At 38.3% G+C, this 72089-nt stretch overlaps 1 pseudogene; it reads right to left on the bottom strand.

Moving 5' to 3' along the window:
- Positions 1-30225: 30225 nt before the first annotated feature.
- On the bottom strand, positions 30226-32581 carry LOC143271828 (heat shock protein HSP 90-alpha pseudogene; annotated as a pseudogene).
- Positions 32582-72089: the final 39508 nt, after the last annotated feature.

The raw sequence follows: 72089 nt of genomic DNA, 5'->3' as shown, positions 1-72089 counted from the left end.
GTTTTAATCCTCCAAACCACTGAAAACAAGATTTCTTCCTTTTGCTAAAGAGAAAATTCTTTTGGTATGCTTACCATAGATGCCTGAGTTATCAAAATAGGTGGCACCAGTAGCTGCTGCCTTGTGTTCTCTGTTGCTGGAGATATTGATCTGGCACCTTCTGTACAAGCATGCCAAGTCTTTTGGCCCTCTCTCTCAGGGGCTTTCACTTCAGAGAATCTTCTACCAATGATTTCCCAGGGCGTTAAATTAAGCCAAGCAGTTAAGGTCAAGGATGTGTTTTCTTCTTTCTGTGTTTTCTTCTTCAGTAAATGATACTGCTATACACAAAATCATAAACACATGGAATATTAAAGTCTGTAGGCTGAAAAACCATTTTTTCATCTTTCTGAGCAGCATATTCTAGTCTTTAGGAAACCGTTAGAAGGGGTAGGCTATATGTACATATAGACACAAATTTAAAGACCTTATTTTAAAAAAATACTATATTGGATAAGCTCTGAGTCACATCAGTCAAGAAAAATCTTTGCAAACAGAAACTTTCAGATTTCCTAAAAAGTAAAATAACGGGATTTTAGCAGCTCTAAAGATACTCTACCACATTCTGTGACTGCTAAGATGTCTGCTCCCACTGTCACTATGGGGCCATTAGTTTGCAAGGATACTTGTGAGCCAAGGAGATTTGGAAGGGACTTGGGCAGTTAAAACAATATAGTTCATGTATTTTAATTATAATTAGTCTTCTAATTATAATACAACTATTATCTTAAATGATCACCTTCCAGTGTTTCAGCTTCTGGCTTCTCTCTCTCTCTCTCTCTCTCTCTCTCTCTCTCTCTCTCTCTCTCTCTCTCTCTCTCTCTCTCTCTCTCTCTCTCTCCTTCCTACCCACCTCTCCAGTATAGGGATTGCAGCAAGAGAACTTTGCACATGATAGGCATGCACTCTACTGCTGAGCTGAATCATGATCCCTCTTGCTTCATGATCTCATTGCTCTTACAGAGGAGAAAGCTTTGGGGAAAGTCAGTCAGCTGTCCTTAGTGACCTCATTCTGCTTTGCATGCCTTCTTATTTTTCTGTGTGGTATTTTTTATAATCTTCTTAAAAATACATCCTTTCCCCTTCACAGATGATATAATTCTTTGTTCATGAAATGAATGCCACCCAGAGGAGCTGTCTCATATTTCTGCTGTAAATAAACAAATTGCTTATGTCTCTGATTACATTAGCATTTATCTATTTTTCTAATGGGAGATAAAATCCCCCTTTTATTGAATTGTCATCTATTTATCTGGGCTGTAAATTTCATCTCTCTTTTCAGACTCAAGGGTTTCATGCTTCCAATTTTCTTCTTTCTTTTGAATAATTGTTTTTCTCTTACTTATTGTACCATGAGAGACATATACACTACTTATAATATGATGTGTTATGTTTAAAACTCTCTGTCCTTAACCAACTATTTCACTGCTGTTAAAAGAGCGATTTTCTTTCCTCTTGAATTTTTATCTCCATTCACAATATTTTGTCCTAAACACTCAGCATTTTCTTACCTCTAGTGTTCAAGAAGACTTCCATAGCTAAGCAGTGATCATAAAGGCTCTGATAACAGATACTGGATCTGGACTCCACTTATGGTGAAGAGGAGGCAGCTGAACTGTCATTCAGAGCAGGGATAAGACAGCCGTGGAACATGCATGGAACCGGACTAGGCCCTCTGCATAAGCAAGACAGTTGTGTAGCTTTAGTCTCTTTGAGGGGCCCCTAGCAGTAGGATCAGGATCTATCCCTGGAGCTATGATCTGGCTTTCTGGAGCCCACTACCTATGGGGGGGGACACCTTACTCAGCCTTGATGCAGTGGGGAAGGACTTGGTCCTACTTCAACTGAATGTACCAGTTTCAGAGGAGGGGATGGATGGTGGGTTGGGGGGCAGGTAGAGGAAGGCTGCGGGGAGTGGGGGGAGGGATGAGATGTACATAAAATAAATAAAAAAATTCTTAAATATGTAAAAAGAAATGTAAAAAATAAAGATTCACGTCTAGCAGATGAAAGGCAACAATGGCTTGTCTGACATGGTTGTTTTCCTTGGCTTATATGATCTTGAAGTATTTGAAATTAGATGATATGGAGATGGTGTCATCTCAGTCCTCTTTCTGGATTAGATTTCTAACTTGATTAAATGAGTTACTGCAGAAGTAGATTGCTTAGTATTTTATTGAGTAATTTCTGTGTTTCCCCATATCATATCTAGGAGCTGTTGAATATTTTCTTCTTGTTGTTATAAATTGTGTTCTTGGTTTGTTTACACATGGTCATCCTATGTAACAGAGGCTCACCTGGAATATACAGCTCTCCTGCCTCAGGCTTCTGGGTGTTGGATTAAGAGGCCTGTGCAGCCCTATTCTGGGCTGGCCATGCTGTGTTGTAAGAGTAACAATTTGGTTCATTTATGTAAACAATTTACTTTTATTTGGTTATGTTTGAGGAAACTGGTTCATAACAGTATTATAATTGAATACAGCTTTCCCTCTCTGAACACCATAGAAAGGGATATCAGCTACTTTTTTCCCTCTTGTGGGACATTTAACTTTTGCAAAGTTGGCTAATATTAAGCAAGACATGCCTGGGATGGTTGTACTTTCATGTGTCCTGATTTGAGCTTAAAAAATTGTACTTATGAGGTATCTGTGAGAGGAGTATACATAGAAAAAAGTGTCAGTGAAATCTGTGTCGCAGACTAAATATATATGTGTGTATAGATGTATGTATTATATGCACATGCTGGAATTTCAAAGCTGTGGTTGGTCTTGAACTTGACTCTGTATACCTATGAATTTCCCTTCTCCCTTTCATAGCTAAGACATGTCATTTTTTTGCCATTTAGTCATTTGCAATATGAGATTAGAAACAAGAAAGAAAAGAAAGGAGGTGAGGAGGGAGAAAAGGAGGAAGGAAGGAAAGGAAGAAAGGAAGGAAGGAAGGAAGGAAGGAAGGAAGGAAGGAAGGAAGGAAGGAAGGAAGGAAGAAAAGGAAGAAGGAAGGAAGGAAGGAAATTGATATGCTTTTTCCCTCAATGGGAGTTTGTTCTCGATGAATGGTTGCTCTGGTAACCAACAGGAAAGAAGAATAATATAATAGCCCTGATTTTCTAATTGGATTCACCATATCATTATGCACAATGACAAGTGAGGCCTGGGTCCCCAAACCCTGACTAGGGTCGGAGAGGGAATGAAAAAAAGAGAGACACATAAACACACGTACAGAAAAGCTGAGGTCAGGTGTTGGGGTGCACCTTGTTGGAGCCATACCTACTACCTCTAACAACCTGGAACCTCCATGTATTTAGTATGTACAGCACAGAGGAGAGGCAAGTTTATCTAGGTAGGATAAGTCTGTAAGCAAGCAGTCTCAGGTTGTAAACCTCTAGGAGGAGGAAGCTGGAGTTGCTAATTTCATAATATACCGGTTACTGCCTTGGACCCTAAGGAAAACTTTACCTTTTCCCATATGGGGAATAGCTTTGCTAATTACCTGTATGTCCGAGGATGTCATGGTCTTTGTCATGGCTGAATCTATGTTAACAATACACATTTGCTCAGGACTTCACTCACTCAGGGCTTCATCTGCTCCCTTACAAATTTTCTTCACTTAAAAATTTATTTATTCATTTATTTATCTATTTGCTGAGCGCGTGCGCGCGCTCGTGTGTGTGTGTGTGTGTGTGTGTGTGTGTGTGTGTGTGTGTGTGTGTGTCTGTATGTGTATTGACTGTGTGTGTTATAAGGCAAGTGTGGAGGTCATAGGACAGCTTTTAAGAGCTGCTTTTCCCCTTTTACCTTGCTGAGGCAGAGTCTTTACAGTCATTTCTGCTCCTGTGATGTTTACTCCAGGCTAGCTGCTGAATGAGCTTCTGGGTGAGTTCTAAAGAGCCTTACAAATAAAGTTTTAAGGGATTAGGGATTGTAGTCTTAAATTCATTAGCTTATTCACTATTGACATTCAGATGATACTGTTTTATGGCTGATGTCTAACCAAAGTTCATCATGTCTTGCTTTGTCAAACAACCAAATGCATCTCCTCAAGAATGTGTTATAGTGTGTGTATGTGTGCTGTAGAGAAAAGTAGAGGAAAGCTATTGTAATAAATGATGAACTATTTCTTAAATTATTATATCATTTTGGTGAATTTAATTTGTGTTCTATATTAAGCTCCAACACCACTGCCATTATTTAAGGTGAATAAATAATTTGATTTATTGGTGACATCAGTACCTCCACCTGTTCTCAAAGTACAGTACAAATAATTTCCTAATGTGTTGAAGGTATAATATAAATAACAGTCATCAACCTTATTTCACTAGGAGGGATAGAACAATCACAGCCCTGAGCATACATTTGATGCATTGTAAAAATGGAGGACATATCTTAGTCCCCTGGGTGCATGTGTGTAAACAAACAGATGTTACCAACCCACTGATTATCATTTGTCTGTCTATTCCTAGAAAACAGCACATGTGCAGTATGTTTGTTTTTAAGTCAAATATTTTCAGAGAGGAGATCAAATGGAAAAGAGAGAAACACATTTTGAAACTCTTATCTGATCCTGATCCATTTAATCTTGAGATGAGCTACCCACCAGCAGTTTTTCCTCAAACCTGATTATCAGTAGAAAAACACTTCTTGCTAGACTTCATAGACAGTCTTTCTAAATCCAAACTCCTGTGAGGTCCTCGGTTTTCAGTAAGTCACAGAAATGGTGTGATGCATTTGTTTGATTTCGAGTCGAGCTGTGGATTCGGTTGCTGTTCCTGTTCAGATTGTATATATTTTCTGAAAAACACAAGTCTTCTCATCAGAACAGGTTTAGATAAGCTTCATGGAGGCTTTTATTTTGAAGGGCTTAACTTTGGTTAAATAATCATATTCTTTTTTTTTATTTATTTTTCCATCACAGGCAATTTATTTTGTTCTATTCATTCACAGTTAATACAGAAAATATTTGGAAACATTTCCATATAATATTTGACACAGAAATCATCAAATAGAAGTATACAATGTTGACAGGAGGCAGTACATTTATAATTTATAACCCCAAATGTATTTATAAATTAGAAATGGAAAGATCTACAAATGAAATTATGAAGGTTCACCAAAGTCATTTAATCTGTCAGTTTCTCATTCATTTTTATGTCTTAATAATATTCTATTGTATGAATAAGCCACATTTTATTTCTCTCCAGTATTTGATAGCTATTTGAGTTGTTTTAACTTTTTTACTATTAGCAACACACTGCTGTAAACCTTCATGTACATGTTTCATAGGTGCACATTTTCAGTAGTTTGAGGTTATATTCCTAAGGGTAGAATTGTTGAGTAACAGAGTAACAATGTTTTGCATTTTGACCAACCACCAGACTGTTTTGCCAAAGTGGCACACCATTTTACAATCTCACCAAATCCTTGTTTTTAAGGCTCTAATTTTTGTACAAAAGCATTCAATCGTTCTGTCAGACCAAACCAGGAAAAGTAAGCTATAGTTCAGAGCTATTCTATTCCATTTACTATGCAAAGCCAATCTTGGCGTTTGCAACTCTCAGCCCTTTTGAGTATTCTTGCAGTGTTCACCTTTTCCTCCACCACTTTTTTTTCTTCCTTTTTTCTGGTTTATTTCTATCTATTACAAATGTATAAAAAAATCCTCCATCAACACTGCTGATAGCAGCAGAACCTTGAGAAATATACCTTTGGTTTGCCTCAGAAAAGGAACACATATTGTACTGTAAAGTTTATAAAATTGGCGCAAAACATTGTAATAATGTTACAATACCAGTTTTAAGAGTTCAGTGACTAATGGGGAGCCGATGGGATACACGCAGAACTGTGAAAGCGATCTCACTTAGCCAGCTGTACACGTAGACTGTAAATCTACATTCAGATCATTTCTGAACTAAGACTATCATCTCAGTTTATCTGTTGAGGTCAACCAGGAAACCCTAGAATCTACCTTGATTTTTGCAAAAAAACAAAATAGGGGGAGGGGTTTCTTCAGCATTTCAGTCCACGAGTAACAGTATCCTAACAGGCAAAGTGTTCTCTCACTGTCAACATAGAATGAACTGCTGCTGGAGGTCAACTTGGGCTTTAATTTGCATTAGCACTTACATGCATAGTAGTCCAAGTTGTTGACTTCATGACTTTAAAAAGTAACTCTAAAAAAGTAAAATGGCCCTTCTTGAAAGACTAAAGAAAGACATCCAGCCACAGTTGTAAAAAGTCTCATCAAAACAATATACCCTTTTATGAATTATGCCTCAATTAAAAAAAAAAAGTAGCCCCAAATAAGAAGCAGCTCTGAAAAAAAAATATAACTTAAGATATTTGAAAAAAAAAACAAGGTGAATACAGGTTCAAAAGTAATTAAGATATATTTTCTTAAGGCTATCTAGAATTAGGCTTTAAAGAATTCTACCATTTCAAGTTTACCACTAGTTACTAGATACCTATTTACAAACAAGATGTTCATCTTTTTTGTTCCTTTATCAAGAGAAAAATCTGCCTTCAGACTATGAGGGTGGTGATGGGGAGGGACTAGAAAACAAGATTCAAACAATCCCATGCAAATATCACATTTTTCAAATGGAAGAACTCCAAACTGCACTAGAAGTTCCAATCACTAAGACACTTTCCATTGAAATGATTTAAGTACAACTACATGACACCAAGGTTTAGGCCTAATATAGGCCCGACAACCAAGTCCTTGTTTTCTGGAAGAAAGGCCTCAAAAGTCCCACTCAATTCCATATAACAATACTTCAAAGGTCAATTAGGTTTTCCTTTCCTTAATATTTTTGTTTTTGACTTCTAATCCTAAAGACTAGATTAAAACTTAGCTCATTTCCCAGAAGGCATTGCTTCCCTTTGCTCTATGAAAGAGTCCACCAAGACCTCTTCCTCAAAACCATCTAGCCCCCAGCCTCCAGCCTTTGCTTGTGATGCATCTTTCTCAACATCCTGAAAAGGTAATGTAGGTAAAATATGCTCATAAACATTAAAACTAGTTGTTAGAAAGACGTAACTAGCTTTATAATTTAAGTTTTAAAGCATAAATACTTGCAGCTTAATCTGCACTGACAATGATTGTCGAAGCCTAGAATTCAACATTTACAAATTCTCATTCACACACACAAAACACACTATTGTCACACAAATTGTGTCTTGAGAGAATCTTCTGCTTTTTAAATCTTTGGCCTCCCAGTCAATCCCAAATTCAACCAACTTTTCTGGTAGTTACCTGGACCACTGAGGCATTGCCACAAGACTTCTTCTCTTTTGAAACATCCTTTTTCTCTAGATATTAGGATAGCTACACCAGCTTGTTTCTTCTGTGGTGTATGTTGGTGTGGGATTATCTATTGCTTGATTTTTCATGGATGTGTTTAGCTTCTTTGGGTTGAATTTTCCCTTCTAGTGCTTTCTGTAGGGCTGGGTTTGTAGACAGGTATTGATTAAATCTGGTTTTATCCTGGAATATTTTGTTTACTCCACCTATGGTGATTAAGAGTTTTGCTGGGTATAATAGTCTGGGTTGGCATCCATGGTCTCTTAGTGTCTGCATGAGATTTGTCCATGATCTTCTAGCTTTCATAGTCTCTATTGAGTAGTCTGGTGTTATTCTGATGGGTTTACCTTTATATGTTACTTGGTCTTTTTCCTTTGCGGCTCTTAATATTTTTTCTTTGTTCTGTGTGTTTAGTGTTTTGATTATTATGTGGCGAGGGGACTTTTTTTTTGGATCCAGCCTATTCGGTGTTCTGTAAGCTTCTTGTATCTTCATATGTATTTCTTTCTTTGGGTTAGGAAAGTTTTCTTCTATGATTTTGTTGAATATATTTTCTGTGCCTTTGAGTTGGTATTCTTCTCCTTCGTCTATCCCTATTATTCTTAGGTTTGGTCTTTTCATGGTGTCCCAAATTTCCTGGACGTTTTGTGTTAGGACTTTTTTGTCTTTAGTGTTTTCTTTGACTGACGAATCTATTTTCTCTATCATGTCTTCAGTGTCAGAGATTCTCTGTTCCATCTCTTGCAATCGGTTGGTTATGCTCGTTTCTGTAGTTCCTGTTCGTTTTGTCAGGATTTCTATTTCCAGCATTCCCTCAGCATGTGTTTTCTTTTTTGTCTCAAATTCATTTTTCAGATCTTGAAATGTTTCTTTCATCTGTTTAATTGCTTTTTCTTGGCTTGATTTGATTTCTTCCCATTTTTTGTTCGTTTTTTCTTCCATTTCTTTAAGGGAGTTTTTAATTTCCTCTCTAATGGAGTTTTTCATTTCCTCTTTAAGGGAAGTTTTTATTTCCTCTTTAAGGTAGTTTTTCATTTCCTCTTTAAGGAAAGTTTTTATTTCCTCATTGAGGGAATGTTTTATTTCTTCTTTAAGGGCCTCTATCATCTTCTTAAAGTCATTTTTAGGGTTGATCTCTTCTGTTTCTTCTGTCATGGTATGTTTAGGTCTTGCAGGTGTAGAATCACTAGGTTCTGATGTTGCCATATAGGTCTTTATGTTGTTGCCTGTATTTTTGCACTGGCGTCTACTCATCTTTTCCTCTGTGCGTTGCAGGTGGTGTCTGTGTCTGAGAGTGCCTCTCTTGTTCTAATTTTTAGTCTTGGTTTAGTAGGGGTTCTTGGTTAAATTGGTGCTATTGGGCTATTTCTTCAGGGACAGCTGATTTCAGTCGGTGAATTATATACTTATGATTCTGGTGATCTGGTTTGGTGTCTGGGTAGCGCCTTCTTCTGTGTTCCCAGGTCACGTTTTGTTCATTTGTTAACTCTTCAGCTGATCTTGTTTCTTCAGACTTCAAACTGTAGGCATCTGAATCCTTTCCCAGATGGGTTTCAGCTGAGCAGGGTAGTCTCACCAACACCTCCAAGTTGTTGGGTTTCACAGGATCAGCAGTTGGGCCCTGGGTTGTCCCCAGACGGAGTGTCCAGACTCGCCCTGTTTCCGACCCTCGGAGATAGCCTCTTCCCCAGGTGTTGGGGCTAAGGGCGTCCCCGTTCGAAGCTGTGTCCGCCCCTCTCCGTCACCGGGCCTGTCCACCCCTGTGGCCCACTGCCACAGGCCCACCTGCGTCCACTTGTCTCCACCACTGGGCCTGTATGTCCCTGTAAGCTACCGCTGGGTCTGTCTACCTCTGAGGGCGGCCAATGGGCCTGTATGTCTCTGCCGGCTGCCGCCGCGGGCCTACCTACCTCTGCTTGTCACTGCTGCTGGGCCCATCCACCTCTGCGAACTGCCACGGGGCCTGTATGTCCCTGTCGGCCACTGCCACCGGGCCCTTCCACCTCCGCAAGTCGCCGACCTGCGTCCGCCTGTCTCCGCCGCGTGGCCTGTCCACTTCTGTGGGCTGCCGCCAGGCCTGAATGTCTCTATTGGCCGTCGCCGCCGCCGGTCCTGTCCACCTCCGTCTGCTTATCTCTGCCACAGGGCCTGTCCACCTCTGTGGGCCACCGCTGGGCCTGAATGTCTCCGCCAGCTGCCGCTGGGCCTAAATGTCCCTGTCAGCCACTTTCGCCGGACCTGTCAACCTCTGTGGGCTGCTGCCACAGGCCTACCTGCGTCTGCTTGTCTCCGCCATCTTGAATCCAAATAATCATATTCTTTACATAGAATAATTTTGTGGTCATGTTCTGATGACACTGATGAATTTGTGCGAGTTGATGTTCTATCTGTGGGCCATGATATCTTAAAATATGGTGCCTATTTTCAGAACAGCTGGTGTTTCAGGCCACAGTTATCTGACTTGAAAAGAGACGCAGCAGCCAGAAGACAGTGCATTGCCTTGTTTATTCAGTCAAGAAGGCCAGTCTTTCCCTTTTGCTCTTTCAGAAGTGCAAAAGCTCTTCTGACCTAAGTGTGGATGGAGTCCAAAACTGGTTACCTATTTCTGTTAAATGATCCACTCACAAAACATTTGATTCTGGTCACATATATACACACATGTATGTTGCACACACACACACACACACACACACACACACACACACACACATATATATATATATGCATGCTATATATACATATATGCAGTGTAAATATACATTTAATGAAAAAGAGACCATAATTTGAGAGAGAATAAAGGGGATGCATGGGTCAAGTTAGAGGGAGGAAAGAGAAGGGGAAATCATGTAACAGCATTATAATTTCAAAAAATAAAAAAGCATTATGAACATACTTGATTGAAATAAAATACTAAAAATTGATATTTTAGCTGCTATTGTTTAAATGTGAACTATCCGCGAAAAGCCTTTGTGTCAAAGGCTGAATTCTCTGACCATAGCACTAACGAGAGGAAGTGAAACCTTTAGGTAGTGGGACATAGTACAAGGAAGTCAGCTAAGTGTGGGAATGCCTTCATGAAGGATGAGAAGACATTGGAAGTCCGGCCACTCTTTTTGTATGTCCTTGTTTCTTTTCCTTGAGGAGGTAAGAAACGGATTCAGCCACAAGCTTCCATCATCAGGGGCTGCTTTGCTGTGCACCAAATCTCTGAAACCATTTCTTAAGTCTCTTTTCTTTTTGTAAGTTGATCATCCTAGGTGTTTGTTATAGTAACATGAATCTTGACTCTAACTAATGATATTTATTGATTTTAATTGAAACAAGTCCGGTGTCCTGTTTATGACATAGAACACTGAATCTAAACTATCCCATTTAGGTTTACTCTTTGACAAAATTTAAATTCTACTTCTTACACTCCTCGCCTCCCACCCCCTTATGGTTGTGAATATGGGTTCGTTGCCTAGCCAGGGTTACAAGGAGCTGTAATGGAAAATAGTGTTGAAACAGCCTATGTGATTTGTGTAGGAGCTCGGGATTGAGAGGGCGTAGTCCCTTTTACCAAAGGGAGACCCGCCTGGTTTAAGCTCATCAGTTCTGCAGCTTCTACAAACGTGCTATCTCCACTTCAGACGGAAAAAGTATCTGTCCTGCACTGGGTATTTTTTTTCTGTTCCTCCTGTGGCTCTTTTGCAGCATTCCTGGAAATATCGTCCCACTTGACAGGTTTGCATTAAATATGGGAGTGCATTTGTCAGCTTGCTCACAGGGATCTATATTTACCAGTGTTGCTTTGACATTCCACATGTTCGCTACAGCCTTGGAAAACATCAGCTTCTGCTGCTTCCTGCCCACTAAGTTTAAAGGGCTCAGAGAGGACCTTGGCTCCATCTGAAGTATTTTATTAGAAAAAAGCAGACACTTTTGAGGAAAGTCACTCTATTTGTCATTTCTTTGATGACTTTACTCATTAGAAAAGTTAACATTATTGTTTCTCACTTATTTCCTACAATTCTCTCAGCCACACTCAGTGCTTATGGCTTTGAGGCTTAAGAGGATGTTTTACCATGTTAAGGCTTCCACCAGTGTTTGCTACTGTGTGGACAACCCTTGGTAACACCATACCAATCAGCCATGGGCAAGCTGTAGCCAAGGTCAAGTTTCCAGAAGTGACAGGGACTATCACATGTTTCTATTTGCTATCTTTTTTTCTTGTGTTTTATGTATTTTTGGCAGAGATTTTATTTTATGTGTGTAAATGTTTTGCCTGAGTGTGTACCACATGAGTGCCTGCTACCTACAGAGGCTAGGAGAGGACATCATATCCCCTGGAACCAGAGTTGCAGATGTTTGTAGGTCACCATATTCAGGTCATCTTCAAGAGCAGTAAGTGCTCTTAACCACTGAGCAACCTCTCCCACTTTGGATAGATAATCATATGTAACATTCCCAATAATACATTGATGGAAAGGCAGTGTGTACCTGTCTCACAAAGTGTCTGATGGGATGTTGACAAGTATTCTTCAGACTACAGGTTGTTTGCCTCAAGGTGTAAGTTACTCTTCACCTCAGCTTTTCTTTTATATTCATTAGTTCAACAGTCTACACTTAGAGTGGATTTGCTAACTATTAATTCATCTGATTAGCAATTCAGAAGCAGCAAAGTGAACATGAGTTAAGAGATGTATGCCATTCTCAAGGAGAATGTTTTGTTATATTGTCTGAGATTACTACGAATGTAATGTTGAACTCACAAATAGCTCGAAGATAGATCAAGAGAGAAAAATCCTTAGAGAAGCTTCTGAGGGTAATAACCTGGGAGCTTCTGGCACCTCCGAGTACAGCATTCCTCATCTACACAGCTTATTAAAAGAGTGAGAAGCTCACAGTGTTCAGTGAGGATTCAAAACAACACTCAACATACACTTTAATAAAATTAGCAAAACCCACAACAGAATGATGTCACTACCACATACTTGTAGAGAGACATGTGCCATACCAAGACCTTGCCTCTTTGTCAAGTCAGCCTTTTTGTCCCTTCTGTACTGTTCTAGTGACTGCAGAGCTAACTGGCTTGAGAAGCTTGATTTATGGCTTCCTTCTCATTGTTGTTAATATGCAGATAGACTGAAATACAGCAATAGAAAAATAGAATCACAAAAAAGAAAAATGGACCCTGTGTGCACTGGGACTCTGTATCATTTATTTCTCAGTATTATATGGCATGCACATAGTTAGTTCAAAAGGAAATTGTGCTGATCTAAAAATGAAAAAAAAATGATGAGCACTTCTACCTAGTAGCTCTGGCACTCACTCCTTCATCCCAAAGGGAACACCTTTTCATTTGAAGGAAGAGAAAAACTATAGGAATCATAATAGATATTTAAATCTCTAATGGACCGGTTAATGTTTATTTGTTCTTCAACTTTTAAGTAGTGTGGTAAGTTAAATAAGACTCATGGAAGAGTTGTGTAAATGTAACAAACTCATGCTGGCATCTTTCCATGATACTAACTGCAGTGACAACAATCCTTGAGCCAGGTTGGTAGATAAAAACCCCAAAGAGTACAATGTCATCTTTGCAAATATGTAAAACAGAATAATGATGATAGGAAATAGGGACTAAAACTTTAGAAATCAATTCCTAGCTATGCTATAGGCATTATAGGTGTGTAAGATTTATGGATTATTGTTTATTTTGCTAAGTAGACATAGAGAACCTAAGTAGTAAATTCGTGTGAAATTACAGATAACCTTGCTCAGCCATCAGTCAGCACAGAAAGGAATATCTGTTGATATAGCCTGTTTCCTTTGGAGAAAGAATTTTAGGAATGAGAGGCTACAATATTGTACAAGAATTGCACAACAAGTCCCTCATTGCCAAGCCTTTCGCTCTGCTCCTGTAAAGGGTTACAGCCAGCTTACTCTCTCCCTGGCAGACTTCTTAATTTCCTACAGGAGAGAGGCTGCCCTCACTGTGTGTGCTAATAATCACAGTCTCATCTGTTGAAGGTCAAACACTTGACTCTTTCTGCTTCCTATCTCTTCACTGCCTCAGAAATCTAACCAGTAGTATAATAAACTAGGTATTGCTATTATTTTCATCCCCACCACACTGCACATCAATACTTCATCCAAAGTCATGTAGTTATAATATAGCACTAGAATTTAAACTCTACAGCCTAACATGATAATAGTTGTATGGAAGAAAGTGAAAGAAGTGGGATGTTCTTATGCTTATATCTTAAATCTATATCTAATTCTAACCCAGACAATATACATTGTCCTTATTGGCAGTAGCTACAAAGTAATTAAGATTGCTGAAGTCAAGGTAAATTTCACAGGTTTAGTTTCTTTGCATTTGTTATCACCTATACTCTGTGTGCATTTTGAGCCTCCAAAGGCTCACAAGTCATAAATTTATGCCGGTAGAAGTGTTTGACACTGAAGAAGACACTGAAATAATGGGTAGGTTCTACCACCTGATACACAGTAAATACATCTATAAACCTAAAGGTATATATACCATTTAAAGAATAAATATAAGTTAAAGAGGCTTGAGCAGAATTCAGAAGGTCTCAAAAGTTGAATAAGAGAGAATATATAAGATAAAATCAGGCCTCCGCCTGGACAGATCTGCCATTGGAGCTATTGGAATCAGGGTTTGAGAACAAAGCTGCCTACCTCAGCTTTGAGGAGAAGGTCCAGACTGGGTTAGAAGCAGGAACTGACAGGTTCAGGTGAAGTAGGGCATAGCAAGAGGAGGAGACCGAGCTGAGCTGAAGTACCAGGGACAGTCTCCTGCTTGCTGGTCCTTGATGCACACACCAGGTCTGTCTTACTGTGGTGATGGGAATCTGTCACTTAGTGGAATCCAAGATGGAGAGAGTAACATCTTTTCCTCCAGCTGATGTGCCTGATAAATTTGTGGCTCTGGTTTTCCTGATATGGTTTTTACATGCCCAGGTGCCGCCATTGTTTCAATTCGCCCCAATAAACTATCCCCAGTAATAAGTCTTTTACCTGTCTGTGTTGGATGGGTGGTTCCTGAAACATGGTGACATTGTTAGCACCTCCCACACACTGCAGTCATCCTTATCCCTTCAAATGGAGAAAAAAAAAAAAAAAAAACACCTTCCTATGAAATGGAATTTCCTAGGGCTGTTTGTCTTTGAGAATAGTCTCTTTATAAAACACAAGCCTTCTGTGCCATCCTCAATGCTTTGCACTTCGGCACAAAGTCGAATCTCTAAAGTATATGTGGAATGGAGGAAAGAGTAACTAGTCTAACATTTTTGGACCATTTTTATGACAACAGATAAGACAACAGGAAAGCGTCTTCTGAATCATAAAACTCATTACAAATCATTATCATTAGATGAATCATTACCTTTTCATGCTATTCACCTAAGGCAGTACAGACAACAGGAAGCAGGATGAGATTTTGAAACCAGAAAGTCTGACTCAAGGTCCTATAACTATAATGATCATATACCTTTTTATAAATTATTAAGATAACTATAGCCACTCTTTTCCAATAAAATAATTATTTTATTGGTTTAAATTGATAAGTCAGAAAAGATGTTTTTCCCATCGAAACTTCCAAAGAGCCTCAAATAATCTTGGAATCTTTGTAATTTAGTTTAAGACATTGTTAATGAAACTTACAATTTTCTTAATATCCAATCTACCTTTAAGAGCAAAAGCCCTTTAGGAACATTTGAGAGAACATTCTTCTCCTTTTCACCTTGCTATGTAAGAGTGGAATCCTGTCAGATGTAGAATAAGGCTGACTGACATGAATTCTCTAACTTGAAAACCAACTTTTCCATGATCCCACAGAGAAAGGAAGCTATATTGAGCCTGATTTGTATATTAAAGCACATTTGCCTGGAGTGAACTCTCTTAGGATTCATTCACAGCTGCTAGAAAGAAAATGACTTAAATGAAGCCATATGTGCTTGCGTAATTGTTTCAGACACTACTTGACAAAATTCAGTTTCCTTTTACTTAAATATTGTTTATCTAATGTGTTTATATGGGCTCCAGTCCTCAGCGTCCTTTTATTATATAACCAGGACGAAGAGTGAGGATGATTATTTTTCTCTTGTCCTCTAACAATATCGGTTTGTGTGCAGTTTGTTGGGGACAAACTCTTAGCTCTTAGATGAGTGAATTTTTCTTCCAGACCTAGAGGAAACTAATATGCTTGCTACTTTTCAGTATCTCATATATATTTTTAGGGATATGAAACATTGTCTAACTAATATACTATGCAGAAAATAATGATAATCGATTGGAAGAATAAAACTGTAGGTAATTTAACAGACTTATGGCTGGTCAAATATGTTATCCAGTGAAATAACAAAAATTCATAATAAGAAATACCAATAACTATATGGGGAAATAAACTAGGAAGAGGGTACAACAGCAAGAACCAAGGGCCAACATACCTAATCATCAAAGGTTCACCTCATGAAACCAATTTCTACTATCTAGGCTCTGCATCCTGCAAATTTGACAAATTTCCCAAATAGCGCCAATATTTGAGGAACAAGTATGAAAAAGATAAGACGAGTGGAAACACTTCAAACCATGGCAACACACCCCTGTCCCTCAATGGCCAATGGATATCTCCTAACATGCAATGTATTTAATCCATTTTCAAGAACCCCCTAGTTTTGACACTTCTGACATTGTTCAAACATCCCAAGTGTAAGGTCTCTTCTGAAAAAAAAAAAGTCAGCTATTTACTGTGAGCTCCTGAGAATAAAAGAGAAGCCACATTACTCTGATGGCTAACAGTCCACAGTCAACATTACGATTTTAATAGGAAGAAGAGAGGGCATATGCAGGAAGTGTGAGGACAAAGAAAGACTGGGTCCGGAAGGGTATGAAAGAAGTCTTTCACATTCATTCTAGGATACAGGGCATGTGGTCTCATAACATGAGCTCCATCAGGTGTGCGTAGTCCTCTCCTATGGCTCTGCTGCCTTTAGAATTAATGTTATCTATCTCTTTGCTTGTTGCCACTTGATACTTAACGGTTTTCTTTGACAAATTCCCATGTTCTCAGCATTTTTAACACCCTGAAGTCTCCATCGCAACTTAAGAAACATCCTCATGGGTTACCACAGACTCTTCTCAAGGGCTCCTTGCACAGAAACCAACTAGTATATAATACTTGATCTCACAGGCTTTACTCTAAACTCTTGGCAGTAACATTCACGACTGCATAAATCTTCATTTTGGCTGTCTCTGCTCAGTCAGAACCACATAGATAACACTAAGTTTTGCTGTCAGCTTAAACGGTTAGCTATGCTACTTTTGATCACAATTGTACCAGCTTCTGAGTTCTTGGGTAGATGAACCAAGAAAAGCTCTTATCTCCAGGGTTCTCACTGTACAGGGGACCGTTTAGGCACTCACCTTTTGAAGGAATGTCTTTCACTTGAGAATTCACTTTTTTTTGTTTGTTTGTTTGTTTTTCGAGACAGGGTTTCTCTGCGTAGCTTTGCACCTTTCCTGGAGCTCACTTGGTAGCCCAGGCTGGCCTCGAACTCACAGAGATCCGCCTGGCTCTGCCTCCCGAGTGCTGGGATTAAAGGCGTGCGCCACCACCGCCTGGCCCGAGAATTCACTTTTATTCCCAACATTCATCAATTGGTGAGGTCTGGAGAATTTCTAAAATGTTCTCAGGATACTTCTTCTATTGCTCCAGTGAAAGGTGTTCAACTTCTTAGTAATTTCAGTAGCTTCTGCTTGATTGTCTGTTTCTTTAAATCCCTTCCTTTTGGGAGAAAACTGATTCTCACATCTTTCTGTCCTGTTGTTTGCTTAATATTCTCACCCTATGCACAAATAAAACAGCCAGAAATAATTATGTCCCTAACTGAGAACTATGCTGTCTTGAGGTTTTCTCCACCAAATTAGTCAATTACTTTTAAGTTAATCTTTATTCATTTTTTTCAGGACTTGGGCAAAATGTAGCCATATCTTTATGAGAATATAAAGCAAATGTCCTCTATTCCAATTTCCCATATAAGCCATGCTCCTATCTGAAACATTTAAACATTTTTTCATATTTATTTTTTTTAGTGCAAATGTCTTGCCTGTGTGCATGCATGTGCATGTCGTGTGTGCCTCGAGTCCACAGAGCTCAGAAGATGATATCAGATCTCTGGAACATAGAGTTAAAGCTGGTTGTGAGCTGTCATGTGAATGTAAGGAACCAGAGTCTGGTCTTTTGCAAGTACAGGAAGTGCTCTGAACCACTGAGACATTCTCTAGCCCAACCCTCCATACCTTCATACTCCCATTTTATTCAGCATTCTGAGCTGAGCTCTCATCCCAATTTCTCATTAAGCTGTTTTTAACATTACAGGATTTCTCTCATCCATGTTTCCAAACTCTTCTAAGTTCTTTCACCAAAACATCCTAAAGTCCTATAAATATCAGGTTAGTGTGAGTCCCTGTTATTAGCCTAGTTCTTCGACATCAATTTCCATGTTTAATTTTCAGTTCCTACAATACTAACATAAACAACTTAACAGAAGAATCATTTGCATTTTCTCATGATTTCAGTGAGCAGGCATGGTGGAATAGCTTAGCTCATAGTGGCTGGATTGTGTATTCGATGTTCACACCATGATACACCAGGACATAGCCACAGTGACAGCAATTGGGGGCCACATATATCCTTCAATGGCTCCCCCATACTGATTTATTTCATTTAGATGTTTTCCATCCCTAAAAAGTGTACAATGACCTAAAATAGTGTCATCATCAGGGAAACAAGCATTCAAAACCTGATCCTGTGTTGGACATGTCATATTCAAATTATACTAGGGTGGAGAGCAGAGCTATCTTTGGTCAACTTTGAAAAAATTTAAATTAAATTTAATTTAAATAAAGCAGTAGAAAAGCCCAAGGGACTTCAGTAGAATATGTATATCACTGGGTAATGTTATTTCACATTGTATCATATAGAATTTTGATTGTTAAATTGACAAACCATTAGAATATGAAAATTAAGAAGTTTGATGTATAAATAAAATAGTACATGATAGTCTAGGTCAAAAAGCTGGCTCAGATGTGAATGTTGTCAAGAATGTATGTAACTGATACCATGAATGTGTCTATTTATTAATGTTACACTCACATCAGCACAAAAATTATGAAGAAATATATATATATATGAAAAATCAAAGAGACATAGCTGGAGTCTCTGATCCCCCCAGAAACACAGAATCTATCACAATAGGAAGCCTAGGACCTTGGGGTAGCTGTTTATTTTAATACAAATGAGCATCAGAGCCAAGAGGGTATGTCTGCCATAGGCCTTCCTCATGGCCATTATCATACATGGTTATATGGTTAATCATCTGGCTTCTTGCTTCACAAGTCAACCCATGTAGGAGTTCACAATGGGGCTTGAACTGGCTTTGAGATGGCAACTATTTCAATTGCATATGTTTTTATTTAAACATATGTCCAATATAGTAGTTTATTATACTGGGGAATCCCAAATTAAAATTTCCAGCTTTTTAGCCTTTCCTCAGAACATGAAACAAGTGACTCCCATGTTCATTCAGAGGCTAGTGGGCTTGATTATTATTTAGAGGTCTCTGATATGCAGATGTTTTTCCCTTTGAAGTAGGAAGTGTAATATTTCTCAGGTGTGGAAGGGGAAAAAGAGCTGTCACTTAGGAGAGTCGGGCAGGAGATGAGGACTTGGGAGAGCTCTGGAGAAGGGAAATTGAAATAGTGGCTCTGATGACTCAACACTGATATGTCTAATTCCATATGAAAATAAGAGAAGTCAGAGATTGAGAAAGCTTTACCCTGCTCAATTCTTTTGTATCTTGGTGCCAGGGAATTTAAACCTTAGTGCCTATTGGCTGGCTGTGTCATATTGCATAGATCTGCCATGCATGGTTACACAGGTGATTCATTACCAAAACTCTATAACTCACTATCAGTAAGGATTCAGCTACTGGTCTTCTCCTAAAGGGATTCACCTTGTTTCTGCCTGAAATTATGAAAGTCTTTTTTAAAAAAAAATTTTTTTTTGAAAGCCTTTTCTTTTCTAAGCTTTGGTTTGATTTGATTTTGTGCATGCGTGGTATGAGTGTTTTGTCTCCATATATGTCTGTGCACCATGTGCTGCATGCCTGGTGCCAATGGAGGCCAGAAGGGGGTGTCAGATCACCTGGAACTGGAGTTTCAGTTCTAGTGTAGATGGTTTTGAGCCTCTGTGGGTATTGGTAATTGAACTCCAGTCTTCTGGGAAAGCAGCCATTGCTGTTAATGGGTGTGCCATCTCTTCAGCTCCAAGAAAACCCTCTCCTGATCCCCATAAAGGCACTGTATCCCATATGCCCTGAAGGTATAAATTAAACTCTGAATTTGATCTCTTTAAAGAGATGGGCCTTGTGAGGTTGTCATTAGGGTTATAGACTTGTTAGAAGGCCTTTCAGCACTACAAACACCTCATAGGCATCTTTTAGTCACAACATAATTCTTTCTTGGCATTCAGTGCAGGGTGTACTAGTGTCTGGGATTGTGATATCTTCTGGGAAAACATGAAATTTACATATTTACCATGACTGTAAAGACACCACACACACACACACACACACACACACACACACACACACACACACACACAAGAAAACAAACAAACAACAAACAAACAACAGCATGGTCAATAGATTAAAGTAAAAATACTTAGCACAGTCATTGGTATTTCACTGCCAGTAAAATATACCTCCTTGAAGACAAATTTGGAAGAATCATAATTTGATAAATACCTATTCATTAGGATTAATATCAAAAATGGCTCTGGGAAAAAAAGTCTAGATTAAATGTTAACACGTATTAGCAGAAGGCAATCACCAATCACCACACAGAGGACTTTGTAGCAATCTTTATTGTAAAGAACTTGCAAATAAAAATCTTCACAAAATTAGATTAACATAGCCACTCAAACTGTGGGAGCATGCATAGGCCTTCCCAGGTTCAAGTCACACAGGGCCCCATCACTGAAAGGGGGAAATGATCAAGGGCTCCTACTCCTAACCAACAAACTAGCTGCAACTGATACACTCTGGCAAAGAAAACAATCAGTTTTATTTAAAGGAGTCTTGTTTTGTATGTTAACCATACTTCATGGCCAGCCTACTCATGCCTAGGGCTAGTAGGTCAGCACAAAAATTAATTCATTGGTATTTTTGTACACCTTTTGTTTCATTTTGCTTTGTTTGGGCTCTTTTTTTTTCTTATTGGTCTTTTACTTGTTTATTTAGTTTTTCAATTTGTGGGGGCATTTTTAGTTTATTTCTTGTTTTAAGATTATTTTTGTTTGTTTTAAAGAGAGAAAGAAAAAGAATATAAAGTTAGATGTGTAGGAAGGATCTGGGAGGAATTAAAAGAAAAATTAAAATATATTTTATGGAAAACATTATAATTTCAAAAAGAAAAGGCATGTACTACTTACATACCACTGTATTCACAGTGACCATGATTTGACCACTGTGATTAAGTCCATGCTATAACCAGGTGTCTTGTAATGGGTTAGTATTGTGGCTAATTCTTAGTGACTCTTCATAGTGGGTTTTGTTCTATATTCATTTCTCATTCTTAAATCTCTTCATGTCTTTCATGCTGATTCAAGAAACACAGGGTCTTTAAAATTAACACTAGGAGCATATATTCTATTATTTTTGTATAATTTAAACAAAATTCATTATTAAAATTCATGTAACAAAAAAGAAAAGAAAAGAAACATAGCCATTCTAAGAAGCACTTTCCAGATCCAAAGTCTATATGTTGCAATGAACTTCTACACAGTTAGAATAGCCATTCTGAAACTGTAAAGGTTGACTTTGGATTCTGCTGTTTCAGTATCAGTTACATAGATGTGATTTTATCCATCACAGTCTCTCCCCCAGTAAAAGGATCTTTATGACTGACTTAAAACCAGAAAAAAACTATTAGCTTTATACCTTTTTTTTCATGACACAGGTGTCCACAATCTATATTTCCTTCTTCCTCATCACCTATCACTGCCTTTTCTTGTTCTTCCAACACATCATATTTTACCTGTACTTATAGATGTCTACGTAGATACATGTATTCCAGGTGAGGAGCTATGTTGCTGGAGGGCTTCTCTCCAGGTTCCCCAAGCCCTGCAGTCCCACAATCCACGTATAAAATAATCACTCAGACACTTATATCACTTATAAACTATATGGCCGTGGCAGGCTTCTTGCTAACTGTTCTTTTATCTTAAATTAACCCATTTCTATAAGTCTATACCTTGCCATGTGGCTGGTGGCTTACCGGCGTCTTCACATGCTGCTTCTCCTCGCAGTGGCTGCAGTGTCTCTCCTCAGCCTTCCGCTTCCCAGAATTCTCCTCTCTCCTTGTCCCACCTACTTCCTGCCTGGCCACCTACTTCCTGCCTGGTCACTGGCCATCAGTGTTTTATTTATATAGAGCAATATCCACAGCACTTCCCCTTTTTTTCTTTTTTTAAAAAGGAAGGTTTTAACTTTAACATGGTAAAATTACATATAACAAAACAATTATCGAGCAAGAATTACAGTTACAAATATTAAGGAAGATGTCCTATCTATCTTATATTTGTGAGTTTAAGGTTTTATATCTAACTTATCTTTTATCATAACTGAGGAAATTACAACTATCTAGTTTTCAACCACATCAAAGACCTGAGAAGGAACATAATGGTACCTGAGAAATGGTAGATGGATGCAAGCAACTTTCAGGAATCTTGCAAAAGTAGACCAAGACAGCTGGCAGCCTGGACAGTCACCTCATGTTTCTCAGCATTGTTGGTGCATTCAAATTGGCTACAGGCCTAGAGTATCTGACAGACCATTTTCAGAAGCAGGAATTCTGAGAGACCATCTTACCCTGTCTTGGCAGAGTACAGTGGTTGCTTTCCTTGTGTCCCGCTTGTCCAGAAAGGACAGCATTGCATTTGTACTGTCAGCCATCAAGGCAAGGGCAGTTCTTTGCCCAGTAGGCCATTTTGTGCCAAAAAGACAAACTTCCAAATGGAAATGTCTTAGAAGCCCAACATTCTCTCGGAATCAGTTTGGTGCAGCCAGGAGCAATTGTGTCTCACGTCAACAGAATTCTAAGTTATTTAAATGCCATATTCTCTAGGTCTATGAAGCGTTTGAAGATTACCTATCTATCTGAAATATATCTATGTATACCTAGAAGACTTAACTAACATGGCTACAAATATGATTATCATAGATAACTAATTATTAATCTATTTTTTAATTATCCATTACAATTTTAAATGAGTTACATAAACATAATACCGCAAAAAAGAATAGAAATGTATATAACAAAATTAACTTTAAGTTTGTATCAATAAACTAAAATTTATACCAATGTAAAACGTTTTTGTTGTTGTTTTTTTAGAGACAGGGTTTCTCTGTGTAGCTTTGTGCCTTTCCTGGAACTCACTTGGTAGCCCAGGCTGGCCTCGAACTCACAGAAACCCACCTGGCTCTGCCTCCTGAGTGCTGGGATTAAAGGCGTGCGCCACCACCGCCCAGCACCAATGTAAAACATTTTAAACATGAACTAAAATCTATACCAATGTAAAACATTTTAAACAAGTTGTTCTTTAAAAGTAGGTTCATTAATCTACCCTTTTATCTTATCATCTCTATATCCTATATATCTATATCATATCCCCTTTTCTTTTTTAGAAAGAGATCACATTTATAATCAACCTGTTTTAAATAAAAATATTGGTTTTTCTCTGTCCCACACCAGAGGGCTCTTCTGATTTGGGACAGAAGAATCTCAACCATTTTTTTTTTAAATATGTCTGGGTTTAGAGGGGGAGTGAGCCAATTCCACCTCTAAAGCCAGCTTGGTATATTTGGGAATTTGGGCATAGCATCTCTTACTACTTCCTGCTGGAGGGGGGCGCTGTATCTTATGGGGATGCAAAGAAAATTTTAGGCCTATGGGGTAGTCCGTGAGGCTGTATTGTGTGAACCAGTTGCCTTGAAACCGCTCTGGATGTTTGATCATCTGGGCCATGGTGTCATCGGAGACCTTTCAGGGGGCCTTGACTGGTGAAACCTGATGTATCTTAATCTGGAACAAATCCACAGCCTCTGGCTTTCTGTGGAAACAAAAGCAGAACCTCTTCTCCAAAGCAACATATCCTTAAATCCAAATTTTGAAGTCAAGGTACCTTTAAAATATACATTTTGGCATAACTCAACAGCTTTTGTAATCAAATGTTTTTCTTCAGTTATGAATATCAATGACAACATAATCCAGATACTCTGTGTGGCAGCCATCTTTACGTGGCTTATTTTTTATATTACCTTGAGCCGATTGCTTTAAACTGCACCATTCTAAGACTGAAAAGGCACTGTGGCTGCTGGCTCTGCCCACTTCAGCTTCCCAACATGGCAGTGGTACGTTTTTTGCCAGCTCTTGGAGTCATCAAGTCTCAGAAATAGAGGGTCTACGTTTTTATCAAAGCAGCGTGTAGCCCAGAAACCTCTTTTTTTTTTTTTAAATACTAGTAAAGACTAAATCTACCACACAGCGTAATGTGCCGCTGGCAGATGCCTCATTTCCGCCATACTGCAGGTCAAACGCACACGCCAGGAACCTGCCAGTGTTCAAACCCGTGTTTTGCGGCGTCTAGCTGCCCGTATGAGACAAGAAGCAGGAACCTGGTTTTGGCTCTGTTTAGAATTGGTTATTAAATATTCTCAGGTTTAAGGTGGAAACTCTAGCCGTTGGGCGCCATTTGTTGCTGGAGGGCTTCTCTCCAGGTTCCCCAAGCCCTGCAGTCCCACAATCCACGTATAAAATAATCACTCAGACGCTTATATCACTTATAAACTGTATGGCCATGGCAGGCTTCTTGCTAACTGTTCTTTTATCTTAAATTAACCCATTTCTATAAGTCTATACCTTGCCACGTGGCTGGTGGCTTACCGGTGTCTTCACATGCTGCTTCTCCTCGCAGTGGCTGCAGTGTCTCTCCTCAGCCTTCCGCTTCCCAGAATTCTCCTCTCTCCTTGTCCCACCTACTTCCTGCCTGGCCACCTACTTCCTGCCTGGTCACTGGCCATCAGTGTTTTATTTATATAGAGCAATATCCACAGCAGAGCTACATATGTTCTGTGTTTTATATGCTTTATGCTATTTTAATAACTTTATTCATGGTAAGTTGGTCTTTCATTCAGTTATTTTTCATTGAATATATTCACTGTACATGGTACCATATTCTATAAGAACATTTTCAAACAAGTGCATAATGATACTGAGCATCTTTCCCCAAGCTCTTCTGTTCTCCTTTTAATCTCCTCCCCTCCCACTGATCCTTTGCCCTGAGAAAATTTTTACTTCTACCTTCCTGTCCTATATGCCTATAATTATATAATATAAACCAGATTATATGATATGAACAATCTTATTCTTTAAGCATTTTATAATACAGTACCATAAATAATGGTAACCACAAACACCTATATGTTTATTTTGTATTGCTTTATAGTATACCATATAATATGTTTTTGTTAATATACTAAGGCAAGGTTAGCATTTGTACAGCTCCTGATTTGAACAGCAGAAGAATTACTAGGGTTAGAAATTGCTCATAGGAAGCACTGATATCATTAAGATTCTAATTAATTGGTTGGATAATGCTGTATGAAAAGAAGGAAATGTGTTCCTATTCTCTTTTCCGTGTTCAATGTTTTCTATCTCAGTAAGGGAAAATGTGGATTGAGAGCTGTAGCATGAATCTTAAAAGGTCTCATTAATAAAATCAAACCTGGGAGCCAGGTATTGGGGTGAATACTGGAAGATCAGAAAGACAGAACACAAACCACAGCTGACCTCACCTCGCCAATTCCTCAGCTGATCCCGTTTCCCCAAACTGGAAGCCTCTGCGTCCTCATCCAAATTGATCTCAGCTGAACTGCTGCTCAAAATCCTAAAAGCTTAACCAGCCTCTAGTTCCTGATTTTCACGCCTTATATACCTTTCTGCTTTCTGCCATTACTTCCTGGGATTAAAGGCTCTTATTACCATGCCTACTGTTTCTATTGAGGCCTTGAACTCACAGAGATCCACAGATCTCTGCCTCTGGAATGCTAGGATTAAAGGCATGAGTGCCACCATTTTCTGGCCTCTATATCTAGTGGCTGTTCTGTTCTCTGACCCTAGATAAGTTTATTGGGGTGCACAATATATCAACCACAGACAGCCATACTGCTTTGTTTGGCTTTCATAACTTCTCGAACATCCCTTCAAATATCTTGTGAGGAAAGGTTTTTGTGAAAATTTTTACAAATGATTATTTAGGATATGAACATCTAATATTTCAGGTTTCTAATCACCACTTTAGAAAAACCATCCAGCTACTTATATGTGACTAGGAAAGTGATTTAGCATATACTTGCATATGAGAGATTTTTTTGCCTCTTACTGTGTAAAATACTATTTTAAGACAGTTAATAACAAATTAGATGACAGTTTTTATAAATGCTTATTTTTTCTTTTTAAAACTCAAATGTCACACCATTTCACTTTGCAGTTTCACTTTGAGCCATCTGCCAAGTTAGGTAGTTTTACCCCATTTTGTTTCACATATGTGTCCTACTTTGAACACATCACCATTTTCTTCTGGTGCTGTTTGCTAGTGACACTAAATTCAAAGAGATAAATGTGTGAATGCCCCGCATTTCCATGTAAATGTATGAAAAAATATCCATCTCCTTGGTATTTGACAACCAGTGTTCAGGAAGCTTGTTTAGTTTTATGTTTTTATTTCTTAGCACAACCTTAATGTTTCTGTTTTGTTTAATGGCAATGAGCTGATACCTACAAAAGGCTTTCCTAAGATTTTCTTTAACATTAGCTTATACCCTGGCAATAGATGCATTTTCCCTCTGTTGATAGGTCATGCCCACAAAGAGATCATCAGACAATAAACAAAATGAAGGTATTTTTCCACAGGTACATAAAAGCAGAGACTAGTGGAGCAATGTATATGCAGAGCCCCCTAGATTTATGGAGCACAGTGCTATGGCAGGAAGTTTCCACCTCATAGACAATGTGTTCATAAATACATTGTTTGGAAAACAGAGGGAAAACAGAGCGAACAAAACATCAGCATCCACTAGAGGCTAGAAGAGGGAAGAGATAGAATGCTGAGTCTCAAGAGGCATCATGGAGATTGACAGTGACCCTTTTACCCTCAAACTTATAAAAAATTGCTTCTGGTTTTTAATCTGTTTATGGTTTATGAATTCTTATGTTATCACTGGTATTCTTTTGTTGTTGTTTGAGACAGGGTTTCTTTGCGCCTTTCCTGGAACTCACTATGTAGCCCAGGCTGGCCTTGAACACACAGAGATCTGCCTGCCTCTGCCTCCCAAGTGCTGGGATTAAAGGCGTGTGCCACCACTGCCTGGCTACCCCTGGTATTCTTAACAAGTATTTATGCCTTGAGGAATGTTACCATTTCCTTAATTTCTTCAAAAAATAGGAGGAAAGGCACTGTATAAGAGCTTGTCTGCCTGGTCCCTGCTCATGCGTTGCTTAGCACATTATCCCATCAAACACTGGCTAAAGCAGTGATGAATTCCCAAAGTCATCAAATTATTTAAAACATTGAGATTTGTAGGCTTTTAAAAAACATTCTTTTCTTGTTTGTAATTTGATTGATCTCCCTCATGGTCACTTTGTAGGTGATATCACTCCCAGAGGTTAAAGGGATGGATACACCTGTATTTTTCCCACATTTTCTTTAAAATAGATTATTTTCTTATACAATGTATCCTGATTACATTTCCTCCTCTCTCTATGTCTCCCAGTTTTTCCCTACCTCTCCTCCCATCCTGATACTTGCCCTTTCTGTCTTCATTAGAAAATAACATATTTTTAAGAGATAACAACAAACATAACAAAGTAAAATATAATTAGATTAAAAAGAAAAAAATCCCATCGTATTTGAATAAGGCAAATCAACATAAGGAAAAGAGCCCAAGAGAAGGCACTAGAATCAGAGACCCACTTGTTCATTGTCTCAGGACTGTGTCCTTTTATGGGTAAAATACTAAGCTGAAAAGTATAATGTGTTGGCAGATACCTGGTGCAGACCTATTCAGACCCTGTGCTTGCTGCTTCAATCTCTGAGTTCATATGAGTTTTGCTCAGCTGATTTAGAGAGCCCTGCTTTCCTTCCCATACCAAAGATACTGGAATGCAAGGGTGAAGGGTCTATGTAGGCACCAGCTTGGTGTTTCTATGTTCAGTGATTTGTGTAGGTGTTGTCTTCAGCTATGGGACCTAGCTATCACTTTGTGAAGAGCAACCTATTGTCCTGGTAACAGCCTGGTTTGGTTGAGGATTTTCATTGGACCTCTTTGAGTAACAATTCAATTATATATAACCCAGTCCTTGTACTGGAAGCTTCATTTGGTGACAAGAGATGGCCATTTGGGACTCTCTCTCTGCATTATTTGGAGGCTTCATTAGGATCACCTTCATATATTTTAGGATGTTTCCACTGAATTAGATTTCCATACCATCTCTCAAATGCCTTTCCATTCTAGGTCTCTCCTCTGTCGGTCTGTCTATCTGTCTGTTTGTCTGCCACCCCTCTCTGCATTCCCTCCTTCAAACCATTTCCTCCCCTTACCCACCTGATTCTCTGGTTCCTGTCCCTCCTGTCCCCAGTCCCTCGGTAAAATCTATTCTATTCCCCACTCCTAGGAACATCCATGCATCTTCCCAGTCCCTTACTCTATACTTGACCTCTTTGGGACTATGGATTATAGACTGGTAATCATTTATTTAATGGCTAATAAACATATATAAGCAAAGCATACCATATTTATCTTTCTGGGTCTAGGTTACCTCACTTTGGATGATTTTTCTAATTCTATCCATTTGCCTGAAAATTTCACTATGTCATTTTTTTTAAAATAGCTTAGTACTCCATTGTGCAAATGTACACAATTCTTTCTGAGGAACACACCACACTGATTTGAATAGTGGATGTACAAGTTTGCATTCCCAACAGCAATGGATGAGTGTTCCCCTTGCTCCACATTCTCACTTGTGTTATTGATCTTAGCCATTCTGACAGACATAAGGTGGAATCTCTAAGTAGTTTTGATTTACATTTCCCTGATGGCTAAGGATGTTGGACATTACTTAAGTGCTTCTGGGCATTTGAGTTTCCTCTATTGAGAGTTCTCTGTTTAGATCTGTGTCCCATTTTAATTGGATAATTTGTCTTTTTGATATCTAGTTTCTTCAACTTTTTTATATATTCTGAATATTAGTCTCCTATTGGATATGCAGTTGGTAAAATGAGTTTCTCACCTACAGGCCGTAACTTTGTCTAAATGATGGTGTTCTTTGCCTTACAGAAGCTTTTCAATTTCATGAGGTCTCATTAATTAATTGTCAATCTTAGTGCCTGGACCAAAGGTGTTCTGTTCAGAAAGTCTCCTGTGTCAATGAGTTCAAGGATATTCCCCACTTTCTCTTCTATCAGGGTCAGTGTGTCTGTTTTTTTGTTCAGGTCTTTGATCCATTTGGAGTTATGTTTTGTGTAGGGTGAAAAGTATAGATTTATTTGCATAAGAATGCAGACATCCAAAGCCGGGCGGTGGTGGCGCACGCCTTTAATCCCAGAACTCGGGAGGCAGAGCCAGGTGGATCTCTGTGAGTTCGAGGCCAGCCTGGGCTACCAAGTGAGTTCCAGGAAAGGCACAAAGCTACACAGAGAAACCCTGTCTCGAAAAACCAAAAAAAAAAAAAAAAAAAAAAAAGAATGCAGACATCCAGTTTAACTCCCACCATCTACTGAAGATGCTGTCTTTTTTCCCAATGTGTACTTTTTACTTCTTAGTCAAAAATTAGATGGACATTGGTGTGTGTATTTGGTTTTGGTCTTTAATCAATTCTGCAGATCAACATATTTTTTTATTGCCAATACCATGCTCTTTTTATTATTATAGCTTTGTAGTACAATTAGAAGTTGGGAATGGTGATACCTCCAGCAGTCCTTTTATTGTTCAGGATTGTTTTAGATATCCTGGGTCTTTTGAGTTCTCATATGAAGCTGAGAATTGTCCTTTCAAGATATGTGAAGAATTGTGTTAAAATTTTGATGGGGATGTAATTGAATCTGTTGATTGCTTTTGTTAGAATGGCCATTTTTACTAGGTTGAGACTACCAGTCCATGAGCATGAAAGATCTTTACACCTTCTGATATTTTCTTTGATTTTTTTTTCAAAGACTTGAAGTTCTTATCATACTAGTCCTTCACTTGTTTGGTTATAGTTACCTGAACATATTTTATATTATTTGAGGTTATTTTGAAAGATATTTTTCCCCAAATTTCTTTCTCAATCCCTTTGTCATTTTTTTAATATTTCTTTAAATTTACATCTGTATTTACCTTTTAAAGTAGAATATGACCAAGCACTATATTTCCATTCAGACTTGAAGGGTTACAAGACCTAGGGAAGCGAAGGGTTTTGTTTTCGGTACTTTGGAAAACAAGCCACATGGGGAATTCTGTTTTAGCTTGTGTTCTTCTAAGACTACAACATACAGAATGACTACAGGGGATGAAAAATTTTAAGATGAAACTTAAGCCATCTTAATTTTTTTCCTTTTAAACATGAAGCTAAATCTCAGAATACTCCCAAGTGACAAATTATTTGGTCTACTAAGGAATCCAGCTTCTGAACAGCTAAACACTTCAGACCACAAAGTTAATAGGTTACATTACGTCTTACAACAAACATTCTACCAACCTGTTGAATTAAACCTATAGTATCACAGTATCACAAGTAGAAAGAAATTTTATCTTCCCCTTAGCTTACATGCCACAGATGTTTTAAACGTTAACAAAAATAAACAAAAATCCTGGAAAATATATTATCAGAGAAGGAATGAAGGTAAGCGTCAAAGTTCTGGTGAAGTTTAGTCTACTTCTTCCATGCGCGATGTGTCGTCATCTCCTTCCAGGGGTAGCATCTCTTCAGTTACAGCAGCACTGGTATCATCCACAGTAGGATCATCTTCATCAATACCTAGACCAAGCTTGATCATCCTGTAGATCCTATTAGCATGTGTCTGGGGATCTTCCAGACTAAAGCCAGAAGACAGGAGTGCAGTTTCATACAGCAAGATGACCAGATCCTTCACAGACTTGTCATTCTTGTCAGCCTCCGCCTTTTGCCGTAGGGTTTCAATAATGGAGTGATCAGGGTTTATCTCCAGGTGCTTCTTTGCTGCCATGTAACCCATTGTTGAGTTGTCTCTGAGGGCTTGAGCTTTCATGATTCTCTCCATGTTTGCTGTCCACCCGTATGTGCTTGTGACAATACAGCATGGGGATGTCACCAGTCGGTTTGATACAACCACCTTTTCAACCTTTTTCTCCAAAATATCTTTCATAATTTTGCAGAGGTTTTCAAATTTTGTCTTTTTCTCTTCCTGTTTCTTTTTCTCCTCTTCATCTTCTGGGAATTCCAGTCCTTCTTTGGTAACTGACACCAAGGTCTTACCCTCAAATTCCTTCAGCTGTTGCACACCATACTCATCAATGGGCTCAATCATATAGATTACTTCTAAGCCATGCTTTCGGAGACATTCCACAAAGGCCGAGTTAGCAACTTGGTCCTTGGTCTCACCTGTGATAAAGTAGATGTGCTTCTGGTTTTCCTTCATTCTGGTGCAATAGTCCTTGAGAGAAACCATCTCATCTCCAGAAGCAGATGTGTAGTACCGCAACAGCTCTGAAAGCTTCTTCCGATTTTGAGAGTCTTCATGAATTCCAAGCTTTATATTTTTTGAGAACTGCTCATAAAACTTTTTGTAGTTTTCTTTATCTTCTGCCAGTTCAATAAATAGTTCTAAACATTTCTTGACCAAATTCTTTCTGATAACTTTCAAAATTTTGCTTTGCTGCAACATTTCACGGGAAATATTTAGAGGAAGATCCTCAGAATCCACCACTCCTCTAATGAAATTCAGATACTCAGGGATTAACTCCTCACAGTTATCCATGATGAAAACTCTGCGCACATACAACTTGATGTTGTTCTTTTTCTTTCTGTTTTCAAACAGATCAAAAGGAGCACGTCTTGGGACAAAAAGAAGGGCCCGGAATTCCAATTGTCCTTCAACAGAAAAATGCTTCACTGCCAAATGTTCTTCCCAATCATTGGTTAAGCTCTTGTAAAATTCTCCATATTCTTCATTAGTAATGTCATCAGGATTTCTGGTCCAAATAGGCTTTGTTTTGTTGAGTTCTTCTTGATCAATGTACTTTTCTCTTATCTTCTTCTTCTTCTTGTCACCATCTTTCTTTTCTTCTTCTTCATCAGAATCAACATCTTCTATTTCAGGCTTGTCCTCTGACTCCTTTTCTTCTTTTTCTTTCTCTTCCTCTTTATCTTTTTTTTCTTCAGCTTCATCATCACTGACTTCCTTATCACGTTCCTTCTCCACGAAGAGAGTGATGGGATAGCCAATAAACTGAGAATGTTTCTTTACAATCTCCTTTATTCTCTGTTCCTCCAAATACTCGGTTTGGTCTTCTTTCAGGTGTAAGATAACCTTTGTTCCACGGCCCATTGGTTCACCTGTGTCAGTCCTCACTGTGAATGAGCCCCCTGCTGAGGATTCCCAGGCATACTGCTCATCATCATTATGTTTGGTGATCACAGTCACTTTCTCAGCAACCAAATATGCAGAGTAAAAACCAACACCAAACTGGCCAATCATAGAGATATCTGCACCAGCCTGCAAAGCCTCCATAAAGGCTTTGGTACCAGACTTGGCAATAGTACCAAGGTTATTGATCAGGTCAGCCTTGGTCATTCCAATTCCTGTATCCACAATAGTAAGAGTTCGATCTTGTTTGTTGGGAATAAGATTAATGTGCAGCTCCTTCCCAGAGTCTAGTTTACTAGGGTCCGTCAGACTCTCGTATCTGATCTTGTCCAGAGCATCTGATGAATTTGAAATCAGCTCCCTCAGAAAGATCTCTTTGTTTGAATAGAAAGTATTGATGATCAAGGACATCAACTGGGCGATTTCTGCCTGAAAGGCGAAAGTCTCGACCTCCTCCTCCTCCATGGGTTGGTCTTGGGTCTGGGTTTCCTCAGGCATCTTTGCGGAGTGACCATGCACGGGACGAGACTGGCTGCACCACCACACTGAAGCAACTCCCCTTTGTCATTTGTATATAGGAGGACTCATGATTTTTGTGACTTAATTTTGTATCCAGGTACTTTGTGGAATGTGTTTATCAGCTATAGAAGTTTCCTGGTAAAATTTTTAGCATTGCTTGTAATATCATTTGTGAATAAAGATACTCTGACTTCTTTGTTTGCAATTTGTATACCCTTTATTTCCTTCAGTTTTCTTGATTCTCTACTTGAGACTTCAAGTATTATATTGAATAGGTAGAGAATGAGTGGACAACCTTGTTTTGTTCCTGGTTTTAATGAAATTGCTTCAAGTTTCCCTTTAAGTTGATGTTGACTATGGACTTCTTATAAATTGCCTTTATTATGTTGAAGTATGTCCCTTGTATCCTTAATATCTCAAATACTTTTATCATGAAGGAGTGTTGTATTTTGTTGAAGGCCTGTTTTTCCCATTTAATGAGATGATCATGTGTTTTTTTTCTTTCAGTTTGTTTGTACAGTAGATCACACTTATTGATTTTTTTTTATATTGAAATATCCTTGCATCTCTAGGATGAAGCCTATTTGATCATGGTGGATGATCTTTTTCGATGGGTTCTTGGATTCAGTTTACAAGTATTTTACAGAGTATTCTTAACATTCTTATGTTCATAACAGAAATTTTTCTGTAATTTTCTTTCATTGTTGGGTCATTATATGGTTTATTATGAGGGTAATGGTGGCCTCTTAAAATGATTGGGAAATGTTCACTCTGCTCTTCTTTTGTGGAATAATTTGAGGAGTGTTAGCATTAACTATTCTTTCAAAGTCTGGTAGAACTCAGTGCTAAAACCATTTAGGCCTAGGCTGTTATTCACTGGGCAACTTTTAGTGACATCTATTTAACTAGGGGTTATAGGTTTGTATAAATTGTTTCTCTGGTCCTAATTTAACTTTGGTAATGGGATTTTTACATCTCCTTCCATTCCTACAATTCCAATCCCACTTTCTCATCCCCAGCTCTGAAACAGAACACTAGTGACAACCTTCCCCAACCCCATTGCTAGTGGATCCCACAGATCTTTTCGCCCCCACAACTCTATCCATCCACTAATTGCTTTATCCCAGTTCCCAATTTCAATAATGTTCCTTGCTAACCTAGCCCCAAGGCCATTCCTGAGAGTGAAGACAGTAGGGTGACTATCTTCACTTCTTCCTCTGTTACTCCAGACTCAGTTCCCTAGTCTCACTCCCAGACCTGCAACAGAACACCTGCAGCAGCCTTTATTGCCCCCTTGCCACCATCTCCTGTGGATCCCGTAGGTTTTCCCTGTGGCAGTCTCTGCAGGGTGGGCAGAGTAATGATGCCTGGAAAGAAGGAAATCTGGTTCAACATGACCCAGGAGCTGGTGTTGGTACAAGTTTCTTGACTCCGTCTTGGAGCAGTCTGTTTCATGCATATTTGAGTACAGCACAATTAAGAAAAAAAGTTTTCCTGGCATGACACAATCCTGTGTGCACAAAGAGGCATAATTACATTGAAATTCTTTTCAAAGTCCATGTTATTTCTTCCATAAAAAATGGGTTCTAGAGATATGTGTTATCTTAAGTGATGATCTTGTGTGGTCTTGTTTGTACAGATAACATAGAAGTCACTTGTGCTATTAGCCACTCAAGTGTTGATTGTGGGAACTTCAGTTAGTCTCTGGCCATACTGATAGTGCAAAGGTCACCTAGATTATTAGCCACATCTGGTCCTTGTTGTGGGAGCTTGGGGAAGCCAGATATGTCCTGGCCCTATAGATAGTGAATGCATTACCTATGCTATTAGCCACCTCCATTCCCAGCCTTCTGGGCAGAAAATAGGTTATACATCTCCTTTTCTTTGAGAAGACAACCCTGCTTTCCCAAGTGCTATCTGTGAGTGCAAGGATCTTTTTGTTCCTAACATCTCCTTTCCAAACCTCCATCCCCAGATTTGTTGCTTTATAGCCCTCAACTCTAGGAGGCACCATAGGAGACCTTCTTGGGGTGACCTCTCTTTGCTCTCTGACCACATTCCAAGGAAACTAAAAAGCAGATCTTGGTGGAACACTCTGCTTTCCTTCTTTCTGTGAAAGCCCCCATACCTGTAGCCTGTCCCCATTCTAACATGCTGGTTCCCAATACTCAGAAACACATTTTGCTTGGAACTTCCCCAACCCCAGGGGGCTATAGTTATCAGGTTCACAGAAAATTTCCTACTAGGCAACACTTAGCCAAAATAGTCTCCTAATATCCAGAGAGGAAACAGAAACCAAGAAATGAAACATCCACCCAATGAAGATAAAACCAGATGTCAGTACCAAGAACTATAATCTTCCAGATGCCTAGATGCCAGCACAACAAACACAATCAATAATATCCAGGATAACATGTCTCCACCAGAGCCTAGCAACCCTACCACAAAAGGCCCAGAGTATTCCAACATAGCCAAAGCACAAGAAAAAGACCTTAAAACAGCCTGTATAAATACACATGTTTTAAAGAATTTCTAGGTAGTAGTTGGGAATACAGAGGACCATTTCTTTGCCTAAAGTACATTCAGCCATTTGGTATGAAAAAATAAGTCCATTCATATGTCTTTTAAATGCCTCATCTTTTTTCCTCTACCACAGTAACTGTAATTTTCACACAAAATTGAATAAATAATTCAATAGGCTTCAAAACTTAACTGTGATCTAAGACCAAAAGAAACAAAAGCAACAGACAAACAAACATGAAGTAATAATAATATTTTCTGGTTCATTTTGACAGTCAATTTCCTATCATTACAATCTTAGTCTTCTCCACAAACTGCCAAAATGTACCATAAAGTATTATTATTTGTAGTTGGTGTTTTTCTCCAGTCCCACTTGGCCCACAGCTGCTCAGACCCAAGTAAACACACAAAGACTTATATTACATATAAACTGTATGACTGTGGCAGGCTTCTTGCTATCTAGTTCTTATATCTTAAATTAACCCATTTCTATTAATCTATACCTTGCCACATGGTTTGTGGCTTACTGGTACATCTTGCTTCTTATGGCGGCAGCTGGCAGTATCTCTTCACTCAGCCTTCTACTTTCCAGAATTCTCCTCTCTACTTATCCCACCTATACTATACTTCCTGCCTGGCTACTGGCCAATCAGCATTTTTATTTATCAATCAGCCAGAGCAACACATTCACAACATACAGAAAAACATCCCCAGCAATTATTACTTCCTGTTTGTTTATCTATTATATAAGGCATTAATCAACTTTCATTTTATGTTGTCTAAACAAGATTACAAATCATAAAGAAAATGGAAGCATGTCCTTGATTCAAAAACCACATTCATGCATTCATGTTTTTAATTTTTTTTTGGCTTTAATTTAATCGGATGGAAATAAACAGTAAACTTTCCTTTCTTTTTCCGTTCCTTTTATTTTGCCTATAGTAGGCCATGAGAAACCATTCAAGTTTGGATCTGATTTTGTTATGAACACCTACCTATCTTATCAAATTCAGTAAAGAGCTAAGTTGTTTTTTTTTTTTTTTTTTGAGATTACAAGTCACATCTTCCTACAGGTCTCTATCCAGCTTCAGGGCAGATCCTAAACCATTAGTAATTTCAGAGAGTAAGAGCTATACTTTTATGATTTAAAGGGTTGTTTTTAGAACATTGGCAGAATTAATATGGAAATCTCAGCTCAGGTAAATCTGCAACAATCACTATGGAGCATTTGTTTGTATTGTATAAAAGATAAAAATCATGAATTAAATAGAATGGACCCATTAGATAGAATATAAAAATAAATGCTCATTATGTAAAATTTATGCTTTGTATATTATGATTTATTCACATAAATATAAACACTTGTTGAGAACCAACATTTGTCATTATATTCAAAGTTGAGCCCTGTCATTGTTCTGGACAAGGCTGGACCCATATATTTCTTGTGCTGCACATACTAAATCAACGCCTTCTCTTTTTTGAAGTCCATAGGATCCTATCATGTGCAATTTTCTGTTGAGACACTGTTTCCCCACTCCACAACCTCAATTGTAATTTCAAGGGTCCTTTGATGCAGAGCCTCTGACTGTTTAAAGCTCACTTTTTGTGGAGCCTTTGGGTTGGCCTGGCTCATCCTCCTGCAGAGAGCGTGTGCCTGTTCTGCTTGTTAACACAGTGACAGTCTGTCTTAGTAGCTTTAACTATATATGGGATATTCTAGCTTGATCCATCACTGCCCTCTGTTCTGCTTCTGCAATAACAATTACAGAGTATTTTATTTTGAGAAGAAAAGTTATTTTTAACTAAAACTACATTCTACCATAAAAACTTCATGGCTCATGCTCACATCTCTTTGGTGAAGCTATCTTCTCACCACGAGCAACAATTTTTATACAATAAAATGCATACTTCTTAAGTGTATAGCAAGGCAAATGTTGACATCAACCAATGGCATATTCTTATCATCCAATAACCCCAATAACTCTTTCTATCAATCCAGCAGCTTCTCCAGCCATCACATTTTTTTTTGTATTCCAGCAAATTTGTAACTGTTTCCTAGATGTGGACTTCACATAAAGAGAACCATGTCTCATGTATGATGAATAAATGCATCATAGATATGATTCTTTTCCATCTGTATTAACATAGTGGTTTTGACATTAGTCTATGTGGTTTCAATATGGTTGATTTTTAATAGTGGGTGATTAGATTTTTAGTCCATTAACATATTTCAGTACAGTAGATCCATCAATTCTAATGATGAATAGTTGACTATGTCCAGTTTGGGACTATTGTATTTAACATTGGTTAGAAAATTCTTGTACAGGTCACACTTCTCTTGGGACAGATAAAAATATAAAATTAGAGGCTAGAGAGATTACCTGTTAGTTAAGACCAACTTTCAGCACCTGCATGGTGGTTTATAACCCTATATAACTCTAATTTCAAGTTGGCCATTTCTCTCTTCGGGCATCCATAGACACCAGATTCACATGGTGCATAGACATATATGCTGGCAAAACAACAATACAGATACATACAGTAAATGAAATAGAAAACATATGAACATTATACCTCAAGAACTGAACTTAGGCACAATTAAAGTATTATATGCTCACTATTTGACCAGTAGTGTGTTATTAATAACTTTAATAACATACTACTGATAATTTAGTTTTTACAACCCTGAGTATTTGATTTATTAGATAAAAACTTGAGGCAAAGAAAAGGTATATAGTTTTAAACAACTCTGGAAGCTCAGCTTCCTTTTTCACACATAAACTGTGGGCAACTGTGCCTTTCTCTAGTGTGAGAGATGTCATTCAATTTTCCTCCATAAGAGACAAATCTTTTCCTTTCCTGTGTGGCATGCATCTCCAGCTGGTGTCATATTATTTCCAGAGGGACACAAATTGGTCCCTAGGTCAAAAGGGTTTAAAAATCCTATTCTTTTAAAACTTAAAACCTAGGAACCCAGTATATCATGCTATCACTGCTTAATCAGGTATGTTATTAGGAACAATATCTCCATATTGGATTTGCAAGAAACTATAATTTTCTAAAGTAATAGAGGGGCATTGTTTTAGTAGCATAAATACAATTTACCAGACAGTTCTGTATTTAGACTGTCATGTTGAAGTCTTTTATTTTTAGACATCACATCCAGTACTGTTTACAAATTTGCACCCTAAGAAATCTGTCACTGTGAGCAGAGCCCTTCTCTGGAACACAGCAGCATACTTCCACAACAACCTTGTCTCTGTGGCACTGCAAACGCTTACAGGCTTCTTGTGTGTGTGTGTGTGTGTGTGTGTGTGTGTGTGTGTGTGTGTGTGTGTATTCTTGGCTATACTCTGAGGTAGAGTGGTATCTCATTTCATCAATCTTTTCAGAAACAAGTATGCCCTTACCATATTATGTCTTATGCTATGTGTAAAACAATCTACAGCAACCTGTCATGTTTTTAATGATCTTCCTTGCCAAGAATCTGCCTAAAACAGTAAGCATTATTCTTTTTGAGCATGCTTAGAGACCATTTACTTGGCTGTGTTGGTTATTTCTACTTCTTTACTCAGAATATCGAAACTTTGATACTTAATTCCTTATTTTTAAATTGTTAGCCTTTAGAAAGCTTTTCAACACAAATTAACTTATTCTGAAAGCACATATATGTCTAAAGCTTTGTTCTAGTCTTCCTCGTGGATAATCTATTATACACAAACATATGATTAGGATTTAGATCTTAGTGTCCTCTGAGGACTTATGTACCAAAGACTTCGTTGCTAGCCTATGTCACTACTGAGAGATGAGGGAATCCAAGGAGTTTGTCCTTAGTGGAAGAAATTCAAGTTAGGACATGAGGGCATGTCCTTTAGGGAGATATGGAGAACTTGATTCCTCTTATCTGTCCATTTTTGAGTCCCAGCTACTTCTCTAAGCTGATCACCATCCCTCACATTCTGTTTTGGCTCACTCATGACCCAAACTAGGTAGGAGGCAAGCAAGGATAGGGTCAACCTGTTAAAAATCAAATAAATAACTTCTTCTTTAAGGTGTTAAGAACATACATGGTATCCTAATTAGGGTTACTATTGCTATGATAAACACCCTGACCAAAGCCACTTAGGGATGGAAAGATTTATACCCGATACTTCCACACTGTAGTCCATCATTGGAGAAAGTCAGGACAGGAACTGAAACAAGGCAGGAACCTAGAAGCAGGAGCTGGTGCAGAGACCATGGAGGGGTGCTGCTTACTGGCCTAATTCTCCTAGCTTACTTGCCCATTTTCCTATAGAACCCAGAACCACCAGTTCAGGTATGGCACTACTCATAAGGAGCTGGGCCCTCCCTGATCTAGCACTAATTAAGAAAATATTCTACAGGTTTGCCTATAGCCTGATCTTACTGAGGCACTTTCTTATTTGATGGTCCCTTCTTTGAGATGACTTTAGTATATGTCAAGTTGACAGAAAACTAGGCAAAAAACATGTTAATGTCTAATAATCAAATCCTCAGTTCCAACAGGTACAATTCCATCAAAAGATTTGAGGAAGCTTATTAAATCCCTTTTTATTATTTTGACAGGCAACAAGTTTTTAAAAAATGGCCATAGTTTCTTCATTTCACCTATCAGGGGAGAGTAAGAAGTTTTGCTTTAGATTCTACACAGCCCTGGTTAATCTCATGAAATAGGTGAGAACCATGATGGATTGATTTTCTGAGCTGGCTGAGGCTGGTTGGATAGCACAACTTGAAATATTTTTTTAAAATATAGACAGAACAACAGAAATGAATCCAAGATGTAGAATTCCTTTGCTATTATGATTTGAGATAGTGTCTACTTTTTCTACACTTACTCTGGAATGGTAGGTGACATTTAGGGGGGGATGTGTAGTTTTAGGCACTAAAATTTAAAAAATAAAGCCTTGGGAATCACAGGAATAAGAAAAATGGTATTAAGTCTAGAGCATACACACCACATTCTCAGAAGCTTTTGATTACCCCAGGTACCCCAGGACAGTTACTATCTATATGTGATCTATCGTGTATAAATCTCTTGCCTTCTTCACATCTTTCAAACTTATAAATTCTAGACTCTTGGATGACTTTAAGCAGTGGGAAAGATCCCCTGCAAGAAGACTAAGATTGAATTTTTTACTAGTATATATTTAGGAGTCAGGAAAGTTAAGCAGTCTTTCAAAATCAAGTTGAACTCCATTTAGAACATAGGGAAGTAGCAACCATGTCCTCAAGTATAAAGAATCAAATTATAACACATTTACATTTAATAACAAAAGACCTTTCTAGACTTTGACCATGTTTTAGTCTAACTTCCATAATTATGTTCATTTTGCTGATCCTATCCGGCATTAGATCATTTTGATGTAGCTTGTATGTGTTAATACTATTCAGCTCAGTGGAGGAGGATGTTGTGCTTTCTTATTCACTCCTGTGTGCCAGTATTACTCTAGTCTCTGGTGTATAGAAGGTGCTAATAATTATCTGTTAATTGAGTGGATTGTTTTCAGAAATTATCACGGAGTTTTGAGAGTGTGAAGATGTCAAGATATGTGTCTTATAGTTTCTACTGCTATGAAGAGACACCACGACCATGGCTACTCTTACAAAAAAATAATTGGGGTGGCTTGCATTTTCAGAGGTTTAGTCCATTATCTTCATGGTGTGACATGGTGGCATGCAGGTAGACACAGTGCTGGAGAAGTAGCCAAGTGTCCTACGTCTTGACTTTCAGGGCAACAGAAAGTGGCCTGAAACACTGGGCATGGCTTGGGCATATGTGAGACCTTAAAACCTGCCCCACAGTGATACACTTCCTCTAACCGGGACATACGTACTCCCCCAAAGCCATAGCTCCTAACAGTGCCACTCCCTTTGGCAGGCTTTTTATTTCAAGCCACCGCATTCTACTCCCTGGCCTCCAAAGGCTTATAGCCATATAAAAAATGCAAAAATTTATTTAGTTCAACTTCAATAGTTTCTGTAGTCTATAACAGTGTCAAACTTATTTAAGAGTCTAAAGTTCAAAGTCTCTTCTGAGATTCATGCAATCTCTTAATTGTAATACCTTGTAAAGGCAAAATCAAAAAGCAGATCACAAACTTCCAACATATATCCACATGATATACATTATCATTCTGAAATGTAGGGAATGGAGGATAGTGAGGAAATACTGGACCAAAGCATGATCAAAAAACAGATGGGCAAACCCCAAACTCTGCATCTCCATGTCTGATGTTAAAGTGCATTTCAGATCTTCAACTCCATTCAGCTTTGCTAATTGCAACACATTTCTTTCTCTTCCACTGCCTATTAGAAACTCTCCTCAACAGGTATTCCACAACTCTGGCATCTCTAACATCTTGGGGGCTCCAGGACAATCCAGGCTTCAAGTTCACAGCTTCTTGCAATGGCCTCTCTAGGCCTCCATTCACGGATACCCTGACACATGCCTAGTGTCAGCTGCTTTCCTTAGTGGAGGAGGCAAATTCCATAACCCCTTTCTTCTATCCTTGACTCTAAAGCTAGAACCACCATGTGGCTGAAGCTGCCAAGTTTTGCTGCTTGCTGGGGCTGGAACATGGCCCCCTTGTTCAATTATATCTTCATAAGCTTTTTGTTTTCCACCTTCACTGCCTAAGCTTGCCTGTCCTCAAACTAGATCTGTAGACCAGGCTGGCCTCAAACTGGGAGATCTGTAAGTCTCTGCCTCTTGAGTGCTGGGATTAAAGGCCTGTACCATCACACCTGGCTCTAAGCTTTTCTTTAATTCCTTTTCACAAGTTGTAAGTTTAGCTGGGTGGCATCTTGCCCTGAGGTCACCACTCCCTTTATTCCATTCCTTAATCTGTTTATCTCCGTGAACAACGAATTTAGCTCCATTCTGCTTTCTGATGCTCTTCTCCCCCTCAAAATATACTTTTTGTAATTTACTATGCTCATCTTGCTACTTTTCATTATAAATATTCATTAGAATTATCACTAATATCTACATGACAGAGTCTATACTAGGCTGTTATAATATTTTTTTTTCTGGCAATGAAATTAATCCAGACTTCTTCAGCTCAGCCTCAGGCAGACTCTTTACACAAGGTCAAAAGACAGCTACTTTCTTCACCAAAATATCACAAGAATGATTTCTAGGCAACATACTAAAATTTTTCTCTGAAACTTAAGGCAGCTCCCAACATTTCAAATCATTATCAGCACCATTGTCTTCCATGCTCCTATTAGTAGGCCCCATTAAGCAGTTCTTAAAGCATTCTAAATCCAAATTCTAAAGTCCAAATTCCTCCAAACAAAAACATGGTCAGGCCTATCACAGCAATACCCAAGTCCCTGGTACCAACTTCTGTCTTAGTTAGGGTTTACTATTACTGGGAAGAGACACCATGACCATGGCTACTCTTATAAAGGAAAAATACTTAACTGGAGAGGTTTACATATTCAGAGGTTTACTCTATTATCATCATGGTGTGACATGGTGGTGCGCAGGTGGACATGTCCTGGAGAAGTAGCCAAGTGTCCTACATCTTGACTTGCAGGAAACAGGAAGTGGTCGATCTCACTGGGCATTGTTTGATCATAGGAGACCTCAAAGCCCACTTCCACAGTGTCACATTTCCTCCAACAAGGCCACACCTACTCCCCAAAGCCACACCTCCTAATAGTGCCACTCCCTTTGGGTGTGATTTTCTTTCAAGCCACGATAATACATATTCTTGAAATAGAGACAAGATAACATTATTTTATGAAGCAAACTATGTCCTTCCTGTAAGTCTTGAGTGTGAAGCCATTTCATCATTTTCTGTTTTTCTTTAATCCTGTTTTCCATTCTCCTGATTCTTCTCATTTCCCCCCAGCACATCCCCCATTTCCCATCTCCTCCAAGGAAAACACTCCCCTGAGGATTGAGTTCAACCTGGTAGATTCAGTCCAGGCAGGTCCAGTTCCCTCCCCCCAGACTAAGCCAAGTGTCCCTGTACAAGCCCCAGGTTTCAAACAGCCAACTTATGCACTGAGCACAGGACCCGGTCCCACTGACTGGGTTCCTCCCAAACAGATCAAGCCAATCAACTGTCTCACTTATCCAGAGGGCCTGATCCAGTTGGGGGCTCCTCAGCCTTTGGTTCATAGTTCATGTGTTTCCTTTCCTTTGTATATTTGTCCCTGTGCTTTTTCCAACCTTGGTTTCAATAATTCTCACTCATACAAACCCTCCTCTTTCTCACCAATTGGACTCCTGGAGCTCCACCTGGGGCCTGGCCATGAATTTCTGCATCCTGTTCTCTCAGTCATTGGATGGGGTTTCTAGTATGACAATTAGGATGTTTGGCCAGGTGGCCTTTGAATACTGCAGAGATCTATTCAGAGGGCCTGATCCAGTTGGGGACCCCTCAGCCTTTGGTTCATAGTTCATGTGTTTCCATTCGTTTGGCTATTTGTCCCTGTGATTTATTCAACCTTGGTTTCAACAATTCTCGCTCATATAAACCCTTCTCTTTCTTGCTAATTGGACTCCTGGAGCTCCACCCGGGGCCTAGTCGTGGATCTCGGCATCAAGATTCCTCAGTCCTTGGATTGGGTTTATGGCATGACTATTAGGGTGGTGGCCATCCCATCACCAGAGTAGGTCAGTTCCGGCTGTCACTCTACCGTTGCCAGCCATCTATTGTGGGGGTATCTTTGTGGATTTCTGTGGGCCTCTCTAGCACTTTGTTTCTTCCTTTTCTCATGTGGTTTTCATTTACCATGGTCTCCTATTCCTTGTTGTCCCTCTGTTCTTGATCCAGCTGGGATCTCACGCTCCCACAGTCTCTCTTTTCCTTGACCCTTGCCCTTCATTACTCCCACTCATGTCCAGGTTGTTCATATAGATCTCAGCCATTTCTCTGTCATTGGGTGATCTCCGTGCCTTTCTTGGGGTCCTGTTTTCCAGGAAGCTTCCCTGGTGATGTGAGTAGCAGTCCAGTCACCCTTGTTTCACCTCTAGCATCCTCCTATGAGTGAGTACATACCATATTTGTCTTTCTGAGTCTGAGTTACCTCACTCAGGATGATTTTTTTCTAGATCCATCCATTTGCCTGCAAACCTCATCATGTCACTGTTTTTCTCTGCTGAGTAGTATTACATTGTGTATATGTGCCATAATTTATTTATCCATTCTTCAGTTGAAGGGCATCTAGGTTGTTTCCAGGTTTTGGCTATTACAAACAATGCTGATATGAACATAGCTGAGCAAGTGCTCTTGTGGTATGATTGAGCATTTCTTTGGTATATGCCCAAGAGTGGTATCGCTGGATCTTGGGTGAGATTGATTCCCAATTTTCTAAGAAAGTGCCATATTGATTTCCAAAGTGGTTGTACAAGCTTGCATTCTCACCAGCAGTGGAGGAGAGTTCCCCTAGTTCCACATCCTCTCTAGCATAAAGTGTCTTCAGTGTTTTTGATTTTAGCCATTCTGACAGGCAAAAGTTGGTATCTCAGAGATGTTTTGATTTGCATTTTCTGATGATTAGGGATGTTGAACCATTCCTTAAATGTCTTTCAGCCATTTGAGTTTCCTCTGTTGAGAATTCTCTGTTTAATTCTATAGCCCATTTCTTAATTGGACTGTTGGTCATTTTGATGTCTAATTTCTTGAGTTCCTTATATATTCTGGATATCAGTCCTCTGTCAGATGTGGGGTTGGTGAAGATCTTTTCCCATTCTGTAGACTGTCGCTTAATGGCAATTTTACCAAAAGCAATCTACAGATTCAATGCAATCCCCATCAAAATACCAACACAATTCTTCACAGACCTGGAAAGAATAATACTCAACTTCATATGGAAAAACAAAAAACCCAGGATAGCCAAAAGAATCCTGTACAGTAAAACAACCTCTGGAGGCATCACGATCCCTGACTTCAAGCTTTACTATAGAGCTACAGTAATAAAAACAGCTTGGTATTGGCACAAAAACCGACATGTGGACCAATGAAATTGAATTGAAGACCCTGACATGAACCCACACACCTATAAACATATAATTTTTGACACAGAAACCAAAATTGTACAATGGAAAAAAGAAAGCATCTTCAACAAATGGTACTGGCATAACTGGATATCAACGTGTAGAAGGTTGCAAATAAATCCATATCTGTCACCGTGCACAAAACTTAAGTCTAAGTGGAACAAGGACCTCAACATAAATCCAGCTACTCTAAACCTGCTAGAAGAGAAAGTAGGAAGTAGTCTTGAACGCATTGGCATAGGAGATCACTTCCTAAATATAACACCAGTAGCACAGACACTGAGAGAAACAATCAATCAATAGGACCTCTTGAAACTGAGAAGCTTTTGTAGAGCAAAGGATATGGTCAGCTCTCACTTTGATAATTACCTGGCGTCTATTCTTCCTGGGAGACTTTGCTTCTTCTTGTTCTAGAGCTTTCAGGTGTGCTGTTAAGTCACTAGTGTGAGATTTCTCCAACTTCTTTTTTTTTTTTTTTTTTTTGGTTTTTCGAGACAGGGTTTCTCTGTGTAGCTTTGCGCCTTTCCTGGAGCTCACTTGGTAGCCCAGGCTGGCCTCGAACTCACAGAGATCCGCCTGGCTCTGCCTCCCGAGTGCTGGGACTAAAGGCGTGCGCCACCAACGCCCGGCACTCCAACTTCTTTATGTGGGCATTTAATGCTATGAATTTCCCTCTTAGCACTGCTTTCATAGTGTCCCATAAGTTTTGGTATGTGGTGTCTTCATTTTCGTTGAACTCTAGGAAATCTTTAATTTCTTTCTTTATTTCTTCCTTAACCCATTGGTGATTCAGTTGAGTATTATTCAGTTTCCATGAGATTGTAGGTTTTCTGTAGTTTTTGTTGTTATTGAAATCTAACTTTAAACCATGGTAGTCTGATAGAATGCAGGAGGTTATTCCAATTGTTTTGTATCTGTTGAGATTTGCTTTGTGGCCAAGTATGTGGTCGATTTTAGCGAAGGTTCCATGGGTGCTGAGAAGAAGGTATATTTTTTTTTGTTAGGATGGAATGTTCTGTAGATATTGATTATATATGACTCCATTTGAGTCATAACATCAGTTAAGTTCTTTATTTCTCTGTTAAATTTTGATATGGGAGATCTGTCCAGTGGTGAAAGTGGGGTGTTGAAGTCTCCCACTATTAATGTATGGAGTTTTATATGTGGTTTAAGCTTTAGTAATGTTTCTTTTACTTATGTGGGTGCCCTTGTGTTTGGGGCATAAATATTCAGAATTGAATCTTCATCTTGATGCATCTTTCTTGTGATGTGTATGTAATGCTATTCTTGATTTCTTTTAATTGATTTTAGTTTGAAGTCTATTTTCCTGGACATTAGGATGGCTACACCAGCTTGCTTCTTAATATTATTTGATTAGAAATTCTTTTTCCAGCCTTTTATTCTTAGGTAGTGTCTATCTTTGAATTTGAGGTGTGTTTCTTGTATGCAGCAGTAAGATAGTTCCTGCTTTCATATCCATTTGGTAAGCCTGTGTCTTTTTATAGGTGAATTAAGTCTTTTAATATTAAGGGATATTAATGACCAGTGATTGTTCATTCCTGTTATTTTTTGGTGGTAGTATATATGTATTTTTCTTCTTTGGGGTTTACTGCTGTGGCATTATCTATTGCCTGTGTTTTCGAGGGTGTATCTGACTTCCTTAGGTTGGAATTTTCCTTCTAGTGCTTTCTGTAGGGCTGGGTTTGTGGATAAGTATTGTTTAAATCTGGCTTTGTCTTGGAATGTCTTGTTCACTCTGTCTATGATGATTGAAAGTTTTGCTGGGTATATTAGTCTAGGCTGGCATCCATGGTCTCTTAGTGTCTGCATTACATCTGTCCAGGTCCTTCTGGCTTTCAAAGTCTCCATTGAGAAATCAAGTGTCATTCTGATGGGTTTGCCTTTATAAGTCACTTGGCCTTTTTCCTTTGCTGCTCTTAATATTCTTTCTTTATTCTGTACATTTAGTTGTTTAATTATTATGTGGCAAGGGGACTTTATTTGGGGATCTAGTCTGTTTGGTGTTCTATAGGCTTCTTGTATCTTCATAGGCATTTCCTTCTTTAAGTTGGGAAAGTTTTCTTCTATGATCTTGTTGAATATATTTACTGTGCCTTTGACTTGGTATTCTTCTCCTTCCTCTATCCCTATTATTTGTAGGTTTGGTCTTTTCATGGTGTCCCAAATTTCTTGGACATTTTGGGTCATGACTTTGTTGGCTTTAGTGTTTTCTTTGACTGATGAATATATTTCTTCTACCGTATCTTCAACGCCAGAGATCCTCTCTTCCATCTCTTGCATTCTGTTGGTTATACTTGCATCTGAAGTTTCCGTTCGTTTACTCAGATTTTCTAATTCCAGCATTCCCTCTGTTTGTGTCTTCTTCATTTTTTTTCTATTTCCCTTTTCAGGTCTTGGACTGTTTCCTTCATCTGTTTCATTGCTTTTTCATGATTTTCTTTCAGGGCTTTATTGTTTTCTTCTGCTGTTGGCAGCAGTAAGTTTGCTGCCTTAATTTTAAATACCTTTTATTTTGTCCTGTCCCAGTTAAGTTGTTTGTGTGAAATGTGCAGTTGGGTTCTGGAGGGTGCTGGTGATCAGTTCTTCTGTGGTTTTTCATGTTTGGAAAACAGCGTCCAGCTTGCCTACGGATATAGAGTAACCATTCCTTGACTCCTGTTGTTGGAGGGGTATATAAGCCCATTTTGGTAAGAATAAAGAGAGCTGCTCCCCTGACGAACTGAAACTGGGTGTCTAGAGTGCTGTTTAACCTTGGCATCCCTTGCCAGATTTTGTGCTCCAGCTGCACAGGTTGCAGCATTCTGCTTTATTTGTCCTTTCCTCTAGTTTTTATAGCATTCTTCCCATTTTTTGTTTGTCTTTTCCTCAATTTTATTTGTGATTCCTTCTATATAAGCTTTTACCTTCTTCATGAAATTATTCATAAGGCTGGTTTCTTCTGCTTCTTCCATTTTTTGATGTTCAGGTCTAAATGTTGGAAAAGGGCTAGGTTCTGGTGATGCTGTATTGCTCTTCTTTTTGTTGTATGTATGTACTTCTGCCTTGACGTCTGCCCATCTCCTTGTGGATTCGTTCTTGTTCTTATCAGTGCACTTGGCCCAGCCAGAGCTGACAGATTCAGGAAGCCTCTCTCTCTTGTCCATATGGGAGCTCTGGGGCAGGATGCAAGCTGGGGGCTGGTCTCTAAGTCTCAGGAAGTGGCTGGGGTCTCAGCGAATGGCCATGGGGGAAGGGCGTAGAGATTGCAGGGTCTGCCAGGGGTCTTAGAGAAGGGGAGCCTTCATGGGGGGGGGATCCTGTCCAATGGCCAGAACCTGGGGCCAAGTTGGGCAGGTCTTCCCCAGAATGGCTGGTGCCCAGGGGATGGGTTCTAGGCTGAGCCCAGGTACTCACCTCTTGTCCGGATGGGAGGTCCCCATATCTGCAATTTTTAAATTATCTTCAATGAATATAAATTATGTGTACACTAGCATAAATATTTTAATGATGATAATGATATAAAATTATATAGAAATATGAGAGATGATTCCCTATATAGTAACATTTTTTTTTTTAGAAAGATACTAATTAACCAAGTGACTAATAGTCAATTTCATAAATAAAAACCAGTTGATTTCAGGTGAATATCCAGTGTATCTTGGTTAACATAGTCAGGCATGGTGATGCTAGGGGAGGAGCAGACCTGATCTGACTGATGTCTCTTATGACTCTCTGTAATGCCTTTTGCTCTAAGTGTATGCGGTTTGTCACATTGCTTAAATTCAGTCTTACTCAAGACCGAAGAGTCCATTGGTTTATTTACATAATTTTGCTTTATTGTTTTCCATTTTCCATTAGAAGAAAAGTTAGAAGAACCAGAGTTTTCCACTAATTCTCAAGAGAAAAATAACCAGTACACCAAGCTGATGGTGGAATGTCTTTCTGTATGCTCTAAATATGCATTGCTATGATTGGTTGAAAAATAAAGCCATTTGGCCTATGGCAAGGCAGCTTAGAGGCAGCAGGAAATTCAAGGAGAGAGACAGGAAGAAGGCTGGGAGAGATGCCAGCAAGCTGCCCAAGGAGCAACATGTAATAGGACTCAGGCAAAGCCATGGAACTTGCAACAATACATAGATTAATAGTTATGGGCTAATTTAAGATGTAAGAGCTAGCTAGCAAAAGGCTTGAGTCATGGCCATGCAGTTATAATTAATATAAGCCTCTGTGTGTTTACTTGGGGCATGCAAGTGAGAGAGATTTGTCCTGACCGGCCGAAGGCTGGGACACAGGAAAACTTTTAGCTATACCTAGCCAGTGTTCTGTAGTGGTTCACCCTCCTGACTCCAACATTTAACTTATACTCTGGGTAATAAGCCAATGGGGAAAGAAATTAATAACATATAATCATAAAATGGAATCTCACATTTTCAGTGGAATTGTAAAAAATCTACATGTCGTAATAGGAAAACAAATGTACTAGTAGGGTTTGAATGTCTTTTGTTTCAGAAATAGGATATACAGAAGTTCACATTTGAAGTTTCCCCAAAATTTTGATTGCTTACAATTAGTATACATATTTCAATGGCTGAGGCATATTTACTTCTTTTTGTTGAATCTTCTAACTTAATTTAGACAAGTCCAGTAATAAAGAATTGAGATTCAGAAGGAATGTAATATCTATGACTTTTTAATAAAGGGAAAAATGAGCACAGAAATAGAACATTTTGTCACTGAAAATAGGAGGAATTTTGCAATGAGGAGGCCAACAAGACTCATCTTAGCAAGAACCATATGCAAAAGACCGCTATTGATTTATTCTTTAGTCCCAAATAAAGTTCTGCCATTATGCCCCAAATGGGTATGTATCTGTATAATGCTATTAGATGTGGAAACATAACTACCCTTATGGTAAACACTGTAAAGTCTAAATGTTGAGAGCCTTAGCAATGTAGTTCTCTCTGCTACTCATGTGTGGGGCATACATGGGCTGCAAAGTGGGTGCTAAGAGAAATTTAGACAAATAGAGCTTAAGCTTTAAGCTGTTTATGAACAGAGTAGATACAAAGGATGACGTGGAGAGGAAGTTAGTTTAAGCTGTTTGTGCAGAGCATAGATACAAAGGATGGCTAAGAGGAAGTTAGATTGGGTTGTTTGTATGGAGATTAAAGACAAATGGTGAGAAAGGAAGTTAGCTCCAGTTATTCATGCTAAGATAAGATACTGAAAAACAGGAGATGATGTCAGAGCATAAACAACTTGTAAATAGGGTGACCTTTAAAATGATTGGTTGGTTCCTTCATCCCCTACTGGGGTTCTAAGGTTTTTCTGGTATAAAAGAGGCTTACTGCCTATCAATAAAGGAGTTCTTGCTTGACTTGACTCCCTGCTGCCTCTGATTGTCTCCAGGTAAGAGGGAGGATGGGGAATGGGCAAGCAGTGCAGTGTGGTGCATACTTACCTTTCCTCAGTTCCAGGCCACCTCTTCACAGGTGAAGTTCCCGGTGGGGCAGTTCCCCACACTCACGTTAATACCTGCATTATTACAAGCCCTCTTATTAGTCAATATTATTATAGATTCATAATGTGACTATTTTTATTTGAAAAAGAAATTGGGGATATTTACATTAGGATGACGTTCTTTTCTACTCATTCAATAAACTCACTGAAAGCTTGCCTGAAGGATGGCTACTTCATTAGATGCTTCTGGAGAATCAAAAAAGTTTTCAACACCAGGAATCTTTTCTGTTTTACCATACAGGCATGCAAAATGATGACTTGTTTACTGGAGTTGCAGATATTCCTCTAAATTACAAAGTACGTACATAGTACACACTGGTACTTTTATTTCCATACCAGAGACCAGAATCTTAATGTATAAGCTAAAAAGAGCTGATATTAAAACAACAGAGTGATTGTAATATTTTATAATTTAAAAAGGTAATTTTGATGACTATCACCTATCCAAATCTTGCTGCTTGTAAAATAAAGAGTTAGATATTGAAAATTACCCTTCTTATAGAAATATTCATGAATTTTTTTGTAAGTAGGAATAAGGAGTATATAAATTTATTTAATGTTGAGATGGGGAATGGGATACGATGAATAGGAACTGAAATGAATATTTTCTAAAAGCAATTGGGTAAAAAATAAGTCATATTGGCCTGTTTTAGTATAATTAGGCCATATTTTAATATTTAGTTTCCCATTAGTGTAAGACATTTTCTTAGGCACACATTAATTATGAGAAAATGTATTCTGCAGTTGGTATGAGTTAAGCTTTGGTATACATCTCTAGTCATTGATACAATTTCTACAACAGTAAATTTTAAAATATGTCTAATGTATGTCCCAGTCTTAGTAATTTATTGGGGACTAGTCAATAATACAGCATTACATTGCAAGTGAATTTAGTCATCCTACACTGTTACATAGAAACCAGCTCTGTTAATAGTGGAATGATCTAGTTAAAGTGTAGAATAGACAGTACAATCCAAGGCCCCTTCCCCCCAAATGATAACAAATGCAAATACAATTTGAAATAATATGTAGAACAGAATAAAATTTGTGGTAGTGAATGTCTAAGGTTATTTGAAACATTCCTTTTACTTTATATGTTCCACCAATGGTAGTTGTCTTTGTGAGCCTGTGTCCCCTTTTAAGTGTTTGAGATTCATAGTCTGATTATTAACTCATCACTCTTAAAAAGATATATTTTTGAGTAGTCAACAACTTAGAAAAAGAAACTCTCAGCAAGGACATCCTATTTCTTTTGGGAAACCTGTTCCTGATGTGATTTTCTTTGGCTTCCTTTAGTGCAATGTCCAAAACTTTAGCACATTCTGCAGCCTCTTCCTTGTTTTTTTTTTTTTTTTCTGGCATGTTGTTTCTTCAGGCACTGTGTCAGTAATTGTGTTTCAGGATACATCAAATAACAAGATGAATCTTGGGGTCTTTCTTCCTGGACTTATTACCTCCTTTGTTAGGTTTTTCTGATAACATATTAATGGAATTAATCTTTGGAGAGATTGAAAAGTTCTCAAGTTTTGCTAGTTCTTTTGCATTTTAACTACAGAGGCACAGCAATATCTGCCAGTCCAGGAATATCCTCCTCCCCCTTCCGTCTCCCCCCCCCTTTTTTTGCAATAGCCTAGATGAGAACTGAGAACACTCAAATTGGCATCCACAATCCAACCCCCAACTGACTTGCCATTCCTGTCTCCAGTTCCCCTTGGTCTATAAGAAAAATTCTCCTTTACTCACCAGCAGGTGCACTCTGCTGTGGGCCAAGACACAGCTTCATGAGAAAATCTTGTTTGTTAGTCCCATCACTTATTTGGATCACATAACCCTTCCACTCTTCACCCAGAGCATCAGCAGCTACCTTTGTAGCCACGTACTTCTTATAGAAAGTAAGAAGTCACATTCATTGTCCACTTTAATGAGTTTATGACAGCTGGTGGCTGAGAAGGAGATATTTAGCTTCGTCTTGGCCACCACCTATGAGACACCAGGAAAAAGAGCCTGGCTTATTTTACTTAGCATGATGATCACTAGTACCATATATTTTCCTGAAAACTGCATAATTGTGTTCTTCATGAAATAAGAAGGAAATCATTAGGGACAAGGGGGTAGAAAGAAGACAAAAAGGGATGAGTGGGTAAGTGGGATAAATATGATCAAAGTAATATATATATATATATATATATATATATATATATATATATAATATCATATAACCATTTGTTAACACACTAGTAAAAATCATTGGAAATAAAATGAACACGATAACATTATTTTTGTACATTGAACATTATGACTAGGTGAAATAGACTTACAACAACAAGACATGGTCATAATCAGCTTGTAACTAATAGTAAGGATGTAGTCACTGGGTCAGAAGATAATTCAATTAAATTGTCTCACTATGTAAATAATATCATAAGCATTTACAAAGTTATGAAGTTTTAGAGGTTGTTTTGAAGTGTAATATTTAAGGTGGGAAAGTAATGATAAGAACAGTAATACCTATCATGAAAATTGCTTCATAATTTTAAGACTAAAAATATATTTGGGAACAAAAGTTATTAGAACTTTGAAGCCTTGGAAAGCTTTCTGGAGGCCAATTATAAAACAAACAAACACAGTTTTTGCTACTAGGTAAAAATGTATTATAAGTAGTAATGGATTATGTCCCCTCCTCTAAGCATTATAGTGAATTTATTACATAGCATAATTTTAAGACAAAATGACTGTCATTTCAGCTAGCAAAAGGTTGTGTAAATGAATATATTATGTAATTATGGCCTAAACATAACTTAATGCATCAAATTTGCCTTATTAAACTATGTAATGTTCACCTTTATTAATCCATTGACAGGGTATGTCTGTGATTTTTGAAACTGTATAAACTGTCAGTTTTTTTTGTTTTGCTTTTGGTTTTTCATGACAGGTTTTCTCTGTGTAGCCCTGATTGTTCTGAAACTTGCTCTAGAGACTAAGCTGGCCTCAGATTTGGAGCTCCTCCTGTTTCTGCCTCCTGAGTGCTGGGATTAAAGGTATTTGCCATAACTGCCCAAATCAAACTGCTGTTTTTATTCAACACCATGTATAGGCTGATGTACTGGGAAACCCAAGGCAGTATTAGGAAGAATAAAACAGTAGGGTCAAATAACAGTAATTCTGCAACTGAGAGGCAATGTCTTATCTAAAACTTTAGGTTGAAACAGTTTTAGTTGTTAAAATCCTAGATAATATGAGTTTAATATTTTTGTATATACATAATAGTTCTTTCAATTAGGATGTGAAATTTCTAATATAAATGCTAAACTGTAATAAACAGCTTTGATCCTGTTGGATTGATTATTAATATGACTTAAAATTATTATCTCATAGTTTTATAAATTAATGTGAAAAACAGGATTGTTGTCAATATATTGTTATTTAAAGATACATATTAGCAACTAAAATAATTAAGTAAAAAGAAAAATTGTATTTGGCATAGAATAAATAACATTGAGTAATATCCACATAGCAGTTTCAAACTTGTAGCTGCAGTTTTCCTGTTCCCACCTGGTCCACAGATGTTCAGACTCAAGTAAACCCACAGAGACTTATATTAATTAAAACTGTTCAGCCATTAGCTCAGGCCTATCACTGACTAGCTCTTACACTTAAATTCAGCTCATTTCTGTTAATCTATATGTCGCCACTTTTCTGAGGCTTTACCTGTGTGCCATTACATGCTGCTCCATGGATGGTGGGCTGGTATCTCCTGACTCAGTCTTCCTCTTCCCAGAATTCTCCTTGTCTGTTTATCCCACCTATACTTCCTGCCTGGCTACTGGCCAATCAGCTATTTATTTATCAACCAATCAGAGCAATACATTCACAGCATACAGAACACCCCACAGCACCTCCCCTTTTCTGTCTAATAAAAAAGGAAGGTTTTAACTTTAACATAGTACAATTACATATAACAAAACAGTAATCAAGCAATAATTACAGTTATAATATCTAGTCTATTTGTATTTTGTAAAATTAAAGAAAATATTCTATCTATCCCATACTTGTGAGCCTAAATTTCTTATCTAACTTATCTTTTTTTCAGAACCATGGAAAATTATAACTATAACTATCTAGTCTTCAACTACATCAAAGACCTCAGAAGGATATAATATTTCCTAAGTAAACAGGAAGTGCATTGTAAGCAACTTCCAAAAATCTAGAATGACAGAGACAGCTGCCTGCCCGGACAGTTACCCAAAGTTCTTCTGTAATGTTGGGGCATCCATCTTCAGCCATATAGGGCTAGAGTCTCTCAGTCTCTTTTCTCTGTGTCCTGTAGAATGTCTGGCAGTTTCTTCTGTGAAAGCAGGAACCTAAAGGACCATCTTGCCTTGCAATGTTCCGTGGTCACTTTTCTATGAGTCCTTCATGTCCAGGCAATATAACATTAGTCTTTTTTTTTTTTTTTTTTTTTTAAGCTTTCTCAGGTTTTAGGTAGAAACTCTTGCCCCACGTTTTGGCGCCATTTGTAGTTGAAGTTTTCCTGGTCCCACCTGGTCTGTAGTTGCTCAGACTCAAGTAAACACACAGAGACTTATATTAATTAAAACTGCTCAGCCATTAGCTTGGGCCTACCACTGACTAGCTCTTACACTTAAATTCAGCCCATTTCTGTTAATCTATGTCACCACATTTTTTGTGGCTTTACCTGTGTGTTATTACATGCTGCTCTTTGGATGGTGGGCTGAGGTCTCCTGACTCAGCATTTCTCTTCTCAGAATTTCCTTATTTCTTACCCTGCCTATACTTCCTGCCTGGCTACTGGCCAATCAGTGTATTTGTAATAGCTCTGAAATGTGCTTTAATGCAAACATGTATGGTGATATTAATTGTGCTTATGGTTTTCTTTTTTTTTTTTTTTTTACTTTTAGAACAGGAGACATTGAAATGATGGATAATGCAGCATCGTGAAGGTTAAAAAGACTGAGAAATAATGTCACAGTTGGATATAGTGGTTTAGTGGTTTGACAAATTCTGGTATAAGGGCTACACATGAATGAAGCTCAAAGAGATGCTGTGATAAAAGCTCTGTTGAATTCTGATACAGGGACTACACATGAGTAAAAGCTCAGAAAACACTGTGATAGAGGTGTGCCTGGCATATTTAAGAGAGTTATTTCATGCCTTAGATCTTTTATATAAGTGATCTCTGAGGACCTGTGAATATACCCTCCAGATATTGTTTCTTTATCTTTAGCATACTGTTAGCTTGTTAGTCTATAGAAAAGATAAATTAGATGACATCTTTTGTATTGCAAGACAACAGGTAAGTACTTAAGTTGTATTGTACAGTAGCACGTGTATGCCAAATTGTTATGTCACCTGTAAATATAGTCTTTCTAGAGAAACAAAGGCATATGAATGAATTCAGGAAACTGTGAGTTGCACACTTGTATGAAATACCAAGAAGAAGAGCATGTTTAAGGCAACCTTTGAACAAGAGGCTAATGTGGTCTGTTGGATAAAGGAATAATCCAACAATCAGCTACTAACTTTATTTGTTGTAAAACATTGCTAAGACTGCTAAATGAGTAGTTTTGAGTGTTGACTATTTCAAATAAAGTTATAAATGAGTTATTCCTTGGAGTATAAAACAAACTTATGACACTTCAGTTTTATTGTGAAAACCTGCTCTTGCCCATAGTACCTGCTCTTGCCCATAGTAAAATGGCCATTTCTAGATGAAATTCAAGCTAACAGCTTGCTGAGTCTTTAAATTAGTTCTACCTCATGAATGCAGCTGCTTGACAGTCATCCTTACCAGCTTTCTCACAATGCTTCAAGCATGAATGAAAAAAATTTAAACCATTATGTCTAGTTTTCTTTCTCTCTCTTGAACTTTAATTTTTCTCTGTTTCTTGGACATACCAGTGGCCACTTTTTCTCTGCACATGTCTCTGTTTACAGTTCTAATTTTTGTTATTTCCCAAATCAAATTATTTTGTATGAAGTTCTTCTCTCTATTTTTTTCTTTTCATTTCCATGCCTGATAATAGTTTTTTAATAATTTAGCTCCTAAGTATTTATTGTGCATCTAATATTAACTAAATTAACTCACAAATGTACAGCATATGCTTAAGAATTTGAAATCATCTGAGCAATTTCTCTTTTAATTATTTGAATACTTTTTGTTCTAAGTTACTGAGTTATTTAATTATAAAATAATAACTCATTTCTAAGTAAAAACAGAAAGAAAATGAATTTAGAATGTTATAGGGCATGAAGTCTTCATTTTAATTCAGACTTAATAACCCAAAGAATTATATTTATTAGAATGAATATTCATGTGTTTCCTCTGGGCCGATGGTTAGAACAATGACCTCATTGGTAGATGTGCTCCATAAGTTCCTCTTTTGTACTTAAAAGCAGTTGCTTTTGTGCCAAACTAGGGGAAAATTACAACTTGTTATTCAGCAAATCCAGAAGGTCCATTTAAAAGGATCACTCAGATGATTTTTAAAGTGACTATTTTCTTTTCCTGAATCTGGTATGGTATCTCATGTCTATAATCCCAGTATTCAGAAGCATGAGAAAGGCAGACTCACATTAGCTTAAAGCCAGCCTCCATGACTGTTTCCAGCTCATCTAAAATTAATTACTTTTTCTGAATGATGTATTAAAATAGATAGATCATTCCAAATTGTGTTTACTCCAGTTGTCCATCCAAATGGAATAAATTTTGATATGAAGTTGGAGTTGGAGCTTGATGTTAGGTAAGAAATGTGATTACATTGTGTTTCTTTTACCAGTAATTTCTGTTATAGTTATAAAAATTTGTGATGCTGATCTTAAGGGAATAATTAATACATATTGAAGAAATACTTTTTCATTTGATCTAAAAGGTGATTTTATATAAATTAATTATAAAAATAAAATAAAGACAACTAAAACTAATACAGTCCTGTTATTGGAGAAGGACAATCAATTCTGCTATATCTTCAGGTGTCATGCTGCTGGCAAGTGGACAGAACATGGCTGCCTCTCTTTATGTTAGGCTAAAGTTGATGATTTAAGTAAAAATAGTTATGGTGGTAATAATCAAAACAACTATGTTAGAATGCAGTATAGACAATTATCACTAATTATAATGAGTTAATAAGTTTTAAAATCTTATTATAATGACAGCAATTCAATAAAGAAAATTACGATTGAGACACTGATATCTGTAGGAGCCTTCACTAGGGTCATCCTTATAGATTCCAGGGAGTTTCCACTGCAGTGTGTTTCTACCTCACCCTCAGAATGTTCCCCAAATTCCAGTTGTCTCTCCCAGTACTCTCCTCCCACTCCTCTCTCCATCTGATTTATCCTGTTTCCATCCTCTCCTGCTTCCAGTTTACCTGCAAAATCTATTCTACTTTACTTTTCCAGAGAGGTCCATGTGTCCCCTCTTAATCCTGCCTTGTTACTTATCCTCTCTGGGTCTGTGGATTGAAGCATGATTATCTCTTACTTACAGCTGATATCTACTTATGAGTGTGTACATATCATGCTTGCCTTTCTGGGTCTGGGTTAGCTCATTCAGGATGATTTTTTTCTAGTTTCATCCATTTGTCTGTAAATTTTATGTCACTTTTTTAACAGCTGAGTGATGCCAGAAGGTTTCTCCAGTCCTGCCCGGCCATACTGACCCACAGACACTTATAAAATAATCACTCAGAGGCTTAATATTATTTGCAAACTGTATGGCTTATGGCAGGCCTGTTGCTAGCTAGAACTTATAACTTAACCTATTTCTATTAATCTATGTTTTTCCACGTGTTCTTGACTTTACGGGTCTGCGGCATGTTGCTCCTTGGACAGCAGGCTGGCATCTCTCCAGACTCTGCCTTTCTGTTTTCTGTCTCTCTCCTTGGATTCCCTGACTGCCTCTAAGCTGCCTTGCCATAGGCCAAAGCAGCTTATTTATTAACTAATGGGAAAAACATATATTCACAGGGTACAGAAAGACATCACTCAGCAACTGAGTAATATTCCATTGTGTAAATGTACCACATCTTCTTTATCTTTCTTTGATTGAAGGACATCTAGGGTGTTTCTATTTTCTGGCTGTTATGAATAGAGGACTATGAACATAGTTGAGCAAGTGTCCTTGTGGTAGGATGGATTGTCATTGGGGAAAAGGCCAGGAGTGGTCTTGAGGTTGATCAATTCCCATTTTTTTTTTTTGAGGAACCACCATATTGATTTCAAAAGTGGCTGTACAAGTTTGCTCTCCCACCAGCAATGGAGGAGTATTCCCTTTGCTCCACATCCCTGCCAACGTGAGATTTTCCTCATGTTTTTGATCTTAGACATTCTGATAGGTTTAAGATAAAATCTCAGAGTTATTTTGATTTTCATTTCCCTGATAGCTAAAGGTGTTGAAAAATTTTAAAAGCATTTCTCAGACATTTGAGATTCCTCTGTTGAGAATTCTCTGTTTAGATCTGTACCCCATTTTAAAAATTAGATTATTTAGTTTGCTTATGTCTGTAACATGAATCTTAAATGGTCTTATTAATAAAAAGCAAACCTGAAATTTGGGGTATTGAGGTGAATGCTAGAAGATCAGAGAAGCAGAACAAGCCACAGCTTCTTCACCTTGCCAATTCTTCAGCTGATGCTGTTTCCTCAAACTGGAAGCTTCTGAGTCCTCATTCAAATGAATCTCAGCTGTACTGCTACTAAAAGCCTAAAAGCTTAACCAACCTAGTTCCTGGTCATCACGCCTTATATACCTTTCTGCTTTCTGCCCTCACTTCCTGGCATTAAAGGCTCATTTCTTGGGATTAAAGGCACGAGTCACCATGCCTGGCTGTTTCCAGTGGGATTTTAAACTCACAGAGATCTGAATGGATCTCTGCCTCCCAAGTGATAGGATTAAAGGCGTGTGTGCCACCATTTTCTGGCCTCTGTATCTAGTGGCTGTTCTGTTCTCTGACCCCAGATAAGTTTATTAGGGTGCACAATATTTTGGGGAACACAGTACCACCACATATGTCTAATTTCTTGAGCTTTTTCTATATTTTGAATATTAACCCTCTGTCCGATGCAGAGTTGGCGAACTTGTGGAAGTGGCCAACCAATGACAGGTCTCACTTGAGTCCTATATTTGGCACTGCCAGGATGGCCAGGATAGCCCAGAGACCAAGGATAGAGCCAAACACAACTAGCAAAAGAAGACAATGAAATAATTCTTATTGATATTCTGCTATACTCATAGACAGGAGCTTAGCACAATCCTCATCAGAGAGGCTTTCGCCAGTACCATGTAGGAACAGATACAGAGATCTACAGTTAAACATTAATGTGGAACTTGGGGAATCCTGTGGAAGAGTGGGAGGAATGATTATAGGAGCCAAAGGGGTTGAGTACCCCACAAGACAACACACAGAATAAACTAACCTAGACTTCTAGGTGCTCACAGAGACTGAAAACAACAACCAGGGGGCTATATGTTTCTGACCTAGGTCCTCTGCATATATCCCCCCTTTCCTCCTACTAGGTTGCCTCAACCAGCATACCAATACAGCATTAATGAGAGGGTATGCGCCTAATCTTCTTGTAACTTGTTATGCCACATGTGGTTGAAAGTCGTAAGAGGTATGCTTTTATTTGAAAGGAAATGGATGAGTAATGGATCATGAAGAGAGAAAGGAGGTGGGTAAGAGCGTCTGGGAGGAGCAGAAGAAGGGGAAACTGCAGTCAGGATATAATATATGAGAGAAGAATAGATAGATTATTTTTAAAAAGACACTGACAAGAAATGCAATCCTGTATAATAAATACATGTGTTCTTATGATATACAATATAAAAAAATCTAATCCCCCAAGGAACAAGCTGGTTAATTGTAACATGAGTTGCTAAATGATCTTATTAGTAGGAAAAATCCAGAGCCAGATAGTGGGGTGAATGCTGAAAGATCACAGAAGCAGAACAAGCCAGTCAACCTCACCTCACCAACTCCTCTGCTGATCCTGTTTCCAAGAATCCGCAGACTGAAAGCCTCTGAGTCCTCACCCCTCTGGGTCTCAGTTGAACTGCTTAAAAGCTTCTAGTTCCTGGTCCTCATACCTTAGAAGCATACGTTCCTATTTCCTCATGCCTTATATCCCTTTCTGTGTCCTGCCATATTACTTCCTGGAATTAAAGAAATGTGTCCTTCCCAGGCAAAGACATGAGATCTCAAGTGCTGGAATTAAATGTGTGTGCCACCATGCTTGGCTCTGTTCCCAGTGTGGCCTTGAACTCACAGAAATCTGATGGATCGCTGCCTCCTGAATGATAGGATTAAAGGTATGTATGACACCACTGTCTGACCTCTATGTTTAATTTAGTGGCTGGCTCTGTCCTCTGATCCCCAGATAAGTTTTATTTGTTAGAGCACAAATAAAATATTACTATAGTTGATTAATACCACCCTGAACCATTAGGGACAGAAATGTCTCTACTATTCTAGTTTAAGCATGAACCATATTAGAGGTTAGTGAGCAGTTTGTAATCTGTTGAAAAAGGTGAGAGTAGATGATTCTATGCAAAATACCTCAGATACTCAATCATACCACAAGGACACATGCTCAGCTATGTTCATATCAACATTATTTGTAATAGTCTGGAAACAACCTAGATGCCCCTCAACCGAAATATGGATAAAGAAAATGTGGCACATATATACAATGGAGTACTACTCAGAAGTAAAAAACAATGATATGATGAAATTTGCAGGCAAATGGATGGAACTATAAAATATCATCCTGAGTGAGGTAACCCAGACTCAGAAGCACAAATATGGTATATACTCACTCATAAGTAAAGCAAAGGATAACCAGTCTACAAACCACAGCTCCAGAGAAGCTAGCTAACAAAAAGAACCCTAAGAGGGACACACAGATAACCCAGCAAAGGAGAATTAGATGAGATCTACATGAGTAAATTAGGGATTGGGGGGTAATGGAGGGCAAGGAATGGGGGATGATACCATAAAGAAATGGGAGGTTGGAGCTGGAACAGAGTGGGAGAGCAAGGAAAGAGATACCATGATAAATGAAGACATTATGGGAATAAGGAGAAACAGAATGCTAGGGAAGTTCCCAGGAATCCACAAGTATGACCCCACCTTCTACTACTAGCAATAGTTGAGAGGGTGCCTGAACTGTTCTACTCCAGCAACCAGATTAGTGAATACCCTAACTGTCATCATAGAGCCTTCATCCAGTTACTGATGGAAGCAGATGCAGAGATCCACAGCTGCAGGCCAGGCCAAGTTCCAGGAGTCAAATTGATGAGAAAGAGGAGGGATTCCATAAGCTAGGGACATAGAACTCATGATGGGAAAATGTATAGAGATGGTCAGCCAAAGTAGTGGAAACACATGAACTGTGGACCAATAGCTGTGGAGCCCCCATGGGACTGGACTAGGCTCTCTGGATAGTCAAGACAGTTGTTTAGCTTGAACTTCTTGGGGGATCCCAGGTAGGGGGATTGAGATCTGTCCCTGGTGCATGAGGAGGATTTTGAAGCCCAATGCCTGTAGTGGGATGCCTTGTGCAGCCTTGGTGTAGGGAGCAGGGGCTTGGACCTGCCCCAACTGGAAGTGCCAGGCTTTGTTGACTCCCCATTGGAGACCTTGACTTGGAGGAGGTGGGAATGGGAGAAGGGTTGGGGCGAAGGCTGGGGGGTAGGAAGAGGGAAGAGGGTGGGATCTGTGGTTGTTATGTAAAATGAATAGAAAATTTATTAATTAAAAAATACCTCAGACCAACCTTTACAAAGCAAATACAAGGGGAAAACTATCAGCAATCACTTTACTAAACTAGTTGGATTAGTTTGTGTATTAAACTGCAATGTTAAAGAAACATTGAAAACTACAGCTGGGTTGCCTCTGTCTCTCCAAAGTGGATCAAAGCCAATGATACTACAGAGTTACCTGTCCATGTAAATAGTATGTGTGAGCATATGTAATCCTTATCAAACATCACAGAACAAATGCTTGTCCAACCACTTGAGGCATTTGTGCTACTGCTCATATTGCCAGCTTGATGAGATACAGTGCTAGGTAAATTGCACAGACAAGTGTCCATTCTTGGCATAAATGTACTACAGCCATGGTCTAGACATTCAGCTGTCAACCCAGAATCAGGACCATAATAGGCACCACAATATGTGTTATAATTGATTCCATGAAAGTCAAGGTGAATCCTTTATATGTAATTTTCTGGCATCTGCCAATTGGCTGGAGTTATCCGTGTGGCTGTGTAATAACTGGCCCTTTCAGAACTTGAGTGGGACTTAAATCATTTTCACTGTTGTATTAAAAAGGCCCAGCTTAATTGTAGAGGGAAAATTAGTAATTGTTAGTTAAAAAGAAATAAGCATGCGTGAAAAACAATTGGCCTGAGAAAAGAAACTTTCAAACTTACATTATTTTGTTTGTGTTGCCTCTGTGAGTTCTACAGGCATAGAGCACTTTAAATAATTTATTCTATGCATGTTGATATCCATTGGATATATCAGGCTTCATTTGACCTTATGTCTCACCTCTTTTCATACCATATGACGTGATTATACAAAGAAAGGCGCAAATTAAATGGCTTTAATATGAATTCAGATTATAAAAAAACCTAAACTGTAGCAAAATAATATATAATTATATCTTATAAATTTTTTATTTGTGTTTGGAGACACACATACCTGAAGTAAACATGGAATTCATTGCATACATTTCAGTAATAAATTTTCTCTTTCCACTTGTGTGTCCTGTGTTATAGACTATTATTTTAAGGTACACTACTTTTATTTATGTTGCATTTGTTTAATTCTGTGAAGCTGTGTTACTTGCCTGTCTAAAACACCTGTTGGTTTGATAAAGAACTGAACAGCCAGTAGCAAGGCAGGAGAAAGGATAGGCAAGGGTGGCAGGCTGAGAGAATAGATAGAAGAAGAAATCTGGGAGGAGATCTAGTAGCTAAAGAAGGAGGAGGACATCAGGGGCCAGCCACCCAGCTATATAACCAGCAACGGAGTGAAAAACAAATGTATACAAAAATAAAGAAAGTTAAAAGCCCAGAGGCAAAAGACAGATGGGATAATTTAAAGTTAATATAGCTTGGCAGAAACAAGTCAAGCTAAGGCTGGGCATTTATAATTAAGAATAAGCCTCTGTGTGATTTATTTGGGAGCTGGGTGGCAGGCCCCCAAAGAGCAAAAACAACTAACGACAGTCCTGGGGATCAAACTCAGGTCTTCAGATTTGGCAGGAAGTGTCTTTCCCTGCTGTGTCATCTCACTAGATGAACTTTAGGGTTTTGGGATGTTAGAATAAAATCATAAACTTTGTCATCGCTTCATATGCAAAGTGTGATTCGAATGTTACCTCTTGAAATGTATGTTCTAATGATTTTAAAATCATTATCTTATGAACACGGCAGTGTACCTGCATATATGAACTCACAGTAATTGTGACAGAGTACATAAAACCTGTGTAAGTCCAGGCCAGACAAAATCCCAATGTGAAGAGGGGCATGGGATCCCCTCTCCCTATGGGAGATTCCTATGGGATCCATCTCTTATCCCTAGCGATGGAGCTATTGGCAATTGTTAGCTGCTCACAGAGGGAGAGACAGTTTTCTCTAAGAAAGTACTTCCTGGTAAGCTGACCATGCTCCAGTGGAAAACCACACATCCAAGGGCATTTGGGCAACACAAACTGTTCTTGAAGTGTTTTTTCTTAAGAGACACAAAGTTGTTTAGGAAAGAAGGGTGTGGTTGATTTTGGAATAGCTGTAGAGAATTTTCAAAGAATTACTAAAATATACCTGGTCTAAAACACAAACAAACAACTGAAGCAAATATAATAGTTAAGTATTTGGAGTTGTTAGTACCTTTGAAGACAAAGTTTGAATATGTGTTGGCTTTGTGTGATGAGATCAACTGACCAATAATGATTCCATGTAGGTCCTATTGTTTAGTAATTTATAAAATTTCATATCTAGTCAATAAAATTTCATGAATTATATAGCAAAAGAGGGGCAGTTTAATGCTTACTACTTGCCTTAGAGCTTTAGGTTAATAGCATATTAAACAAAAGCATTTCTATTCTTCTTTTACATTTACCTATTCATTATCAATGGCTTACCCATGTAGATAAGAGCTTAGGTAGAAGAGAGCTATTATTCTTACATAATTCTCCCTGAATAGTCAGGCTAACACAATATAGTTATGGGAGGTGGTGTTGCAGTATTTATTGATCAGGTGCTGGAGTTGATATATAAGTGACATCACTTTTAAGCCAATTATAATTGATAAAGGCTTGATATCATTTGAAATGATCTTTTCATAATCTGATTATATTAGGAGTGATTTTTCAAGGTAAATTTGAAAGTCAACTTAAATCTATTTTGGTTAATGAATTTTCATTAAATATTTATCACTTTATGTAAAGAATATTTTTTAAAAGTAACTGTTTATCCCCAAGCTCCACCTAATGTTTGTGTGTGGGTCTCTGCTTCTGCTCCCATAAGCTGCTAGAGGAAGCCTCTCTGATAGAGCCTAAGGGATCCAGGGCACTATGAGAACATGACCCACGAAATCTACCAAGCAGGGCTCATAGGGGCTCACAACGTGTCTGCATGTGGCTGTGCTAGGTTCTCTGCATACATGCTGTGGTTGTCTAGTTTGGTGTTCCTGTGGGATGCCTAACAGTGGGAGTGGGGGCTATCTCTGACTCTTCTGCCTGCTCTTAGGATCCTTTTCTTACTACTGGGTTGTCTCATCCAGCCTTGATATAAGGGTTGTACCTAGATTTATTGCATCTTGTGCCATATTGGGTTGATATCACTGGGAGACCTGATCTTTTCTAAAGGAGAATGGAGGAGCAGTGTATCTGGGGGATAGGTTAGGTGGGGGGAAACCTGTGAGGAGTGGAGGGAAGGAAGGCTGTGGTTGAGATGTATTGTATGAGAGAAGAATAAATAAAAATAAAAAAATTAAAAAATATTGAACTGTTTATAAGCAGTATGTCTAATTTGAATGTTTTCAATACAAGTTGTTCTTAAGTTCTCCTTAATTTCTTATGAAAAAAGGTAAACAGTTTCCTATTTTTTTTCTTTTTCTTTCTTCCAAACTGAGACATATCTTCCTGGAGACATGAGGATGGCTCCTAATATTCACAAAGTCAATGAAACCTATGAGGCATGGCACAGGAATTTCACAACATTTGTGAAACTCTGGACACTTGGGAAGTCACAAGACTCACAGGACTCCTAGACTTGGATGGAACCACTCAGGTGCTCTATCCTTGGTGCCCTATTTCAGACAGGAACTGACAGAATCAAAGGTACATTGTAAAGAGTCAGTTGCATCTCCTCAGTAATTGGTTTGCTGGATGTGGAAGTAGGCTGATCTTTCTGAAAGTACAGAGTAACATTTCCCATTGATTAAGCACACCACCACATGAACAGTATAGGGATGCCTGCAGAATGGCAGATGGGTCTGAGAATATATTGTACTCTCTGAAAATAGCACACCCATGAAAGGATGCATGCAGGTTATGGCAGTAGTTGATTGGTCTTTGCTGTGGTTGTCAGGCAAACAACAGACTCTAATATATCTGCTCAGAGCTAGAGAGCTTGCTCAAGCAGCAAATAGAGCTGTTAAAAATAGGTTCCTCTTCCTGTTTGGTTCACAAATGGGACAAACAATACAAGTTGCCCCTGACAGGCCTTTTGGAGTGGAGAGATACATAGTAAATGGATAAAAAGGCTGGGTGGCTCATGGTGAATGATTGTGGATTATGGAGGTAATTTCTTCCACCAGGGCTATTGTACCCAAATTTAGAAATTTGCTCTTTAGATACAATAATTGGTATATTGATTAATATTTTTACGTTGTAATAAATTATGCCATTTTAATAGTCCCTGAGCTTCTGAATTCTGAAACTATTGGAATTTGATTAGAACAGATAGCATGTTGCCTTCCAAGCCCACCTTCTGTAAAGAGGCTTCATAAAATAATGCTAATCCTCGTGTTTCTTACAGATTGAGTCAACATCTGGAAAGATGGTAAAATAGCAGTGAAAAAGTTCAAATAAAGGCATCTGTGTGAGTGGTGAAATGCACCCATTGGAGCCATGAGGTTATCACGTGGAAACATTTGTGCCAGGGATGTATTATTTCTCTGTAAGTTGTTAGGGAACCTGCAGAGTCCATATAAATCACAAAGCCATTGCCCCTGATTCTGGTTGCAGGCCAGAACTATATGGTAAGCCCCTATAGATGAAAAAAATTGCATGCTTTAGTTTCAGGATGTAGAGAAATTAAACTGGTACTGAATGGCCAGAAATTTCTCTCCCTGTTGTCTTAATTGTACCAAAGAGCTGTATCGTAGACTGGTGGTGAAAACAGTCAATAACATCCCTGGTGGTTATCTACTATCAACATGGTAGGAAAATTTAGCTCTTTTGTGCAATAGTAACATAACCAGTATGAATGCAACCAACAACTTTCTCATTAGATTTAAGGCCCCACTTCACAGAAAGGAATTCAAGCATTGTTCTATAAGGCAGAGGAAACCGCAAAAGGGAGCAAATGAACCACAGTAGCTACCACAAAACAAATGATGGCTTAGAAGGTCATAGACCCTAGTGGAGACTACTGCTATTGTTTTACTAACAGTATTTGATTTAGCTATCAAACTACCTCCTTACCATTGGCACTGATGATGATAAATTACTGCTCCTATTAGTCATCACCATAATAGAAAACTTGGCTGTTAAGTAGCCAGTGGTGGTTGTTGTGGAGAGTCACACTATCCAGACTCTATGGATAAGTAACTAAGTCCTATCTTAGAGTGGTTTAAAATTCACCGTAAACATAGAAAAATAATCAGATATCTACACCACCCCCACTCAAGATGGAGGAGAACATTATGTTCTCCTCCGGGGGGAAAATGTGGGAGATGGAAGCAGGGCTAGAGTTTTTATGTAGCTATTTCTCCTTAATTGGAGCATTCTTTCCTGGAGGAAGGAGGGAAGCTTGTATGAGTCAGGAAATTAATGACACTTGTGACTATTGTGAAGTTCACAAAAGTTACAAGACTCAAGAAACTCAGAAAATTGAAAGATTCACAGTGCTCCTCTACGAGGTTACACAGGTAATTAAAGAATTGCTTAAGAAGAGATTCTTCAACAGAACTGCCTGGAAGTTGGGCAATGAGTTCCAAGTAGTCAGTTTGGGTGAGCTGTCATCCATCCTGGTGTGGGGCTTCACAGTGATACAGCTACCTGAGAGTCACTTATGTTCTTGTAAAGGACTCTAATAACTCTCCCTGGTTCCACAAACTAGATTGGGGCAGAATCACTTCTTTTGTCCTTGGTATCTTATTTATGAAGTGTGAAGAAATGAATTGTTCATGTTTCTCTAGGAAAAATAATAGAATCTGGGTGTGGAATTCAGGGCTTTGGGTATGGTAGGACTACACCCTATTGTAGATGAAATTTTAAACAGTCTTAGTAAATAGGAAACACAGCGCCAAATACAGAGGAAATAGCCAAAGAGATCTGAGCAATAGCCACAACTAGCTTTAGTTTACCACCAGCAGTAGCTTCCCCAGAGTGAGTTTTTTTTCTGCCTGACGTGTTTTTATTGCCTTTCTGTTCTGCCATTTCATTGGCTCTAAGCCCAGCCACCCGACTTCCTTGTCACTGCCTGTCTATACAGACCTCCAGGTCTCTATGGGTGGGACTTGGGATTAAAGGCTCATGTCATCAAGCATGGCTGTGTCCTTGACCACACAGAGACTCTGTTTGCCATGTGATCAGATTAAGGGTGTGTGCTACCACCGCCAGACTTCTGCTTAATGGCTATTTGACCTCTGATCTCCAGGCAACTTTATCTATTAATATACAAATAAAATATCACATTTCATCACAAATAAAATATCACCACACTCTATCATATAGTTACATACTTAGCTACTGATTTTTGTGATTTTTAATGTTTTATTGACATTACTCTTTCCTTGTTTGGTTATATCTCACACTTTTACACTTAAATTAGACATTTCTTTTACCTATAATTTTATTTTCTATTTCAGTTTTATTATTAGTTGTAACTGGAGGTTTTTCTGTCCCACCTGGTCTTGTAGTCATTTCCAAATAATCACTCAGAGGCTTACATTAATTATAAATTGTTTGGCCTATTGCTCAGGCTTAATACTACCTAGCTCTTACAACTTAAATTAAACCATTTCTATTAATCTATATTTTGCCATGTGTCTCTTGGCTTTACCTGTGTTCTAATACATGTTGCTCCTCCAACAGCTGGCTGGCATCTGCCCCAACTCCACCTTTCTTCATCTCCAGTTTGATTGTACCACCAAAACTTATTCTGCCTGGCTATTGACCAAAATAGCTGTATTTTCAACCAATGAGAGCAACACATACTCACAGCATACAGAAAGACCATCTCACAGCAATAATAAATAGTTGCTTTGCCTTGTTAATTCTTGTTATGTTTTGTTTGTCAAGAACTGCATTTTTTCACATAACTTCAAATTTTGCTTATTTCTGCTAATGTATATTCCTAGGTGCATGATTACTTCTTTAAATGGAAGCTTTATTTAGACTTATTCAAGTGACATCACTGTATGCTTATCATGTTATATAATAGAAGATTATAAACTTAGCACTTCATATTATATTTGGATAAATTTGAAAAAGAGGAGCTTTATGCACATTTTTATGGTCTAATTCAATTGGGGTTTTTATTGCTGACTTGTTATTTTTATATCCTAATTATATTTTTGAAATTTCATAATTGTCCATATACATGATGTGATTTGTGATGTTCTGATATATGCACACATTTTAACCTCTTAGGCTCCTAGAATTTCTGCTAATGTATTGGAAATTCAGAAACTATGGTCTGACCTAAAATACTTACAATTTTTGTCATTTTTTTAAATTTGCCAAAATAGCCTTTTATATACCAAATTAGCAAATGGTGGCAAAGTCTAATGAGGGTTACTGATTGTAGAACAGCTTAATAGCTTTCTATTTAAGCTTTCTATAAAAGCTTAAACCAATGTCAAATAGTTTGATTTAAACTATTAATCACAGCACACTGATAAATTTGTTTTTTACATTATTTTTGTAAATAAAATTTAGTTATCACTGCTTTTATTTGAATTTATAATTCATATAGTTTTTTATGTAATTAAAATATTTTTGTTTTATACTTAGATTATATTACCTTAAAAATCTAGATTTACTCTTTGTAAAATGACATCTATAGAATATTTGAATAACTTCCTAATTTACAATAAGTCTCTGAAAAGAAATATCAATTTAAATGACTTAGTATTATCAATATGCTGTGGAAAAGTCCTCAAATCCTTGTAAGTAATTTTCAGGTTGAGTGAGCACATAACCATTGCCTTTAGAGAACCTTTACATATCTCCATGTTATTAATGCATTTCTCTGGTAGTTTTGGTGCCTGTCCTGGATCTCTCTCTGTAGACCAGGCTGGCCTTGAACTCACAGATATCTGCTTGGCTCTGCCTCCCGAATGCTGGGATTAAAGTAAAGGTGTGTGCCAGTGCCCGGCAACTCAGCATTGTCTTGTCCATGCTAAAACTGTTTGATTCTTTCAGATGAGCACTTTATTTGGCTAATTACAAACAACTCGATCCAACAGGTTGTTTAGTTTATTTGGGATAGACATATTTTCTAAGGACATTCTTTCCATTTTGCAGGCAAACTCATTCATGTGCACAGTGCTAAAGGAAGCACTAACACCATATGTTTTGTGAATTTAAACTCTGCAAACACACACACACACACACACACACACACACACACACACACACACCTGAATATCCTTGATCAATAATGTGGATAAATCTACCATGCCTCATAGAAACCTTCAATTCATTGCATTCCTTTTCAGCAGCCACATATTTTTCTTATAATGATAAATTTACAAAGAGTCTGATTCATATTGAGCGACACTTTTTGCTTCTTTTCTGTGGTTCCAGAGATGAAACTCGGGGCCTTGGGCACAACGGGCAAGTGCTTTGGCATTGAGTGACACCCAGAGCCCTGATACAATTCTTTTAACTCACATGTAGTATAAGAATGTAGATCTCCTTTTAGTCTGTAATAACAAGTACCTGTGGAGAGAAAAGCACTTCATCTCAAGTGACTTAATTCATATTCTGTTCAAATCCTCATTGAATCACTCAATATAGTAAGACTCACAGAGAATATGCAAAACCCCAGATTATTTCTTTATTTTTTTAAACCCAGTTCCTGAGAAAGTAGAGAAAACTTGAAAACTTCCAGATTGGAAGCAACAAGAGGAATCACCTGGAAAAAAACATTTGGATAGGACATTTGAGTCCCATGAAAGTTCTTTCACAAGCAGTAAGGCAGTAAGGGCAGTAAGCCATGTGTTCAGCAGGAGGCCAGGCAGCCCCATTAAGGCTCAGGTAGTTACTCTGAGCATTGAAAATAACCATTCTGAAAATCTTAAGAAACAAACTTGAACACTAGCTTCATAATGAAAGGAAAGGCTTCAAAGCATATGCATTCGGACACCTTCACTGATATATCCCATCCTTTCCCTTAGCCACCAAAGGAATCTCCTATAAACTGATTTTCCATGTCATTATTCTTGCCATGTATGAGAATTTTTATTTATTAAGGAAGGTATGTTCCAGGCACTGTACATATAGAAATTCAGTTACATAGAGTATTGTCAAGATGTGTAACAGTTTCCTCCACGTAGTAGACATACTCCATTTTAGAGGGGGACTCTTTAAGCCACAGAAAATAATCAGGAAGTTTTGAAACTTAACAGACTCATAAGGCCTTTCCTTCCCCAAGATTATAAGCATAAGGACCTATGGAGCTCTGTACAAGTAGTACAGAGAGTTCCATGCCTGAAACTTTTGTGAGTTATCAACCAAAATGAGGTGTATTGTGATGATGCACATGCTTTTGAATCATTCCCATTCCCATAACTAACCCCTTCCCACACTCCTGTAAATGATACCAGTAAACCCATTAGCTCATCAAATTGGACTTTGACGAAATTGTCACATTGCTCTGTGTGCAGAATGAGGAGACATTTATTCACACCTGCTCAGGAAAAGTCCCACACAACACAAGAATAATGCAGTCTGGTAAGGGAAGAATATAGACAAGCATATACAGACTTGCAAACCATTCTTAAGGGTGATCAACAAAGCATGCTAAAACCCTCAGAGAAATGTGTTTTTCTATTTAATATGTGTTATTGAATGAATAAAATGTAGAAAAATGCTGTAAATATGTATATCAAGAGATATAAAAGACTGTGCCAGAGGAATGGTGAAATAGCTTGTGAGTGACTTAATGGGAGTT

This window comes from Peromyscus maniculatus, chromosome 2 (genome assembly GCF_049852395.1).
Source record: "Peromyscus maniculatus bairdii isolate BWxNUB_F1_BW_parent chromosome 2, HU_Pman_BW_mat_3.1, whole genome shotgun sequence".
NCBI lineage: Eukaryota > Metazoa > Chordata > Mammalia > Rodentia > Cricetidae > Peromyscus > Peromyscus maniculatus.
The sequence above is the reverse complement of the archived record's forward strand: the minus strand, read 5'-3'. Positions and strand labels throughout refer to the sequence as shown.